At 43.9% G+C, this 54413-nt stretch overlaps 1 protein-coding gene across 1 annotated transcript; it reads right to left on the reverse strand.

Annotated features, from left to right (window-relative positions):
* Window positions 1–3692: 3692 nt before the first annotated feature.
* Window positions 3693–12182, reverse strand: LOC310634940 (protein regulator of cytokinesis 1-like; the record flags this gene model as incomplete). Its single annotated transcript, XM_083353476.1, has 7 exons — window positions 11950–12182; window positions 9722–9955; window positions 8429–8602; window positions 5928–6080; window positions 5671–5818; window positions 3871–4007; window positions 3693–3707 (listed from the first exon to the last, which is right to left on the reverse strand). The coding sequence occupies exons 1-7, from the start codon at window positions 12103–12105 to the stop codon at window positions 3693–3695; spliced, it is 1017 nt and encodes a 338-aa protein (XP_083209602.1). The 5' UTR covers window positions 12106–12182.
* Between the last annotated feature and the right edge of the window lie 42231 nt (window positions 12183–54413).

Below are 54413 nucleotides of genomic sequence, written 5' to 3' on the forward strand. Positions count from 1 at the left end.
AGAATATTGAAGATGCATAGGGAGCATCGGGGAGCATTGGGAAGGCGGTCCCCTGGGTGGAGCATTAGAAGGAGGGTCTAGTCGGGTAGGTGGGTATCTGGACCGTCACCCAGCCACTGCCACTTGGCTGGGTGAACCGCAGAAGCAGGCCACTCCCCCATCCTCTCACGATGGGTTGTGATTCTGCTTCTGGGGGTGGTCCAGGACCCACTCTGGGTGAAGCATACCCCATAGAGCTCTCACCTCTATGGGGCTGCAGGTGTAGGACAGGCCACTCTGCCACCGTGGCTTGCACCCAGGCCCATCATGTCCTGTGGGGCGAGGGAGGGCAGGGGGGGGTTCGGAGCTGGAGGAGGCCAGATGTTGATGGCCTCGGTTGTCTGGTCGCCGTCATCTCCAACGATCAGCTGCATCCTGGCGTCTTTAGGGGTGTTGATCGGCACGGAGATAGTGTCAGCACCCAGGGTGTGGGCCGTGGACGCCCCGCCGCATCTAGTGGTGCTGCTGTCGAGGGGTTTCGGTGAGATTGGGTGACCGGGGCCTGGAGAAGTTTAGCGCCGCTGTCAAAGGCCCCTCGGTGGTGGTCGATCGGGTCCGTACAGCCGGCCTGCGGCATCTCCTTGATCCCAGGGAGAAGCCGCCGTTGATCAGGAGCAGGCCAGGAGGTCGAAGCAGGGCAACGACTCCAGTCCCGGTTGCTGCGGCTGTCTCTTCCGCCGCCTAGCTGATCCATTTGATCCGCGGGGTCTTTCCTGGTTCCTGAACATCCCTGACGTCGCTGTTGTCCAGGGAGGCATAATAGGGAGCCGAGGATGGAGGCACCGGCCCCACTCTGGATGGCTGCAGCAGTTGCAGCGGCTCGGGGGCGTGTTAGAGGCGCCCCATCGCCACTGCCCCCGCCGGTGTTCGGGCCCGTGGGGAGATGACAGGCTAGGGCCCCGCGGGGTACTCGCCGTCGCCGCTGCCGACGATGCCGCCGCCTCCGCTACCCAGGTGGTCTGCAGCGCCTCCGTTGGTCGTTTGGGGAAGCCGCCGGAGTCGAACAGGTACGGGGGCTGGGGCAGGGCAGAGATGTTGCCGCAGTCGCCTGGAAGCCAGTCAGGGGGCCGGGGCAGAGCAGAGCCTCCGGCCCCTCCTGGATGCCCGCCAAGGGCCAGGGGGCGGGCCTGGGGAAGCCCTGCCGCCACTGCCATCGTGGCTGCCGGCTCCCCGAATAGGCGACCGAGCTGGGGCTTGGGAGTCGTTGCCACCGCCGCTGAAGGCACCTCCGCCGCACAGCTGGTCCGCGGAGACGCCGCTGCCGCCCGGGAGCCGGTCAGGAGCCGATCAGGGGGCCGGGGCAGAGCAGAGCCTCCGGCCCCTCCTGGATGTCTGAAGGCGCCTCCGCCGTACCGCTGATCTGCGGAGACGCCGATTGCCGCCCGGGAGCCGGTCAGGAGTCGATCAGGGGGCCGGGGCAGAGCAGAGCCTCCGGCCCCTCCTGGGTGCCTGAAGGCGCCTCCGCCGCACAGCTGGCCCACGGAGACGCCGCTGCCGCCCGGGAGCCGGTCAGGAGCCGATCAGGGGGCCGGGGCAGAGCAGAGCCTCCGGCCCCTCCTGGATGCCTGAAGGCGCCTCCGCCGCACAGCTGATCTGCGGAGACGCCGTTGCCGCCCGGGAGCCGGTCAGGAGTCGATCAGGGGGCCGGGCAGAGCAGAGCCTCCGGCCCCTCCTGGATGTCTGAAGGCGCCTCCGCCGTACCGCTGATCTGCGGAGACGCCGATTGCCGCCCGGGAGCCGGTCAGGAGTCGATCAGGGGGCCGGGGCAGAGCAGAGCCTCCGGCCCCTCCTGGGTGCCTGAAGGCGCCTCCGCCGCACAGCTGGCCCACGGAGACGCCGCTGCCGCCCGGGAGCCGGTCAGGAGCCGATCAGGGGGCCGGGGCAGAGCAGAGCCTCCGGCCCCTCCTGGATGCCTGAAGGCGCCTCCGCCGCACAGCTGATCTGCGGAGACGCCGTTGCCGCCTGGGAGCCGGTCAGGAGTCGATCAGGGGGCCGGGCAGAGCAGAGCCTCCGGTCTCTCCTGGATGCCTGAAGGCGCCTCCGCCGCACAGCTGATCCGCGGAGACGCCGCCCCTGCCCGGCAGCATGAACATTGGTAGAGGCAGGGCAGAGGCGCTGGCCCCCGCTTATAACGGTTGCCAACGGCCCAGGTGATGAGGCGGAGATGTCCCGGCACCCCAGCAGCTGTTTCGGGAGGCAGCAGGTGGCACCATTGCCCAGCTCATCTGCCCGAATTTTTGGCCCCACCCCAGGGGTCCGCTGACATCCCTGGGGGGCTCCTGGGGGGACGCCTTACCGTTGGGGGCTACGGAGCTCTCCCCAGCGCGTCCGCCATCTTTGGAGCAGGAAAAAAAAAAAAAAAAATTTCCTTGGCTTCATAGTTAAAAATTGAAAAGGGGGATTGGAAATACTAAGGTATAGAATTGGGGGAGGGAATTTATTTATTTATTTATTTTCCAAATACCGACAGGACCTGAAATGAGAAACTTCAACTTAAATTCTTATTTTGGCATTTATCCATGTTTTGTCTGCTTTATCAGTGAAAGCTGTCTCAGCATGCTCAGGACATATATTTTGTACGTGTCTGTGAATCCCACTCTATTTTATAGGCAGTTATCTTCAGCGTCATAATTTCAAAGTTTTAAGAAAATGTTGCTAATCTAGGTGAGATATATTATAGATTTGATTTTATCTTCTGGAATGTATCTAGGTCAACTTCTTTGCTGACCTAAACAGAACTTCAAATGCCACATACCAAATCAAATGCTCTCTTCAAGTCTCCTATGCCATTTAAGTCCTTAACCTCTTCGACCACAATGCTTCTTTTTATTGCCCCTAGCCCCATAACATTTCCTTTTTCTATTATATATAAAAAAGTGACTAATAAATTGAAAGGAGATCGTGGATCTAAAAAAGTTTTTCTTAGGGAATTTATTTTTTGAAGTCTGCTTCTGTTATTAAGACCTTAGCCTTCGTTAATATTTTCCCAGCCTTCTATTGCCATGGCTGTAGACTGTCTCTCCAAATAAAACAGACTAACAGGATTGGATATTGGAGGCCTTCTAAATCAATCCAATCTCCTGCTGGAGCATGAACCCTATATTATTCCGAGCCAAGGGCTATCCAGTCTCTTCTTGAAAACCTCCTGTGATGGAGCACCCACAAATTCAGAAGGCAAACCGTTCCACTGATTGTTCTAACAGTCAGGAAATTTCTTCTTAGTTAGTTGCCAATTCCTTCTGTGAAAAGCCCCTCAAATACTGGAAGACTGCTGTCAAATCTCCGCTAACCCTTTCTCTTTGTTAGTAAGCTGATGATGTGATTAACTCTCCCCCCACCTGTCTGCTTTTCTCCTACAGTAATGCCTATATTGTACCTGAATCAGTTTTAAGAATGCTAGAAATTATTTTTTTTAAAAAAAAGAACTGTAGTTTCCAGAGTTGAAATTGAGTTGGATTTCTTCTCTCAGTCTATTGAAATTAAAATATAAGATATAAAGAATAAGATCAATACTGAAATCAGCTTCACTGATCTCATGGCAAAAAACCCTATTACTTTAAATTTTATCATCATAATTGCAACACCCTTTTTCTACCATCTACATTTAAAAATCAAATATCTTTTTTCCTCTTCAGCTTACTAGGCTGACATTCTCAAAATCTGTTTTTCTGGGGAGAATGGGGAGCTATTATAACTCTTCTGGAAAATTCCAGCACTGGGCAAATACTGTGTTCTAATTCATGTCAGAAAAGAGTATTTGCTGTAAAAAAATTTTTTTAAATAATAAATTATCCCAGGCAATTAAAAAAAAAGCACTGAAAGAGCATCTACCTGTAATTCAATGAAGCGATCCAGAATGGCCTCCCATTTATGAATACTATCATAAACACACTTGGCTTCCTCATAAAGCACTTTTATTTTGAAAAGTTCCTCATCATGATGGTTCAACAATTCTTCTGAGAAATTTTCTATATAAACCAGAAAACACACCTTTCATTAAACCTCGCAAAAAATAACAAGACTAGAAAACACAAATTCATTGTGTCTGAACCCAGAAAATGTTTTACCATTTGTCCCACTATTCCAGTAAACAAGAGAGATAGTCCTTGGGTTGCATTCAAAGTTATGATGCTGCTGAAATAGGAAGACTTGTAAAGAGTCCTCAGAGTTCTGGCTGTCGTAGCATTCCCAGTGACGTGTTTGTGATCTGGGTACTCTATGCCAGAGGTCCCCAACCTTTGGGGCATCAGGGACCGGTTCCATGGAGAGAGTTTTTACACGGACCGGAGGGGGTGTGGTTTTATGTCCTGCCTGAATCCCGCAAATGGGGCTCAATAATGTCATGGTGGAAATCCTAGCAAGCTAAGACGGGAGCATTTTATTGCTGCAGCAAAAGAACAAGAAGCTATATGACAAATAATAACTGAGAATAGAATGGTTCTAGATATGGTATTGTCATCCAAGAGAGGTGTGCGCGCGTTAATTGGACAACAGTGCTGTGTGTGTATTTGCTATATGTATATTCCAGACAAATCAGAGGAAATCCAGAACTGAGCTGCACACATAGCAATGATAGCTGCAATCCCACACATTAAAAAAATGGGAAGGCTGGTGGCATTGGCTGACAGGATGGTTACCTGATTTCAGCTAGTTGAAAACCCTAATAATGAGGCTGATGGGTAGTCATTGTTCTCTTAATCACCTGTTGTGGATTACAATGCCTTCCACTTTGCCTTTCTGCCTGTAGGCAAACTATGGGGTCTACCTGTACAGGGATATTAATGCTGGGTGAATCTTGAAAAATTAAATCATTTTCAGATTCAAAAGGGGGGGGGAAATGATGGGCTGGATGCCAAAACAAAGCAAGATTAAGCATATACTTCAAAAGAGGTCAGGAAGCTTGTAATTGGGGGGTTTGTGTGGCAAGAAGAATGTTTATTCACAGGGAATATGCAGGTGTAAAGCTTGTAACAGTTCTGTGTGGTTAAACAGCCAGTAATAGTAACAGAAGACTTAGGTATCTTGCAAGCTCAGTTAAAAGCTAGGAACAGAGATGGCCTGGATCAAATAGGATGTGCATTAGATAACTCCTGAAACATTCATTAGCCAAGGCTTAGGAATAGGGACAGCTAGAGACCAATAGAATAATTGTTAGATTATTGAAATGTTTATTAGATGATATTTCCTATATATCTCACCTTATCCCACCTTCTACTTTAGACCAAATATATAAAACTTTATTAATTCTGATTCAAGGTTCCTTGGCATTTTGGCCAGGACCCCTTTTCTTGGAGCGCTTCAATAAAAGACAACAAAACCTGCACCTCGTGTCTGGTGTTCTTCATCGGCCTCAGCACCAGGCTCAGACCCGAATCGGGGACATCATCTATGTCATCAAGGCTAGCTGCAATCATATGATCATGATTTCGTATGTTTCTTGCCAACTTCCCACAAGTCAATGGGGAAGCTAGCAGGAAGTTTAAAGTTGTTCCCGCTACTTTTTCACTCATGCCCACAGCAACCCTCTCACTTGCTTTTTTTTTATCTCTGCTTTCAAGCACAGGACTTCCCATGAGTAAAGTAAATAATGATTGCATTTAAAATTTAAAAACATATGCTACAATGAATTACCATCATAAAAGGGCTGAAATGCGGCTTTTTGTTCATCGGTATAAAAGCATTTTTGCCAATAGCTCTCAAGCTCTTGCCGGACTTTCAAAGTAATTTCTTTAAGTTTCTCTTTCTTCAGCTCTTCTAGGGTTTGTAGTTCTTCCTCCCACTAATGAAAACAAGATGAAACCATTAATTGTCAATGGTTACAAAACACACTTAACTTGCTACATTCGCGTTAGTCGCGGAGAGAGAAGTCAAAATTCTCCTTCTATTACCATATTTATGGCTTCGCAGATGGAAGACTGGCTGGTCATTTTTGTGAGCTGTTCTCGTTTTTCTTGTGGCCACTGAAGTCTGTCCCATAGAAGTTGAACCGCTTTCATTACGCCCTCCTTGGCGGCTGTCAGAGACTCTTTCTTCTTCTGCAACTACAAAGGCACACTCAAATCAGTATATGCAAAAAAAAAAGTTATCCAAAGAATGGAGAACCAAGAGTTTGGTCTAGCGGTGAAGACACTAGGCTAGAAAGTGGGAGTATGTGAATTCTAATCCCACCTTAGCCATAAAACTTAGCTGGGTGACTTTGGGCCAGTCATCTGTCTCAGCCCAACTCATTCTGCAGGGTTGTTGTTGTGGGGAAAATATAAGGAGGAAGCTGCGTTGGATATGTTCACAGCCTTGAGTTATTTGTAAAGATAATAAAGATGGGATACAAATAAAAGCTAAGGCAAGTGAGGTGTGTTTCTCTTTAAATAGTAGCCTAAACGGAAAAGCAAGTCAGATCTAACAGAACCTATGTTGACCAGTTAAGTCAATAGGGGGAAAAGGCCCAGTTTCCATGTTCCTTTGCTCAGTAAAGGATAATGGTTGATACTGGAACATGATCTCTTTCTGTCTCTGTACGTATGTTCAAACATTGTAAGAGACTGAAAACAACAATAATTAAAACGCTATTAAATAGCTTTTAATAAGCATAACCTTAACCTTGTCAATCGTTTGCACAGGCTGCTGATATTGGACAGATCCAAAAGATGAGCCTGAACTAAAGGAAACACTGATTAAAGTTAATTAAAACCTGATTTATTATCATCTTCACCATCACCCCTTTGTAATGTTACAAAGTCTAGTATAGGGGTGGGCGTCAAGCCCAATCGCATCACAGGCCGTATCACGATGTATCGGGATCTGTGGTGCCTTTGCAGGGCCACATCCGGCCCGCAGGCTGCATGTTTGACATGCCTGGTCTAGTACAGGGCTTTTCAACCTTTTCACCCATTGTACCATTTTTAGGATATGGCAACATCCGAGTACCACCTATCGCCTAGCAAGGTGTCAAAAACTTGATGACCAAAAACCAAAAAAAAAAAAGGAAATGAAATGAAGTGCAGGTAGTCCTTGACTTACAACAGTTCGCTTAGTGACTGTTCAAAGTTACAATGGCACTGAAAAAAGTGCCGCCCAAGCCACAGCCCAGCAAGACACCTGCCTGCCTGCCCACCCGGCAGCGCTCTTCCTCCTGTCCGAGGTTTTCATTCTGTTGTGGATTGGCAGCAGGGGTGGGGGTGTTTGGTTTTTATTTATCCCCCCCCACGTCTGCTGGGTGGTTGCAGCAGGTTTTGGTCACTTCACATAACCCTGGGACACTGTGACCGTCATAAATATGAATCAGTTGCCAAGCATTTGAATGTAAATCACATGACCCTGGAGATGCTACAACATTCCAGCTGATCGGCGCTTCTTCTGGGCTCAGCAGGTGCGCCGGGATCAGCACCGAGCTCCAGCTGGAGCCTGGCACTGATCTTGGCGCTTCCACTGAGCCCTGACAGCCCTGCAGATCCAGCCACCTCTCACTCAGGCTTGTGCGGCGCTCCCACCGGTTCAGCTCATTTCCCTCCCTCTCTACCACTTTTCTAGGATGGTCGCATATCACCCGTTTGGACTACTGCAACGCTCTCTACATGGGGCTGCCCTTGAGGACCACCCGGAGGCTTCAACTGGTGCAGAATGCGGCCGCGCGAGTTGTGATGGGGGTCTCCCGATACTCCCATGTAACACCTCTACTCCGCGAGCTGCATTGGCTTCCGGTTGCCCTCCGGGTGAAATTCAAGGTGCTGGTGATGACCTATAAAGCCTTAAATGGCTTGGGTCCGGGATATCTGAGGGAACACCTGCTGCCGGCATCAAGTTCCCTCCCACAGGGAGGGTCTTCTCAGGGTGCCACCGGTAAGAGATTGCCGGCGGGTAACACCCAGGGATAGGGCCTTCTCAGTGGGTGCGCCTGCCCTCTGGAACCAGCTGCCAGTGGAGTTGAGGACTGCCCCCGACCTCCGTTCATTCCGCCGGGGCCTGAAGACCTGGCTCTTCGAGCTCTCTGGCCCAGGCTGAGGATTAATTTATTTTAATTGGGGTTTTATTTATACAGGGATAAATTTAATCTTTTTTAAACTTGGTTTTTAACTTTTGTATTTTTGGTTTTTAATTACCCTGTAAACCGCCCTGAGTCCTTCGGGAAAGGGCGGTATATAAATGTAATAAAATAAATAAATAAATAAATAATGTACCACAGGTGGTACCCATACCACTGGTTGAAAAGCCCTGGTCTAGCAGACTGATAAACCACGTTGTATAAATGCTATGAATCCACACCAAGAAAAACTGAGACGCTTTCCCTTTGGAGCCTTCCTTGCTGTTTATGAAATAGGATGTTAAAAGTTAATAGTTCCAAGTCGTCGATTCACTCATATGAATAGAATCTTTTGCACAAAAAAAGCCCGACCTGATGGATAAGCAGTTGGAGATCTTCAAGGTATTTTTGGGTAAGGCAAATATACCCTTCTTCGTCGTCACATAATGTATTATTTTCCAGTGTTCCATCGGGTACGTGCCCAATTTCTTTACTGTATAGTCTGATTTCTCTTCTCAGCTTATGAAATGCCTCTAATCTTTGTTCCTGTTCAAAGAAATAATAGATGAAACGTCTTCAAAGTCAAAGAGCTCGTTTTAATTTGTTCCATATTTTTTTTTAGAATCTGCCCAACTCATAATAGCGCAAAGGAAATTAAATACCGTATTAATAATACGGTATCTGTATTTGTGCATTCTGTTATTTGTGTCACTGTTCACCGCCCTGAGTCCTTAGGGAGAAGGGCGGTATACAAATCAAATCAAATCAAATAAATAAATAAGGGGGGGGGGAAACCAAGATTAAAAAAAAAAACAAATACAAGAACGAATAAGATGGGCAGGCACGGCAGCAGTGAAGATACACTTCCTACCGTAGTTCCTAAAAGATAATGCCGATTGAAAGGGTCTGGAGCAGGGGTCGGCAACCTCGGCTGTTTTATGACTCGTGGACTTCAACTCCTAGAATTCCTGAGCCAGCATAGCTGGGAGTTGAAGTCCACGAGTCATAAAAGAGCCGAGGTTGCCGACCCCTGGTCTGAAGCATGCCCATCTTGTTGGCTCATATCAGCCAGGCAGATAGCACGAAAGAGAAGACAGCCCCCTTAAAACATGGCCGTTTCAACAAACCTGACTCCATGTATTGGCTGCATCGTGCATAATATTCTGATGTGCTCTTTCGTTACTTTTCTTCTTTATGTTTGTTTTACTTGGTTTTTGCATACTGTTCCAATGGCTGGTTTTATTCTAAGCTGCTAAGAGACAACTTGGGTGGCATGGGCAGCCATGTAAATTCGATAAATAATTCACTTATGGTCCAGCTAGCTAGGGAGATGCCACCCTGAAGGTACTCGGGAAAACTGTCCCCCCACAAAGAACCTTGTAAGAAGAGGTTATTAGTTGACTTCCCATTAATCATAAAATAGAATCTCTGCACGTTCCTCCATTTCATGCTTAATTTGATTACAAATTCTTCGCATATTCTGAAGTTTATCTTCTGGCAGCAAACTTTATAGAATTTTAAGTGCAGACGAGATGAAAAACAGAGAGAGATCTCACCGTGCTCACTAATTCTTTTTCGCTCAAGAAAACAAAGCGCTCATTTAGCTTATTTTTTTTCACTGCAATGTCTGATTTGCTAATGAAGAAATATAAATCAGTACCGTACCTTTACTTCCAGAAAATCTGTAATATGTTCTTGTAGTTCTTCCAGCTCTGTGCTACTCGGAATGCTGCCAGTAGGGATATAATAAGGGGCTACACAAAGCTCTGTACACAACGCCTGATCTTTTCGCTGTAACTGTGTCAACTTCTCCAGCCTCTCCTGTTTTTCTTTAACAGCCCTTTCTAAAGCTATTCGATATTCCTTCTCCAACTGAAGAATAGTTAGCCCATCAGCAGCCTGTAAAGTTATACAGCAAATATAGATATATATATATATTTAGCACTTCTGTGAGTGGCCTCTCTCCGATTGTTTGCTGATTCTACTAGGACAGAACAGAACAGAACAGAGCTGGAAGGGACCTTGGAGGTCTTCTAGTCCAGCCCCCTGCTCAAGCAGGAGAACCTATACCAGGGTGTCAAACTCAATTTCATTGAGGGCCGCATCAGCATTGCGGTTGCCCTCAAGGGTGGGTATGGCCAGGGTGGGCGTGGCCTACTGGGTGGGCGTGGCTAGAGCGCATATGACCTACTGGGTAGGCGTGGCCAGCTCTACGTCGTTCGCATCAAGGGTGCCTATGGGGGCCTGGGCAAGAGTGGGACAGATCTGAGGGTCTTTGGCAGAAGGAGGGTCTCTGGGCCAGGGACAAGGCAGTGGGGGCCGTTCCCTCACTGTTTCTAGGATGGCTTCGCGGGCCACATGAAACCACTTCGCGGGCCGCATCTGGCCCCCGAGCCTTGTGTTTGACATGTCTGACCTATACCATTTCAGACAAGTGACTGTCTAGTCTCTTCTTAAAAACCTCCAGTGATGGAGCGCCCACAATTAAATAGGGTTGGTTCTGCTATGTGAAAAGAGCCGGAGTCAAGCCACCCCATGGTCGCCAAAGAGTTTGGGGAGCATTAATCCTCAACCATCCCCCACCCCCAGGCAGGAAAAGTCCCAGAGTGAAGGAGAAATGTGGAGAGACTTCCCAGCTCACTAGATCTAGTAGAGCAGGCTCCGTGTTCCATCATTACAACTGGACCTTGGAGACACACCTTTTCTATGGCTAACCTTCATGCTGTGAAACAATGTCAGCTCACCCACAAAGTCCACCTGGCCCAGATCCTGTGGTTTTAAGGGAAAGCCTTAAAACATGGTTCTTTCAGCAAACCAGTGGGTGATTTGTAACCCTATGCTAACATTGGCATTTTACAGCTTGATTCTTCTTATTTTCTTCCCCAATATAGGTAGCTAAGTGTAAATTCCAAAGGTGAGGCTACAGTGGTTATTAATTATCTTGGCTAATTCTCTTCCTACAAGGGAAGAGGTTTTGGGGTTTTTGGGGGGTGGGGTTTGCTTTATGTTGCCTGCTGAGTCTTGGCTAAAAAAAAAGGTCAAAATATTCAAATAGCAGAACATCTCTGGGGAGTTGCAGAGCAAGAAATATCTGGTGCTAAATAGGTGCTGGGACTCTACAACACTGAGATGCGAGAAGCCTCACACTTACCATTGGTAGCATGGAACTCCAATTTATAGAAGTAAAAAACAATAGGCAGCTGTTTACAAAACTCTTTAGCCAATGAACAACTGAACAATCAACTGAAATAAGCTTATTACTCTCCCCTTTTCCTGAGAAACACACTATTTTTCCCCCAATTTGCTTCAAAAAGAAATCCCTCAGAAAATTCCTATCTCCATCATCAAGCTGCATTCAATTTAATTTACAGTTGTTTTTTAAATACTCATCACTAAAAAAGTCAAAGCAGCTTAGCGTTTAGAAAATGCTAATAAAAAAATTCTAAAACATTAAAAGCAGTAAATACCGAAACCATCCATTGGATATTAATTTGTACTGCAATTTTAAAAAATCAATTAGGGCATGAAATTAAGGAGAAGAAGAGACAGTCTGGATGATTTTTATTTTCTGCAAAGTCTTTATAATAAAGACCAACTTAATTTCCACCAGATTCCTATTTCACACTTTGAATGTGCCTACCAAGAAAATTATAATACAAAACCACTGGAAACAAACATTGGACATTCTCAAAACATGTGTCACATATCGGATAATATCCTATTTTTGATAATACACAGATTCCATGTATTCCATCACAGATAGTGAAATACAAATGAAATGGTATTTTCAGAATTGTGCCAAGATGAAATTATAAATAAAAGTCATTTATGGCAGGTTTATAGCACTTTAGTTTTCTGTTCTTGGGAACAATCAGCAGCTGAAAAGCACTTACCTTGTAAGGGTCCAGACCAAGTTGATCTCTCAATATATTCAGCTGATTTTTCTGAATTTCAATGTCATTTTCAATTTTTTCTTTCAAACTCCTTTCTTCATCGATCATATCGTTCAGTAGCATCTGTCCAGAAACCCCCATGAAACATGTCAGCATGGGTTTCTCGCTGATTTAACAGTTGAATTGCTTACTTGACCAGAACCCATCAGAATCTGTAGCTAGAATAAAGCCTGTCAAATAACCCAGGATTTGATGTGTGTCCAGGGGCAGCCAAAAAAAGGTATCAGATTGTTGTTAGTCATGGCTTTCATTCATGAGTGTAATGAAGAGTTTTGCTGACTCTGTTTCCTCTGTAAACCTCATGCCATTTTTACACATGGTTTCACTGAAAACAAATTTGGGGCATGACAACAAAATCGAGAATAGTTAAAACTAGTCCTCCATATTTTCCTGCTACAAACCAAATGTTTTATTTTATTTATTTATTTTTATTCCATTTATATCCCGCCCTTCCCCGAAGACTCAGGGCGGCTTACAAGCTTAGCAGTAGCCTTCATTCTATGTATATGCCTGCTTGTTAGGGCTTTCACACACACCCCCCAAGCGGCATTATTACAAAGTCAGCTTAATTGCCCCCAACAATTTGGGTCCTCATTTTACCTACCTCGGAAGGATGGAAGGCTGAGTCAACCTTGAGCCTGGTGGGATGCGAACCTGCACTAATTGCAGGCAGCTGGTGTTACTTAAGGAGGCATTAGCCCACTGCTCCACCAAGGCTCAAATGTTGCGATACATCAGGCAAATAAAATGATTGCTTACTAAAAAAGTGAAAAACCGAGTACCTGTAGTTGGGAAGAAGACTTTGAGTTTATAATACTTTGATCTAAACTATATTAAAGTGGCAGTTGCTGAGAGACGTGTTGATACTTGCATTAAAGATATACACCTCTTCCCTTGCACAATTTATTTTGCAGGGGGAAAAAAAGTACTGTACCCTGTTTTAGGTGCTTTTAACTTTCCTGTATGGTTAGAGAGATATGTATTGGATTTAATGGATCTTTCAAAGGCCAGCTTTCCAGGTTTTTCAGTAGCTGCCCTAAGCACATCAATGTTTTTCACACATTTCCAAAGGGGATAATATATTCAAACAAGTGAATTTTACTTGAAGCGTAATACATCTTAGAGTAACATCCCTCCCCCCGCCCCGCCAAGGTTTTACAAAAAGAAATGCTAGCTATCTTTATTTGAATACAGCATGCAACCTTTAATAAACATATTTCCCGTAAAATTTGCAAAGAGCTTCTTTGCACAGGACGACTAAATAGGGGGGGGAAATGATAAGACAATCTGATAAGGTGCCCCTACTCCAGTTTCTGTGTTGTATTTTGAAGAATTCAAGATAACATTCTGTTTAATATTTTCCCAATTATCTTCCCATCAAGTAACTTTCCTTTTCTAGTTTCAAAATCTCTGAAAAGCCTGAATTTTTATCATTACAATGAAAGGCTAGAATTATGCAGAATAGTCTGATCTCCAAACACATTATACATTTCAGAAACTTTACGTGGCATTGTCCACATTTTTCCCAGCTGTTGACTTTGTCTCAGTCAGCAACTTTACATATTTGAGGCCTCAAAGTACTACAATTGCGATGTTCCACTTACGCTGTGACATTTCCAGGTACGTGGAGTGAAATCATATTGGACCTTTGGGAGGGGCAATTTGAAAATAAAAATGCATCTTAAACTTAGACAAGAACTATTTAAAAATTATTCTGCTGAGAATGGTTATTTGGAGATAATCATAAGCTAGCATGATCACAGGCAGACTGCCTTTAACCTATCTCTATTTTTCTTCAATGAAACCAAAATTTCTAATGGAACAACATTTGATGCCCGATATCAAATTATACCACAAAATAGCAATTTTCCCCTAAAATGGGTTCTGGGAATAGGTATTGGATGTTTTGTGCAATCCAATGCAACACAAGACACTTTACATTTCAAAGCTGTCACTCTGATCCATACCTTAATGTGTCTCTAGGTGGTCAAAAAGTTTTTCCTGAATTAAAGAACTGTGTGATTAAGATCAGAATGTTGGTTGCTAAGCAAGGCAGTTGTTAACGTGAGTTGTGCCTGATTTCATGATCCTTTTTTACCACTGTTCAGTGAATCACTACAGTTGTTAAGTGAATCAGGCGGTCGTTAAGCAAGTCCAGCTTCCTCCATCGGAAGCCTGCTGGGAAGTTTGCAGATGGCAATCAGATGAAACCACCCCCACCCCCACGATGCTGCCAATTGTCTAGATGCCAGTTGCCAATTTTGATCATGTCACTGTGGGGATGCTATGACAGTTGTAACCAGAAGGTCTGGTCTTATCAATGAGGAACACTGGTAAGTCACTTTTTTTTCATTGCCACTGTAATTTCAAACAGTTGCTAAACAGATGGTTGTACATCAAGGACTACCTGGATAGTGTTGTTTTTCTACCATTCTGCCGGTAAATGCATTGGATGGGAAAATATCAGGCACAGTGAGTGGAGGTGGGTTCATTAAAAAAAAAGTTCTATCAATAAAAGCCCCATTTCCCGAAGACCACCCATAGAAACTAAAGCAACTGGCTTTTATTAAAGAAGTAGAGAACCAGGGAAATCAACCAATCAGGGACTGTGGCAACTGCTATTTAGAGAGAACACATGGCCAAAATTATTGCCAAAGCTTAAAATCCAGGCAGAAAATTTCTGAACTCTTCATTTCAACAAAGGAGACAAGCAGCTTAAGGCTACAATTTTTATTTATTTTTTATTTTAATTCCATTTATATCCCGCCCTTCTCCGAAGACTCAGGGCGGCTTACAAGCTTAGCAGTAGATGCAATGCAAAAGAAATGTTTAAGCCACAAACCAAATTATGTTACAACTTACAGCTATGTGTGAAACCATGTCACTATTTATTTTTGATTGCACTGGAAACATCTTCATTTGCGTATTCAAAACCCTAAAAGATTTTAGTATGTACAGCTTGAGAATATTAAAGTATCACGGATGATTTCATGCAACTTCAGGAAATCAAAAACTGAACTAAAGTGATACCAGATCTTCAAAATTATTCATTGCAAACTCTATTATCTACAATACCACGTATAAAATAGATTTAAGCAATGAAAAAAATGGAACATCGATGCATTATTTGAATATTCTGCATCCCTACAGTAGAATAAAACTGTTCTTGAAAAGTGGAACTATTCCTACGGCTAGCTAGAGGTATGCTTTAATTCTGTGGGAGTGCAGAACTTGGCATCAACACAAAATACTTGGACTGTTTGAGCTTTCATCTGGAGAGGGGTAGATAGCTAGACAGAACAGGTTTCTCTTTTTGAAGATTAAGAAAAATGTGCTTGAAAGCAGGAGGGCAATGTCTACTAATATTTTCCATGAGAAACTAGTGCTGCAAATCTCTGGTCTTAAAACATCCAATACTTCCACACACCCCTCAGGAGAAACATGCACATCTATCTTTCATTTTCTTGGCTGTTCATTACTTATCATTTGGTTACTCATTCAGTTTCAATGTGTGAATTTGCTTCTTTTAAAGTCTCACCTTCAGCATATCTAGGTTTGTCCCAGAATGACCATGCAATCCTAGAGAATCGCAGGTAATACCAATCCTAGTAAGTGTAGCTTAGGGATATTGGGCAACCTCTTGTTTGTCATTTGCTATGTTGTCTAAGCCCTGTAATAGATAGATCACACATACATATTGCATAGTGTAGTGCAAAGTATAAATCAGGTTTCTGATTTATGTGCCTCCTGAAAACAAAACAAAACGATAAGAGAAAATAGATTTTGTTTTGGCTTCTTTACCCTTGTTAAGCATTTATTATAAAAAGTGGAATGATTAATCATACAAATAATTTAGAAACCTCTATTGAAGTATATTGAACTTCAAAGTAAATTTTCTGAATTTTGGAGAGAGAATTAAGTTAATTGTCTACCACACTGGATGGGTAACATTTAGATGTAGAATCTATAAATCAGCTTAATTTCAGCAAGTTCTACCTTTCCTTCACTCAGGAGACTGTGAGATTACTGAAATAAGTTTAATGCTCAGATATCCTTCCTGCTTTTACAATGATATAAATCACACATTGCCAGCATTAAGCCATGGTTTGAAAGACAGTGCTGAAGTGTGACTTTATACATTCCTCTTTTGTTCCTATAAACCAAGTTGTTGACAATCAGCTATATAGCCTGATATCACAGGTGGTCCTCGACAGCTTGTTTAATGACTGTTCAAACTTAAAATAGCACTGTTACAACTGTTTTTCAAATGACCGTTGTGGCATCCTCGTGGTATCATGATCAAAATTCAACTGCCTGGCAACTCATATTTATGACAAAGCATCTTGGGGTCATGCGACCACCTTTTGTGACAATCTGACAAGCAAAGTCAAGGGGGAGGCCAGATTCACTTAACAACTGTGTTACTAATTTCCACAACTGCAGTGATTCACGTAACGGCTGTGGCAAGAAAAGTCGTAAAATGGGGCAAAACTCACTTTACAAATGTCTCACTTGGCAACATAAATTTTGGGTTCAATAATGGTTGTAAGTTGAGGACTACCTGCAGAACTTTCCTACACCATCAATTTAAAGAGAAAAGATATGAAAGTGAATCAAAAAATTCTGAGGCAGTTGGAAGCATCTCACCAGAAGACAAATAAAGAGGTCATTTGAAAAGAATGAAGTAATTTTTACTGCACAACCTGGTTATTCTGTTACATAGCACAATGGTCCCTGCCTGGAGGATTAATCTCTTCCACCCGTTTGATATAAAGAGCAAATCTCATAAAACATAAATAAAATCAAAATTTCTGCAAAAAAGATCAAATATAGATATGTGACCCATTCCTTGTTGAAAGAGGGAAAGCAAAACTGCTTTGATAAAACAACTTCTTCCAAATGAATCTTAAAAAAGAGAATGTCTAGTATCATGTAATGTTTATATCAGAGCAGAAGACTATGTGAGTCAGATTCAGGTTGCTTGTTTACTGGACTCAGGATCTGATCAAAGAAAATGAGGGACTTAAAAGATTATAAAACTACAGTATATTCAAGCAAAAACATAAAACTGTGGGAATTATGCACTGTTTCCCAACTTGGATGAGAACATAAGCAAAAGCATCAACCAAACTTGTTGAACAAACACAAACTAGCATACTGTAAATCAAAGATCCAATGCAGATTCCTGGAAAAAATACTAGTCCATTTTCATCATTTCATTGTGAGTTTTAGGGGAAAAAAACCCTCACAAACCCTACAACATAAGTTTTTGCACAAGATCACACGCATTTTGGCAAAACATACAATAAAACAAAATATTAAAATCAAGTTGAAAGAGCACAAATATACACACATTTGAAATACTAATTCCATTATGTACATTTCCTGCCTGAGCAGGAGGTTGGACTAGATGACCTCCAAGGTCCCTTCCAACTTTATCATCATCATCATCATCATCATTATATAGTTTGGCACCCTGAAATTCTGCTTTTATAGATATCTTATCAATGTAAATAGCAAACAAATGATCTATTGTTGCTTTTTGGTTTTCTCTCAAATGCTCGTGGTTTTTGTCTTCAAGTCTCATTCCAGATCTTGAATGTGTAGTTAGAGAAACACATGGCAATACAACACAAATACTCCTTGCTTTTCAGACAATGTTGCTACTATTAAACATCCAGCTGGCATATCTGGGCAGAAGTATTTTCTCAAAGGGCATTCAGAAAACCACATGGCCATCACTACATACAGCTGGCGGAAGAGAGAATACTGCTTATAGTAAAGATGCGCCATCCAACAAATGAATTCAAAATATTTTGGAACTTCCAGTAATCTTGGAAAGCCAATGCAATTTATTCTGAAAGCTAAATTCCATTTTCAGAAGAACTGCTATGACAATAATTCCAAAGTACTTCTTATAGAGGGGGTCTAGGACAAGTTGCCAGGGCCAACTCACTGTGGGACAACTTGCTGTGGGACAAGAGTTACGCTAATATCGAAGAAATGGTGGAATAGAATCATTAAAGGATGCAAAAGGAGGGACAAAATCAAATGTGAATGACAAAAAAGTTTTACATTATTTTAAATAATTAAATTGAAATTGTCCCCTGTGAGTTGTTCGGTGGCGAGTAAACTGCGGTGAGTTGTCTCATGGTGAGTTGGCTGTGGCGAGTTGTCCCATTCCACTTTAGTGATGCAGGGTAGAGTTCTGCTTTAGGGCAAAGCTTTCACGGTCATATATTAAGTAGGTATTATTTTTTTTAAATGAATTATCAAGCCCAGGAACACCAATGCAGATTATAACTCTAGAAAAAAATTATATGGAAGTAGGCCGAGAGGGAAATAGAGAGGAGGACCATAATTCTAAAAGGTAGGCTTTTCCAAGAGAACTGGTGATTTCTGACCAACTAAGTGACTCTGCAAAGGATACACACGTAACCATAGAATTAATAGGACTGAAAGGGATCTTGGAGGTCTTCTAGTCAAACTTCCTGTTCAAGCAGGATACAATTTTGGATAAATCGCTGTCCAAACTTGTCTTGAAAACCGCCAGTGATGGAGCACCCATAACTTCCAGACGTAAGCCATTCCACTGATTAATTGTTCTCACGTCAGGAAATGTCTCCTTAACTCTAGTTTGGATCTCTCTTTAATGATCTTCTACTCGTTGCTTCTTGTTCTGCCCTCAGGTGCTTTGGAGAATAGGCTGACACTTTCTTCTCTGTGACAGTGCCTCAAGTACTGGAAGACTGCTTTCATATTACCCCTAGTCCTTCTCTTTGTTTGACCAGACATATCTTAGTTCCTGCAATCATTCATCATATTGTTATATGTTGGCAGGGCTAGAAGAAAATGGCTCTCCCTTTTTGGTGCGTTCTCTGCTGCAGATATCCCAAATATTTATACAACAGCTTAGATGCCTTTGTTGAAACATCTCCTGAGATTTACCCTGAGATATTATAAAAGCTAATGTGAGGTTGCCCCCAAACTTTTGATATATCCTCCAAGATTCTAGCATTATACCATAAATTCTTATAAGATGACTGAAGTTTTGCAAATTTGTGCCATGCATGCATGTGAGATGGAGCTTCAATCACATCACCATGACCCCTGTCTTGACTTTTTTTTGACATCTCCATAGCTTGGAGATGTCCTTGGATCAAAGTGAAAATTATCCACTTAGCATTCCCGCAAGAGTCATAGTTTTAATATAGTATCAGTACTCAAATCATTTGTTTGGTCATATGTATTTTTTCCTCCTATAATGTTCTTAGGCAGTTATTTCATTGCTGGGGAAAGGAAAATTTTGTTTAAAATCAATTTCATATTCTGTAATACTACAATACTATTTATAGGAAGCTGAAAGACATAAATATTGCAGTAAAGGGATTTAGAGGTACAAGATCAAAAATGAGGAATGGGCAAAATTCATAAACAGGGAAGCTGTACTAGAAGTAACTAAAGTACATTTTAAAAATGTATAATCAATGTATAATCAGAATGATGCAAGTCATGGTATTCTCTCCCATGGAAGTGGAAGTTAGAGTTTCAAGGAGCAACTTAGGAGGAGTATTGATGTTTTTGAACTTTGGTGGTGGAGAAGACTTCTGAGAATACCATGGACAGCCAAGAAAGCAAACAAACGGATCATTGAACAAATCAACCCAAAGTTCTCACTTGAGCCACAAATGATTCAAATTATCCGACTTTGGACACATTAGGTGAAGGCCTAACTCTTTGGAGAAGGCTGTAATGCTGGGAAGTAAAGGGAAGATGACTAGCAGCAAGTTGGATGGACTCATTGACAATGGATGGTGGGTGCACCATTGCAAGGCTTGAAGGACCAAATTAGGGACAGATCATCATGGAGAAAACCTATCTATCTGGTCACTAAAAGTCAACATCAATTTGATAGTGCATAATTAATCAATAATCAATGTCTAGATGTATTGGTTATTCCAGAGGATACGTACTGTAGATATATTGGTTATCCCAGACCCTTTATATTGAATGGCTACAAAAGCAAGCTCACGTTTAGCAAGCGATCTCTGCATTTGATTTTATCTATAAGGGATAAAAAAAAATAGCAGTAGCACTTAAACTTATATAGCGCTTCATAGTGCCTTACAGCACTCTCTGTATGGCACATTGCCTCCAACAATCCAGATCCTCATTTTACCAACCTCAGAAGGACGGAAGGCTAAGTCAACCTTGAGCCCCGTGAAGATCAGGCTGTGGGCAGAGTTAGTCTGCAATACTACATCTAACCACTGCGCCTCAAGGGCTCGTAATTGCAAGAAAGGGGCTTGAAATTTATCCAAATCAATCCCCATCATTCTCATTCTCTCTCTTACAATTCTAGCTGTAATTACTTAATGGGACTACAGGTAGTCCTCAGGTTATGACCACAACTGAGCCCAAAATTTCTGTTGCTAAGCGAGACACTTGTTAAGGGAATTTTGCTCCATTTTATGACTTTTCGTGCCACGGTTGTTAACTGTATCACTGCAGCTGTTAAGTTAGTAGTGCAGTGGTTAAGTCAATCTGGTTTTTCCCATTGGCTTTGCCTGTATATTTGATTTGGATTCAGATTGTCTTGAAAATTCGGAAAATTGGGTTGACTACCTGTATGACAAAAAAATCCAAATTCTTCATCCTCCTTTTGCATCAGGTCACAAGTTCTCATTTGGATGGAGGGTAAGAGATGTCAGTGAACCAGGATACAAAGGAGGCTCTTTGCTAAACAAGCATGTGTTGAGATGTTTTTTTTTATGTTTCATGGCACAACCAATTTCTATGCATACTTATTTCTGTCACAGCTGAGCTGAAATACACTTCCTCTCCTCCCAGAAAATTCAAAACACCTCCATATTCAAGGATTGTAAAGCATGTTCTTGCAAAAAAAGGTGTTTGTTTCTGTTTTCTGCACAGAGGAACATTCAGAGATAAAACTAAATTAAGATGGAATCTTCCACGAAACAGCCTTTTCCTGCTACACTCTTTTGGAAAGCTCTGGCTCCAAGGACATTCAAACAAATAATACTTTTGCTTTCCTCCCCATTGTTGGAGAAAGGTGGAAAAATGGCGTAATCGAATGAGGTTCCTAATCTGTCCAAATGACATCGTATAATTTAACCCGAACAGCTACTAATATCATGGTATCATCCCATTTCTAGTTATCTCCAATTGGCTGATGAAAAGAGCCTTGGTGGAGCAGTGGGCTAATGCCTCCTTAAGTAACACCAGCTGCCTGCAAATTAGCACAGGTTCGCATCCCACCAGGCTCAAGGTTGACTCAGCCTTCCATCCTTCCCAGGTAGGTAAAATGAGGACCCAGATTGTTGGGGGCAATTAAGCTGACTTTGTAATAATGCCGCTTGGGGTGTGTGTGAAAGCCCTAATAAGCAGGCATATACATAGAATGAAGGCTACTGCTAAGCTTGTAAGCCGCCCTGAGACTTCGGAGAAGGGCGGGATATAAATGGAATTAAAATAAAAAATAAATAAATAAGTAATATATCTCTTTTATTTCCAGGTCGGTCTCTTTGCACAAACACATTCATCCAACGCAAGCCTCTCCCTAATGCAAAACCAGTTTTGTCACATAATCAGATTTCATAGATTATTTTCCTTGGCTTCATAGTTAAAAATTGAAAAGGGGGATTGGAAATACTAAGGTATAGAATTGGGGGAGGGAATTTATTTATTTATTTATTTTCCAAATACCGACAGGACCTGAAATGAGAAACTTCAACTTAAATTCTTATTTTGGCATTTATCCATGTTTTGTCTGCTTTATCAGTGAAAGCTGTCTCAGCATGCTCAGGACATATATTTTGTACGTGTCTGTGAATCCCACTCTATTTTATAGGCAGTTATCTTCAGCGTCATAATTTCAAAGTTTTAAGAAAATGTTGCTAATCTAGGTGAGATATATTATAGATTTGATTTTATCTTCTGGAATGTATCTAGGTCAACTTCTTTGCTGACCTAAACAGAACTTCAAATGCCACATACCAAATCAAATGCTCTCTTCAAGTCTCCTATGCCATTTAAGTCCTTAACCTCTTCGACCACAATGCTTCTTTTTATTGCCCCTAGCCCCATAACATTTCCTTTTTCTATTATATATAAAAAAGTGACTAATAAATTGAAAGGAGATCGTGGATCTAAAAAAGTTTTTCTTAGGGAATTTATTTTTTGAAGTCTGCTTCTGTTATTAAGACCTTAGCCTTCGTTAATATTTTCCCAGCCTTCTATTGCCATGGCTGTAGACTGTCTCTCCAAATAAAACAGACTAACAGGATTGGATATTGGAGGCCTTCTAAATCAATCCAATCTCCTGCTGGAGCATGAACCCTATATTATTCCGAGCCAAGGGCTATCCAGTCTCTTCTTGAAAACCTCCTGTGATGGAGCACCCACAAATTCAGAAGGCAAACCGTTCCACTGATTGTTCTAACAGTCAGGAAATTTCTTCTTAGTTAGTTGCCAATTCCTTCTGTGAAAAGCCCCTCAAATACTGGAAGACTGCTGTCAAATCTCCGCTAACCCTTTCTCTTTGTTAGACTAGACCAGGGGTGTCAAACTCAATTTCACTGAGGGCCGCATCAGCATTGCGGTTGCCCTCAGGGGGCCGGGTGGGTATGGCCAGGGTGGGCGTGGCCTACTGGGTGGGTGTGGCTAGAGTGCGTATGGCCTACTGTGTGGGCGTGGCCAGCTCTACATCGTTTGCATCAAGGGTGCCTATGGGGGCCCGGGCAGGAGTGGGACAGATCTGAGGGTCTCTGGCAGAAGGAGGGTCTCTGGGCCAGGGCCAAGGCAGTGGGGGCCGTTCCCTCACTGTTTCCATGATGGCTTCGCAGGCCGCATGAAACCACTTCGCGGGCCGGATCTGGCCCCCAGGCCTTGTGTTTGACATGTCTGCCCTAGGGTAGGAAGGATATGCAAGACATGGGAAAGTTACAAATGGAAGGCGTTATCTAGACCCATGGGGAAATATGAAATAAAAGCCTAGTTCAAAAGATCTTAAGGAAGTCTTGGTTTTATTGAACTTCAAAGAAGCAAGGGTCTTAGAAATGAGCGCCCCCAAGTGGTAGATTTCCATTCTGCAGATGATCAGAAAGAAAACTGTCTTTTGATAAATAAAACGTGTTACAAGTATTTCACATTTTTTATTTTTTTATTTTAATTCCATTTATATCCCGCCCTTCTCCGAAGACTCAGGGCGGCTTACAAGCTTAGCAGTAGCCTTCATTCTATGTATATGCCTGCTTATTAGGGCTTTCACACACCCCCCAAGCGGCATTATTACAAAGTCAGCTTAATTGCCCCCAACAATCTGGGTCCTCATTTTATCTACCTCGGAAGGATGGAAGGCTGAGTCAACCTTGAGCCTGGTGGGACCAATAAGCCAAATGGCCAATAAGTGAAATCCATTGTCTCTACTCTTGCCTTCTGGTGCTTTACAGATCTGCTAAGGAGGATTGGTTGTAAAGTTACTTTTTCTTCTCTGTCGCAGCTATGAACAGTTGCTGAATGAGGCAGTCACTAAATGAGGACTATCCATAGTTAGAAAAAGAGCTACCAGACTCCCGATTTTTTGCTACCATGCAGTAAGACAGTTGCCCTCCTACGATACCCTGCAGATGGTAAGTCTCCACCAGTCTCCACTTTTCAAGAAAAGTAATTACAAAGATTCCTGCCGGTGTGCACGCTTTCTTTTAGAAGGAACTTAGCTTAAATATATTGTTTGTATTATAAGGAAAACAAAGTAACCCCATCCTCTGTCAAAGTAACACACTTATTCATAATGAAGAACAGGTTTTCTCCAGATAATTTAACTGTCATGTGCAAAGATCATCTCGGATTTGCTAAATATGTTAAGAATAGTAATCAAGGCAGATTTTTCCCAGAAAAACTTCTGACTTCCTCTTTCAGAGTGCCTTACATTCTGGTCCTCTTTCCATTGAATAAATGTATGCATTTTCTCCACGATCATTCAGTTGTTAACTTGTACCTTTCAAAATATTTCAAGCTACCCACTGTAGCAGGAATTCCTTGATATGACAACAAAATCAGTTTTTATGATCTCACTAATTAGTAAGGGACGCAGTGGCTCAGTGGGTTAGGACGCTGAGTTTGTCGATCAGGTCGGCAGTTTGGTGGGTTGAATCCCGAGTGAGCGCCTGTTACTTGTCCCAGCTTCTGCCAACCTAGCAGTTCGAAAGCATGTAAAAAATGCAAGTAGAAAAATAGGGACCACTACGGTGGGAAGGTAACAGCGTTCTGTGCCCCTTTGGCGTCTAGTCATGCCGGCCACATGACCACGGAGACGTCCTCGGACAAGCGCTGGCTCTTCGGCTTTGAAACAGAGATGAGCACCGACCCCTAGAGTCGGAAACGACTAGCACGCATGTGCGGGGGAACCCTTTACCTTTACCTTTAATTAGTATGATCAATCAAACAGAGATTGGCTGTATGTTTGAAGTGATTCTCATTCCAAAGTGCATAAGATGGACGTTTAAGGTTCCAGGTCCTAAGTAATGGAAGACCTCTTACATACACATGAACTCAGTTCTAACTTTCCCTGGCCTCAACACTAAACTTGGTTGACATTCTTAGTACTTGGCTGGGAAACTTCCATAGAATACCAGAATGCTAGACTAGGAAGTTGAAAAAAAATCCTATAAGGCAAACCATGAACAGTAAATATTTACATAGCATTGTTCTTCATTTCCTTTCATTTTTGCAGTAGATTCTGGAATACAACAGATGTGTGTAAAGTAGGGTACTCAATATAAAGAATTCTCTTTTGAGATGACATCTCTCTCTCTCTCTGAAAACTTGGTTCTGGCTGCTTTATTCAGAGAACTAAAGGCATAAAGAGAAATATATTGATATCTCTCTTGAATGCAGATGGTGAAAGTTTGAATGCTTAGTTTTTATCTTATTAGCTCCCCTGCCCCAAGTGCATATTTGATTTTATTAACAAGGAATCAAGACAAATCAACATTTAAATCCCATTATTTTTAATAGAGTTAGAGGTGACACAGAAACTCAACCTTTTCCTGCTGTTTGGACAAGCAGGGTGTCCTATAAAGACTGATCCCTATCAGACACACATAACTATAGTTCCTAAGCAGTCTTCAAGGGATGCCCCCAGGTGATAGTCTTGCAGTAAGAATCCTGAAGCTCAGTAGTAGCTTCTTGTGAACAGAAAGGGATTTTGCTCAATCAAGATGGGGAAAAAGTTTACCTTCTCAGGATTCATTGTACATTGTATTGTTATGACCTCTCAGAAATAATAAATAGCCATGGTGGTGCAGTGGTTAGAATGTAGTATTGCAGGCTTATTCTGCCAACTGCCAGCAGTTCAATTCTCACCGGCTCAAGGTTGACTCAACATCCATCCTCACGAGGCTGGTAAAATGAGGACCCAGATTGTTGGGGAAAACAATATGTAAATTGCCGAGAGGGCTGTAAAGCACTATGATGTGGTATAAATGTCTAATTGCTATTGGTAAATAAATTTGGCAAAAACCTCTCTCCATGGAACCGGTCCCTGGTACCCAAAAGGTTGGGGACCTCTGATTCAGAGGACAACTATTGGATGTATTTAGATGTTTAAGTATGATACCACATATCAGACCAAACTCGCGACATCACATGACGTCGTGCAACGTGTCACGACTTTTTCTCCATTGCCGGCAATGGGGTGGGCGCGGTTTCAGTATGATCCATCCAACCTGCAGGCCAGCAACTTGACAGGCCTGCTCCAGAGGGCAGTATTTAGCTAGAGAAGAATGTAGGGTTATAGGAAGAATTAAAACAACGCTAATACTATTATTACTATTATTGATCAGCACTAGCAATTCTAATTTGGGTTGTTTCGATTTTGTTACCATTGCAGTAGATATATGTAAAATCTGCATTTCTACACTGGCAGGTACCCATTTAAAACTCGTAATGAAATGAAACAGAAGAGAACAGAATAACAGAGTTGGAAGGGACCTTGTAGATCTTCTGCCTAATCCAACCCCCTGCTCAAGCAGGAGACCCCTTACCATTCCAAACAAATGGCTGTTCAACCTGTTCTTAAAAACCTCCAATGATGGAGCACCCATAATTTCTGTAGGCAAACTGTTCCACTGGTCAATTGTTCTCTGTTCAGAAATTTCTCCTTAGTTCTAGGTTGGTTTTCTCCTTGGTTAGTTTTCCTCCATTGTTTCTTCTCATGCCTTCTGGTGCTTTGGAAAATAGGTAAAAAAACAACAACAGTAAAACTGAAAACAGATAGAAAGCAGGACCTCTACACAGCATACTGTCAGAACCACAATGAAACGTAGGGATGGAACAATTTTATTTTTGCAATATTAGTATGAGAATCTATGGAAATACATTATTTCAGAAAAAGTCTGTTTTAATTAACCCAGTCCAATAGTAGTTGGGAATTCACTCTTGAAGTTTTAAAGATTCTGCTTTTAACTTAAACTAGCTATCTTTCTGAAATATGTGAGATTTTGTTCCTTCAGCTACATAAGGTTTGACAATTACAGCACAACTTTGTTTTCTGAACTTTTTGGGGGAGTGTGTGTGTGTGAAAATCCAATAGTTAAAATATTTATGTGGTTAATTAAATTATCTGCATGGTTTAATTTCTTGCACTTACCATTTCTTAGAAGAAATTGAAATGATATAAGTTTGTCATTTAGAAGTATATTGTGAGCCTGAGATAAATATAAAAAGGATATGGTAACCTACTTAAACATTTCACATTCCCCCCAACTGCAGTCTGCTAAAATAAATGCGCTGTGTCACTTTTATCCCTTATATTTATAATGCACAAAGAAATATTTTCCTTATATTACAAATGCATTTGCAAGCATAATGTCATCTTTCAAAATTATAAAGATTTGCTGGGTTAAAATTGGAAACACAATCATTTCTATCCTATCCTAGACATACTATTCAGTATTAGACCCTGTTTTATTTATTCTAAGAACTCTGATATTAGCAGTAATGTATTTTAATGATGTGATTACAGATAAGGCTCTAAGCTGGCTTGTATGCATGTGAGACAGGGATTCTCTTAAGAAATGAAAATTGGTAGTTCTTTTTTGGCCTTGGAACCAGAAACTGCCCAAGTCACTTGTTTGGTCAGGTGGGCAGCTACCGGTATATAAATTTGATAAATGAGTAAGCACATAAATTCACTAACCCACCACTGCCAAGTGGAAAAAACATTTAATGTCATAAGGAGCGGTGGGTTAAATAGCTTTTGACCTTGTTGGGCTTCCATCTACATACTGTACACTTTAGCTGCCATCTCTACCTTCTAGTTTTTGTTCATGATCCTGCCAGTTTTTGGCATATACAGTAGTTCTGGAGGCTCCAAAGGGAGTCCTTAGAACTGAGGCTGGCAGGTTTCCCAATTACCTTTCAATAAAAAATGCTACCACTATTCAGAAACCAATCTCACACCACTATCAGAAACCAATCCTGTACTACACTTTCTTATATATACCAGAGGTCCCCAACGTTTTGGGCTCCAGGGACTGGTTCCATGGAGAAAGGTTTTTCCACGGACCAGAGTGTGTGGTTTTGTGTGCTGCCTGCATCCCACGGATGGGGCTTTGCTTGTTTGTTGCTGGCACACCGTGGGCCGGTACCGGTCCATGGACCGGGGGTTGGGGACCCCTGATATACACAACCGGAAATGATAGCTGGCAGTTCTTTAGCTAGTATTGGCCTTCATACAGATCAGCTTGACAAAAACCTATGATTTCATAATGTATTAACATAACAAGCACCCTTTGTAGTGTGGCCTTTTCTAATTAACTTACAGAAATTGTGTCAATGTGCAGATTTTCTAAGTGTTGTCCAAAGCTTTTTGGTATGCCACCAGTGTGCTGATAATCAATGGCATAATATGGTATGATTATACTGCATAATTATAATTGGTCACACACTCAGCCAGATGTTTAGACTGGATTTGGCATTTGTGTCCATCTATTGAGTCCTTCCCGAGAATCTGGGACAGATAGATATTGTTCTTTGATGGTGTTAAAGGTATCCACAGGATGTAAGCTGTTCCTAGAAAGCTGCCTTTTGTGATTGACTGATGGTGATTTTATCTATACTGATGGTGTTCGAAGGGTTCTCCATATGTTTTGGGATTACACCAAGGGACCTATTACTATCTTTGCTCTCTTCTTCTTTTTCTCGTCCTCTTCCTTAAAAAGACTCTGGACCACAACCAACCCTCTAACAATCAATATAATTTAAACCAGATAAGCACATAATATGAACAAAAAGGAATTTTAATCCCTTTCCATAATGTTTCTGAAACTTACTGGACAATTTCAGGATCCATACAAAAACCATTTTATCAAAGCCATCTCAGAAATTAATTTTTTATTAACAGTAGGCATTGTTGCTTAAGGGACGTGGTGGCTCAGTGGGTTAGGATGCTGAGCTTGTCGATCAGAAGGTCGGCAGTTTGGCGGGTCGAATCCCAAGTGCCGTGTGTCAAACCCTCGTCTCCGCCGGGAATAACAGGCACTCAGGAAAAACCACGACGAAGTACGGATGACTGCAGAGAGCACCTTTAATGTCAGGATCTCCAAGCATTAATAAAGTCAGCGTTGAGAGTCACACTCTCCAACGCGCCTTTTATTCTATGGGTAGCAGCCCCACCCTTAGGCCCCACCCCTCCCCCGTGCAGACCAGCATCCGCCTGGCCTGCATAAATACTCCACCCCCCTACCTCATTACCCCCCCCTAAAGTCCCGGTTGTGCTCCCCTCCACCATTGTAAGCCCTTGCATCACACCCATGGCCCCTTGGCGGTCCCCAAAGTCCGGGCGCAGCTGTTCAGCACCCCGCGTCGCTGCCGGCGTGTCTGCAGTCGCAGCCGTAGCCATTTCAAGCCGCCGCTCAGCTCGCAGCCGCCTCCCAGCTGATCGAACTCTACGGCCCCCGGCAACAGCTTCCATCCGCCTCCCAGCTGATTGAGCCGAGACGGACTGTCCCCCAGCCGCCAGCACCGGCGCGGCCTCCCGTAGCGCTGCCGTGGATCCGACGCTCGCCCGCCGGACAGCTGGTAGGTGTGGGCGTGGCTGGGCTCCTGGTGCAGCGCGGGCGTCTGCCTTCGCCCGCCGCACAGCTTGCAGCACGCCCGTGGATCCGACGCTCGCCCGCTGGACAGCTGGTAGGTGTGGGCGTGGCTGGGCTCCCGGTGCTGCGTGGGTAACCGCGACCGTGCTCCCCTGGCTCCCCGTGAAGTGTCGAGCCCGTAGGGCTTGACAGTCGGCCCCCCTCACCACGGCTCCTCCTGGAAGGCAAGATACAGGAGTTAGGCATGCACTAACGAGAGCAGTAGTTTCCGTTCGTCTCCCCCCCCGAGGGCCTGCCAGGATACCTTCGATGAAATGCTTTAACTAACTTAGGGGCCTGGACGTTCGGTTCTGCCACCCAGGATGCCTCAGTAACCGGGTATCCCTTCCACAGCACCAGGTATTGCAGTCGCCCTCTCCGTAGTCTAGAATCTAGAATCTCCTGTATCTCGTATTGATTATCGCCCACAGGCCCCGGGGCCACTGACTCCCCCCGGACAGGAACGGGAACTGGTTTTAACAAGCTGCTGTGGAACACGGGATGCACCTTGCCCAGGAACTTAGGCAACCGGAGGCGCACCGTGACTGGATTGATGACGCGGGTGACCTGGAAAGGGCCTATGTACTTAGGGCCCAGCTTCTTACTAGGTACTTGCAACCTCAAGTATTTTGTAGACAAGTACACCCAATCCCCAACCCCCGGGGTGTAGAACGGTTGGCGCTTCCTGTCTGCTTGGGCCTTTACGATACCGGCTTGTTTGGTCAAGGCCTCCTTGGTTGCTGCCCAAGCTTTTCTGATTTGCAGCATCCACTCCTGGGGTTGACAGGGGGAGGTCAAACCTTGGTCGCACTCGGGTACGGGAGGGAAATCGTAGCCAAACACCACCGTGTACGGTGGGAGACCAGTGCTACTGTGCACAGCGTTGTTGTGGGCGATTTCTGCAAACGCCAGTAGATCAGCCCAATCTGCCTGTTGGTACGAGACATAGCTGCGCAGGTATTGCTCCACCGCTGCGTTGGCCCGTTCAGCAGCACCATTCGTGCAGGGATGGTACCCCGAGCTTAATCCCTGAGATGACCCGATGAACTGGAGGAATTCACGCCAAAACCTGGCGGTAAACTGCACTCCCCGGTCCGATATAATGCGTCTAGGCGCCCCGTGTAAGCGGTACACATGGGTTATGAATAGCCAGGCCAGACGCCGGGCCGAGGGTAAACCCCTCAACGGGACAAAATGGGCCTGCTTAGAAAACAGGTCAACCACGGTCCAGATAACAGTGTATCCGCGGCTCTCTGGTAGGTCCACGATGAAATCCATCCCGATGTCCTGCCATGGCCGGTTAGGGTCTGCCACCGTCTGTAAAAGCCCCGCTGGCTTCCCGGGCTGGGGTTTGGCCATAGCACACGTGCGGCAACGCTGGACATATTCTTTGACCTGCCGCCTCATTCCTGGCCACCAGAACTGATGTCTAGCAAGGTGCAGGGTTTTCAGGAATCCAGGGTGTCCGGCCTGTTTGGCGTCATGGCACCTATAAAGCACAGTCTCTCGCAAGGTTTGCGGTACATACACCTTACTCCCATACCAGGCCAGGTCATCCCGTCGGGTTAGGAGTCGCGGGTGTTGCTGTAGCCAGTCATCTTCCACCAGAGCTTTTTTCAGCTGCTGTACAAGGTCCTCCACACCCTTGTTCTGAACAACCTGTACCATCTCTGGGACGAGAGGAGGGATAAGAGCCTGCACCACCTCCTCCCGCTGGTTGTCATACTGCGGAAGCCGCGAGAGGGCATCCGCCAGGAAATTCTTCCCCCCCGGAACGTATTTCAGGGTAAACCTGAACCGCCTGAAATACAGGGCCCACCGTACATGCTTAGGGGCCAACTTACGTGGGGACTGTAGGGCTTCTAAGTTCCTGTGGTCTGTCCACACTTCGAAAGGCTTCTCTGCCCCCTCTAGGAGATGCCGCCATGTCTCCAACGCCCACCGAACGGCGTAGGCCTCCTTTTCCCAGATAGCCCAGGCGCGTTCGGTGGTTGACAGTTTTTTGGACGCATAAGCACAAGGCTGCAATGCGCCTTTACTGTTGTGTTGTAATAGAACAGCTCCGACTGCCACGTCACTAGCATCTGCTTGCACAACGTATGGTGCTGCTGGGTCGGGATGCAACAGTATGGGCTCTCGGGTGAACAAACCTTTCAAGGTCTCGAAGGCCCGCTGACACTCTACGGTCCACGTTACACGCAACCCTGGCCGTGGTTTCACCGCTAACTTCTTAGTTTTGAGCAAGTCTGTTAATGGAAGAGCTACTGCAGCAAAAGATGGTATGAATTGGCGGTAAAAATTGGCAAACCCCAGGAAGCTCTGTAGCTGTCGTCTGGTCCCTGGGGCTTGCCACTGCAATATAGCCTCCACTTTCTTGGGATCCATGGCAATCCCGGCCGCTGAGACCCGATAACCCAAGTAGTCCAGTCGAGACGCGTGGAATTCACATTTTGATAGTTTCACGTACAACCGTGCGTCTAGGAGTTTTCGCAAAACCTGGCGTACAAGGGCAACGTGCTGGTCCATTGTCTCCGTATATATAAGGATGTCGTCAAGATACACGAGCACCCCCCTATATAAATGTTCATGCAAAACCTGATTTATTAGTTGCATGAACACGGCGGGGGCCCCCTGGAGTCCGAATGGCATTACACGAAATTGATAACTGCCCAATGGGCAGTTAAACGCCGTTTTCCACTCATCTCCTTTCTTGATGCGCACCCGGTAATAGGCCTCGCGTAAGTCCAAGCGGGTAAACACCCTCCCCTTAGCCAGGTGGGACAACATGTCTTTCATTAAAGGCAGTGGATGTTCAATACACACTGCATTGACCCCCCGGTAGTCCACACAAAGACGCAGGCCCCCATCTTTCTTCTCCCTGAAAAGAACTGGTGCTGCCATCCGCGAGCGAGCTGGCTGTATGAACCCCCGTGCAAGATTCTTATCGATATAATTTCAGAGTTCTGTCATCTCCCGCGGGGTCATGGCATACATCCGGGGCTTAGGAAGCTTGACCCCCGGCTCTAGCTCAATCGCGCAGTCCGTCGGTCGATGGGGTGGCAGGAGATCGCATTCCTGCTCACTGAACACCTCAAGGAATTCGGTATACTCTGGTGGCACGTGTACCTCTGCCCCAGCCCTGCAACTCTCCTCCGGTTTCCCTGGCAGGCCAGAGGTGCTTGGCCGCTCATGATCAGGGGGCTGTGGCCCAATCCCTAAGCACAGGTGACGACAACCCCCCTCCCACCAAATGGTCGGCCCCCACCTGTCCAGCCATGTTAACCCCAAGATCACCTCCTCCGTCATGGAGGGCACCACGATGAACCGCAACCGCTCCCAGTGCTCCCCCATATCCAGCCGCACAAGTTCTGTGACATGGGTGATAGGCGCCCCCCCCAGAAGAGACCCATCCACCTGCTGGAACCGTATTGGACTCCTCAACCGAACCACCCCAACACCCAGTGTGGCCACCACCTTCCGGCTAATAAGACACCTCGTGCTACCCGAATCAATTAAAGCCCTAAACCCCATCACCTCCCCCGTGGCAGGATTGGTTAACGTAACCGGAACTGAAAATGGGCTAACCGGAGCACTTACCATGGGGTCCTCCTCTGGCCTATCACCATGCTCGTAATACTCCACGTTCACGTCGATGGCACCGTCCCCCTCCGTCTGGCCGCTTCCCCCTGTTGTTGACTCCACAGCTTGCCGAGAAGCCCGGGAACGCTCTGCAAAGCGCCCGGGGGTTGTGCTCCTTGCTGGAGTTGCTGTTGCAACCACCCGAGATGCAGGTATAGGGCAGGCGGCCACACGATGCCCTGGCTGATCGCATCTGAAGCATCGCAGAACGGACCGTGGTGGCTGGATGGCAGGACCCAGCGACGATGGCGGCGGCTTCTGCACTTGGCCCTGCGATCTCGGCGGGACCTGACGGGAATCTCCTACGGGCCGTGCACGCCGTTGACAAACCCGTAAGGCCACATCCAGCTCGACCATGACCCGCAGCCACTCTTGGAGCCTAGGAGGGATCCCCCGGACGATACAAGCTCGTAGGAGAGAATCATCCAGTCCGGCCCGGAAATGGTGAACCAACATTCTCTCTGGCCAGGAACTGAGCCTGCCAGCCACTTCACGAAAGTCCTGCACATAGGCTGTAGCTGGACGCCCGTTCTGCCGCAAGCCAACGATCTCAGCTTCCGCTCGATGCGTGCGCGTCACATCCTCGAATCGTGTACGCAACGCTTCAAGGAGAAGGCCCACATCCCCCAGTTCACGGGCATGATCACCGTAAAGGTTCGCCACCCAGGCCGCTGCCTCCCCTTGTAAAGCCGTTGTAACAGCCATCACCATTCCCCACTGGGAGGTGTACAAAGGACCGTACTGGTCCAGATGGTGGATGGCTTGTCCGAGGAACAGGGCCAAACGATCGGGGTTACCGTCAAAGGTCACAGGCAGCGGTGGTGGGCCCCAAACCGCAGGCCCTCCCCAAGGACCCGCCGGGCCTCCCGGCCTCTGTGCAACCCCTGGTTGTTGCCACCCCAGCCCCCCGGCTGGCACAGCACCCCCCGGCCTTGTTCCACCAGGCCCTGCGAGGCCCAAGTCGAGAGCAGCCGCCGGTCCCGACGATGGAAGGCCTGGGACCTGTGGGGTACCAGGGGCCTGCAGAGCCCGAAAACGGGGACTTGCCAAACAGAACCGGGTTTGACCCCTACGCTCCGGGTCGGTCCGGGGTCGTGCCCATCCACCAGTCTCCTGGTCGGCATCAGTAGGGGTCCATGGCCGGGGTTCTCCAAAATGGTCCCTCAGGACGTCCATAGTATAACTGCCAGGAGCCGTGGTGTAGCTCCACTCCTCTCCGCCCTCATCGGTGGCACGACGCTCTCTCCACTCCCAGAGGGACCCCTTCCCTCTAGATGGTTGGGTTTGTCCAGCCACTGGCTGGCTCAAGACAGGACTAAGCCACCACTCTCCAGGCTTCTCCTGGGCAGCCGGTTCTGGAGCCTCAGCTCCCTTTGGTGATGGTCCAAGGTCCCGGACCTTAGGCCGAACCACTGGTGGGGCCTCTGCCAATTCCCCCACCTCAAGAGGCACAGCAACCCCAGCTGGTTCCTCCCCTCCTGCCACGGGCACACCGCCCTGGGTCCCCTCAGCCATGGTGGCAGGCAAAAACCAGAGCCCAGCAAAAAGAGCGCTGTGCTGTTTCAACGCTGACTTACTGTCAAACCCTCGTCTCCGCCGGGAATAACAGGCACTTAGGAAAAACCACGACGAAGTACGGATGACTGCAGAGAGCACCTTTAATGTCAGGATCTCCAAGCATTAATAAACTCAGCGTTGAGAGTCACACTCTCTAACGCGCCTTTTATTCTATGGGTAGCAGCCCTACCCTTAGGCCCCACCCCTCCCCCGTGCAGACCAGCATCCGCCTGGCCTGCATAAATACTCCACCCCCCTACCTCATTACCCCCCCTAAAGTCCCGGTTGTGCTCCCCTCCACCATTGTAAGCCCTTGCGTCACACCCATGGCCCCTTGGCGGTCCCCAAAGTCCGGGCGCAGCTGTTCAGCGCCCCGCGTCGCTGCCGGCGTGTCTGCAGTCGCAGCCGTAGCCATTTCAAGCCGCCGCTCAGCTCGCAGCCACCTCCCAGCTGATCGAACTCTACGGCCCCCGGCAACAGCTTCCATCCGCCTCCCAGCTGATTGAGCCAAGACGGACTGTCCCCCGGCCGCCAGCACCGGCGCGGCCTCCCGTAGCGCTGCCGTGGATCCGACGCTCGCCCGCCGGACATCTGGTAGGTGTGGGCGTGGCTGGGCTCCTGGTGCAGCGCGGGCGTCTGCCTTCGCCCGCCGCACAGCTTGCAGCACGCCCGTGGATCCGACGCTCGCCCGCTGGACAGCTGGTAGGTGTGGGCGTGGCTGGGCTCCCGGTGCTGCGTGGGTAACCGCGACCGTGCTCCCCTGGCTCCCCGTGAAGTGTCGAGCCCGTAGGGCTTGACACCGTGTAGCAGAGTGAGCGCCTGTTACTCGTCCCAGCTTCTGCCAACCTAGCAGTTCGAAAGCACGTAAAAATGCAAGTAGAAAAATAGGGACCACTACGGTGGGAAGGTAACAGCGTTCCGTGCACCTTTGGCGTCTAGTCATACCGGCCACATGACCATGGAGACACCCTCGGACAAGCACTGGCTCTTCGGCTTTGAAACGGAGATGAGCACCAGCCCCTAGAGTTGGAAACGACTAGCACGCATGTGCGGGGGAACCTTTACCTTTACCTTACACATAATTTCACTGGCTATCTGATATAGATCCATATAGGTCTAAAGATAGCGTTTATTACATAAGTGCTGGTATTCTGACATTATTTATATATATATATATATAAAACCAGAACAGAACTAGTGATTATTACAAAAAGGTGACCTATTAGTATCTTATTATATAATTATATAGTGTTCCTTCATCATATAATTACAATTCCCATTGACTTGATGAGCTTTGTAAGAGAAGAAATCAAGAAGAGCTCATTCATCCAAATTCTCTTTCAGGGTAGAATTCAGAATCCTGTTGTGGATGCTTGATTTGGTTGTAAGTTCTTTCTGTAATATTACAAGGAATAACAAAAATATGCAGTAGAGCTAACAAAAAATAAATTCATAAATCAGTTTCCATGTCAATGCATTTCTCTTTCACGCTTCAGTAAAGCTGTAAATCAGATGATCATATTGTTTTGGTGATCCCAACAACCAAATACATTTCCTGAATATGTTCACGTTACATATTGCACTAAATTCTGCCTTGCTTAAATACAGGTAGTCCTCACTGCAATTGGAATCAACAACTCCATTGCTATGCAAATGTCGACGTACAATGTCAGTTCTGGCTCTGGTTGCAAAGCAAATCACCTGTGGTCTTTAATAAGCATAATCTCTGTCAGGTGACTCTGACTTGTAATTTCCTGTCAGCCTCCCACTGATTTTGCTTCTTGAAAGTGGCTGGGAAGGTTGCAAATGGCAACCAAGGGGATGCTACGACCACCGTAAATGTGACGCTGGCCGCAAGCACATGAACTGCTGTCCCATGACCACTGAAATGCTGCAACAGTCGTAAGTGTGAGGACTGGTTGCAAATCTCCTTTATTGAGTGCCATTGTAACTACAAATGTTGCTGGAACAGGTGGTTGGTAAGAAAGGACTACCTGTTTAGCTTACTTGAATGAATCAAAATTGGCTGAGTCTACAGAACACATTCCCCTGGGGCCAGACATCCTGCCTCACCTGACTAAAATATTTTAATTTAAAAAACAGGAAGTTGGCACCCTGCAAAGCAAACTGCCAGCATCGCCTCTACTTTCAATGTCCCCAAAGCATGAAAGTTGCAGCACAGGGCTTTGTATAGAAGTATCTACATCTGACTAGATAACAGAGAAAGATAAGCAGGGATGTTAGAACATGGGCAGGGACAACTTTTGGCAAGCCAAGGCTTTATAACTAGTTATACCCCATCAGATTGCCATACCTCGACAGGGTAATCCTTCACAGCACCCATTTTGCAAGCCTTACCCACACCATGTTCTCAGAATTGATATATGCCAAAAAAAGGGATGTGCTCTACACCAGGAGTATCAAACTGCCGGCCTGCGAGCTGGATGCGTCATCCGGAAGCCACGCCCACCCCATTGCCGGCAATGGCAAAACCGTTCCGATACGTTGCGCGACGTCACATGACGTCGCGAGTTTGACATGTCTGCTCTACACAAGCCAACCAAGTAATCCATGCTATAGTTTAGAGTGATTTGGGAACCCAGTGACTTGCTCTGTCAACACACCTAAAGCTGGATGGTAGGGAGTTTGTGACCAGCAGCCCAACCAGCATCACTTACCATTAGCCATGTTGGTTGGGCTGCTGTTAGGTACCAGGCATATCTGGAACATAATCGGTTTACATTCCTGATCTGAAATTACTTTGATGTTTTTATTTAAGAGTAATATCCTATACAATATTTATTCCAAAATAATCCCCACAAGATTTAGTGGGAGTTATATGCCTACATATACTTAAGTCTAGGTAGGATTGCTTGGTCGAATTAAAGTTGCTTGGTGGGATTAAATTCAAGATTAACTGTTTTTATTTCCTAAAACTTCAACCATGACAGTTCCATATTAACTGTCAGAATTAAACTGTAATAGTGCTAAGCACTACTAATTATACCTTCACAATACTCCAAATAGTAATAAAATCATTGAGACTAGCGCTATTCTAGCAGTGATTCTTAAAGTGTAACTCAATACAGACAAACATGTGCTAAAGATTTTTCTGAAGATTAACATCACAAAGAGACAGATGATCATATCATATCCTTTATACATTATTTGACAAGGCATGGAAAGGAATTTCACAGAGAACCAATTATCCAAAGTAAATTATTGGGAAGCAGAGAAATGGAGATTGTAGATATCCCAGACTCCCAAAAGACCTTTTTTGATTCCTATATTAAAAATTACAAAATTCTCCCTTCCTGTCTCTAGTGATAACATTTCTGCAATTGTAAAATCTGCTTTCCAAATGAAACAGCCTAATAAAAGGAGGGTGTGCGGAGCTGTTCGGGGGCAACACCATCCACCCCGGGCACTCTGTACTCTCTCACCTTGAACAAACTTGTGTTGGTGCCTCAGTTTGTCCTAGGACTCTGTCCCTGAGCTATCGCAGTTCCCAAGTGTGACCGTTGGAACGTCCGGCACACTGGGTCGGTGGCAAAGGGCAAGATCCTTCCATATTCAAGGTGTTCACCCTTGCGAGGGTCCCTCTAAATTCTCACCCCTGTCACGGGGCTCTAAGAGTTGAGGCCAGAACCCTGATCAGTCACTCAGCGCAACAACTGGGGGCTCGTCCGGGATTGCGGCTTCAACTCCACAGTACGACTCCTGTCCAGGGGTGTACTGCCTGCACTCCTGTTCTCACGCACCTCGGAGAAGGCTTTTACTCATGAGTAATGGGCTCTTCACTTTTCAAAGTTTCGTCAGGTCATAGGGACGAACTTTTTAATATAGTGCAGAAGGCTAATTTTGTTCAAAAACACAATGGCACCATGGTCCATCTTGTAGGAAAGAGACTTTTAACAAAACTTTTACAATATATTAACAAAAATTGTCTGGCTTATCCGGAATCAGGCACTTTGTCTGTTATAACCTGGGAAAAGCTAGGTAAATATCTTCACAATCATCCCAGGGCACCTGCTGACATTCTGTCTGCATGGCAAGCAGTGATGGCAGCATTAAAACTTTTGCCATCTCCTTTAGATCTGACATCTTCTACCTCTAAACCTCTTGATCACTCTTCTGATCTTCCGCCTTCATCCGTGCCGCCCCCACCCTATGAAAAATCAGAGAAACTTCCTCCTATTGCTGTGCATGCCCCCCCCCTCTGCTCTGCCTCCGGAGAATCTTCCTTCTACTCTTTGCCCTGCTGTGCCTGTCTCTCCCTCTGGCAAAGAGGAAAAAGCCTCTGAGCTTGTTGCCATTATTTCTAAACCCCCCCTCCCCCCTTCCCTCCTCCTCCTTCTCCAAATCTCTCTCCTCCGCCTCCCCGCCTCACTCAAGAGGCACCTTTTGTTCACTTTATGCTTGCAGCTCATGCCTCCGGGACATTTCTTTTCCTCTTAATGCTTCTAACACCTCTGAACTTTTCACTGATTCTCTTTTTCATTAAGCCTTTTCAGTTTGTCATCTTGTTATCCTGTTAATTTTTTGCCGCCACCAGCAGCCGGAGGTTAACCAATCCAAAAATATACTCCCTTGCATCATGAATTCATCAACTATGTGCAAGGATTTTTAATAAGTATAGGTAAGCTACCATGGTTTTGACTCTATCACAATATCTTGTTTGGGAATCTGAATATAAATAAAAAAGAAATAGAGAAAAATTCTTGCTGGATTACCTCAAGGAGTAAATAGGGATCAGTTATTTGGCACGGGACAATTCATTACTAATGACCAACAGGCTCAAAGCCCAAGGGAGGCTTTTAATTTGAAGGGGCTTTAGCAGCTTTCCACAAGATATCCTCACGGAAAAGCTAAAATGTCTTTTGCAAAGGTTTATCAAGATCCCAATCAGGCTTATTCAGACTTTGTGGAGAACTCCTGTTAAAATTGGCTTATGTGGGGCTTGAAAGAGCCTCTTGGGGCGAGCTGTTCTCAGTAAAGTCCAGGGGCGCGCCTGTTGATTTCAACTGCCTGGACCTGTCTGAGATCTAGCTTCCCATAGCAGGCTCTGAGCCAAGCTAAATTGACAATTCTGGTCTACCAAATCTAAGAATAGGAAAGTAGTTGTTGTTGTAAACCTAAAGAAAAGAAAAATCGAAGAAATAAAATCAAGTTTTTCTTCTACCTTTTTTTAATCTAGCTCTTTGGATTATTGTTTTGAAAACCCCAAATTGATATGTGTGTTTTGTTCTGTTTTAAATAAATGTTGTTTTATATGTGTGTTTTGTTCTGTTTTAAATAAATGTTGTTTTAATAGTATCTGTGTATATATGTCTGTCTGTGTTGTTCTGTGTTATTTCCAAGACTTGGAAGAGGGTCAAAATCCTTTCTGATAACACCAAACAAAAAGGCCTTATTTAACAATGTATGGTTTGTCTGGACAAAGTATGAAATGGAATTTTTGTATGTGAAATTGTTTATGCAAGCAGTCAGAATGGAAGTGAATGAGTTAATTTGCTGATATGTAAATGTGAGTGTGTTAGCCCTCAAAACGGCAGATTTTATTGTTGTAAAAGCCATGGATGATGTGTGAGAGTAAATGCATGTAAAGGAGAGCAAACTATTTTTATTTTTTATTTTTTTGGTGGTGAGATTTTTGTAAAGTTTCTTTTACTCCCCCCCAACCCTGCTGTGTTACTTTAAGAGTGAGAAAGGGAGAGACAGCCAGAAGGAGGGGGGGTGGCTGGTCCTTTTAAACATTTTTTTTCTCTGTTTAGAATTCCAGTCTGAGAAAGGGGGGTGGATGTGAAAGTTGATGCCCACTCTTGCAGTTTCAGCTTGCAATTTTTTTTACTCGAAAGAGGAGAGATTCTTTGTTGGAGAAGTTTTTGGAATTCTTTGAGTTTTAGTTAAACATCACCCAAAAGAAGTTTTTGAATTCTTTGAGTTTTAGTTAAACATCACCCAAAAGAAATTACTCTGATCTTTTTGTGGAGTTGTTTTTTTGTTTTTGTTTTTTTTGTTTTTGCTGTTTTTGTGTCTGTGTGCAGGACACATTGATGGAAGGTGATATCTGGGAGAATTTCCCTCCCTGAATCAGCACTAACCTGTGGATTTTATACCTTACAACAGGCTCTGAGATTGTTAATACAGGAAAGGAGGAACATATACACTGACTCCAAATATGACTATGGAATCTTCAATACTTTTGGAGAAGAGAAATGTAGAGGGTTGATTAATAGCTAAGAGAAACAGTTGGCTCATGCAAAAGTTGATAGAAAGACAGAAGTTAGGCCAGAATGGCAGAAGGGCAGTGAATGAATGGATAATAGAAGGGAGAAACAGAAAAGTGGTTTTTAACTTGGTTTGTACAGATTTGTGAATTACATGCATGAATTGTATGCCTTAACACAAGCCTTAGAAAACATGGGAAGTAGATTATTTTAAACACGCCTGGACTATTTACTGCTGCTATTGTTTAATGTGCTAACCAATTGAAAATTTTGGAGTGGATTCATTTATCCCACACGCCCAAAGTTTCTATTTTAACCAGAGAACTGTTTTTGTGCCTTTGTCTTTGCAAATTTGGGAATCATTTTTTCAAACCTCAAGTGAATTGCAATTTTCCTTAGCTGATTGGCATAGCAAGGTTTCTTGCCACCCACCACCCGATTAACCAAGCAAACAACACCCCAGCGGTCAGCTCAAAAAGCTGAACTGGTTGCTTCAATTTTGGCCTGTCAAATTTTTTCCTTTCAACCTTTGAATCTTATTGTGGATAGCTTTTATGTTTATCACACAATTCAAGTGATTTATGGATCTTATTTATCCCCATCCATTCAACCAGATTTGTTACAACTTTTTTTAACCTTGCAAAATTTGCTTTTTGAACGCCAACATCCTGTTTCTCTTGCTCACATTCGTAGTCATCAGCCTTTTCCAGGTTTTTTGCAAGAGGGAAACAATGTTGCAGATCAGGCTGCCTCCGGACCTTCAGCCTGTTCTTTGCAACCCCTCACCCCCTGGGAAAGTCATTCCTATGTTTCAATTGACACCTTCTCAGGATTCATCATGGCTACCCCCCAAAGGGGAGAAGCCACCAAACATGTCATTAATCATTGTATTCGGACCTTTGCAGTGCTGGGATGTCCAAAAGAACTCAAAACAGATAATGGCCCTGCCTACAGCAGTCAAGCCATGGCAAAATTTTGTCATCATTGGCAAATAACACACAAATTTAGATCGTTATAAAAATCAGAACGGGGGAAAACGAAACCCCAACCTCCCAGCAGTGCAAGAAACTCTTAATCTTTGCCTCTACACTCTAAACTTTTCCAACTTGACTGGCTATCCCTTAACCACAGCTGCAGAGCAGCATTTTTTATCTCTAGTTGCAGATCAGCCTAAACCCAAAGCGTGGTATCGCCAACTTCCAGACCTAACTTGGAAAGGCCCTGCAGACCTTCTCACTTGGGGAAGAGGCTACGCAGCTACTCAACTGCCAGACAAAGTGCTGTGGATCCCAGGTCGCCACGTTCGTCCGTATCATGCCTCCACAAACACAACTGCAGAACCCATTAAAGATGACAGCATGGTTTGTGACTTTTTTCAGCTTTGTTCTTACACCACTGACTGATGCCACTAAAACACAATTCCATCTGAAAGCTTACCCCAGACATCAACTCCACTTCACCAGCTATCCCATCCTGTTCTTTACACCTTTGACATTGCTTCCAGTAAAAAATGACTCTTTTTACACTGTTTTTGCCCATCGCATGGACCCAGAAGGAACAACCTGTTGTTAACAACGAGTCTACCATCATCATCTATGTGAACTCTGTAGCTCATGTTCCTGTCCAAACTTGAAATGGTTTCAACTTTCAGGAATTACTTGGCTCCTGGTTCCCCAAATTACCTGGTTTACAAGATATTGTAGCTTTAATTGGTATGATTGTATTAGGATGTATTATTTTATCTTGTGTCTTGCCTATTTTTATCAGAAGTATTACTAACAGTATTTCTTTGACTGTGCTTGACTCCATGGCAGAATTAAACAAACGATTGAAAGACAGAGAAGGGGAACGCTCCCAGCATTATACTTGGTATCAAGGAATGTTTAACTTCTCTCCCTGGCTGACCACCCTTTTCTCAGCCATAGCTGGTCCTTTACATTCTGTTGATGAAACACACTGTTGACAGTGAATACAAACATCCTCTTTTAGAATTCACTTCTGACCCAGAGACTGATGCACCCTCACACCAACACTCTTTGAAAGGAACACTGGCACAGGCACAGGAGGTATCGAAGGATTTCTCTTTTTCCCGTGTAAGTATCCTAGAAGAGAAAGTTCTGGACATTGAGGGGCCTTCTCAGTAATTGGCTTAAAAAACAGAAAAGGAGGAGTTGTAGATATCCCAGACTCCCAAAAGACCTTTTTTGATTCCTATATTAAAAATTACAAAGTTCTCCCTTCCTGTCTCTAGTGATAACATTTCTGCAATTGTAAAATCTGCTTTCCTCTGCCTGCAAAAGACCTTTTTGATTCCCATATTAAAAGTTTAACACTTCTGCCTTTCCCCCATCTGCAATTGTAAGGTCACATTCCTGCATTCCATTTCTGCCTCTGGTGATAAAACTCTTTCTTCATTTACAACCACATTCCTGTCTCTGATGATTCTTCATTCACATTTGTATATAACAAGACTTGTTTCATGTAATTCCCCATGCCTCAAGATATGGCTTCCTGTCTCCTGTAATTGTCTCTGCTTCAAGATTATGTCTTTCAAGTCATGTCTTCCTGTGATAACCTTTTGTCTTCCCTGTTAGCATTTGTATATGGTCCCTGTCTCCTGCAATTATCTCTGCCTCAAGTTATGTCTTCCTATGATTCTTTGTTAACATTTGTATAAGATAAGCTATGCATTATTGTTTCCTGTAATGACCTTTGCCCTCTTCATTTGCAGTTCTCTGTTAGCATAAACTATGTTTTATTGTTTCCTGTGATGACTTTTGCTCTCTTCAATAGCAGTTGTATACAATGAGTTATGTTTTCCCTTTGACCTTCCATGAGTGTGTTTCCCCCTCCCAAATGAAACAGCCTAATAAAAGGAGGGTGTGTGAAGCTGTTCGGGGGCAAAAACATCCACCCCGGGCACTCTGTGCTCTCTCACCTTGAACAAACTTGTGTTGGTGCCTCAGTTTGTCCTAGGACTCTGTCCCTGAGCTATCGCAGTTCCCAAGTGTGACCGTTGGAACGTCCGGCACACTGGGTCGGTGGCAAAGGGCAAGATCCTTCCATATTCAAGGTGTTCACCCTTGCGAGGGTCCCTCTAAATTCTCACCCCTGTCACGGGGCTCTAAGAGTTGAGGCCAGAACCCTGATCAGTCACTCAGCGCAACAACTGGGGGCTCGTCCGGGATTGCGGCTTCAACTCCACAGTACGACTCCTGTCCAGGGGTGTACTGCCTGCACTCCTGTTCTCACACACCTCGGAGAAGGCTTTTACTCATGAGTAATGGGCTCTTCACTTTTCAAAGTTTCGTCAGGTCATAGGGACGAACTTTTTAATATAGTGCAGAAGGCTAATTTTGTTCAAAAACACAATGGCACCATGGTCCATCTTGTAGGAAAGAGACTTTTAACAAAACTTTTACAATATATTAACAAAAATTGTCTGGCTTATCCGGAATCAGGCACTTTGTCTGTTATAACCTGGGAAAAGCTAGGTAAATATCTTCACAATCATCCCAGGGCACCTGCTGACATTCTGTCTGCATGGCAAGCATTGATGGCAGCATTAAAACTTTTGCCATCTCCTTTAGATCTGACATCTTCTACCTCTAAACCTCTTGATCACTCTTCTGATCTTCCGCCTTCATCCGTGCCGCCCCCACCCTATGAAAAATCAGAGAAACTTCCTCCTATTGCTGTGCATGTCCCCCCCTCTGCTCTGCCTCCGGAGAATCTTCCTTCTACTCTTTGCCCTGCTGTGCCTGTCTCTCCCTCTGGCAAAGAGGAAAAAGCCTCTGAGCTTGTTGCCATTATTTCTAAACCCCCCCTCCCCCCTTCCCTCCTCCTCCTTCTCCAAATCTCTCTCCTCCGCCTCCCCGCCTCACTCAAGAGGCACCTTTTGTTCACTTTATGCTTGCAGCTCATGCCTCCGGGACATTTCTTTTCCTCTTAATGCTTCTAACACCTCTGAACTTTTCACTGATTCTCTTTTTCATTAAGCCTTTTCAGTTTGTCATCTTGTTATCCTGTTAATTTTTTGCCGCCACCAGCAGCCGGAGGTTAACCAATCCAAAAATATACTCCCTTGCATCATGAATTCATCAACTATGTGCAAGGATTTTTAATAAGTATAGGTAAGCTACCATGGTTTTGACTCTATCACAATATCTTGTTTGGGAATCTGAATATAAATAAAAAAGAAATAGAGAAAAATTCTTGCTGGATTACCTCAAGGAGTAAATAGGGATCAGTTATTTGGCACGGGACAATTCATTACTAATGACCAACAGGCTCAAAGCCCAAGGGAGGCTTTTAATTTGAAGGGGCTTTAGCAGCTTTCCACAAGATATCCTCACGGAAAAGCTAAAATGTCTTTTGCAAAGGTTTATCAAGATCCCAATCAGGCTTATTCAGACTTTGTGGAGAACTCCTGTTAAAATTGGCTTATGTGGGGCTTGAAAGAGCCTCTTGGGGCGAGCTGTTCTCAGTAAAGTCCAGGGGCGCGCCTGTTGATTTCAACTGCCTGGACCTGTCTGAGATCTAGCTTCCCATAGCAGGCTCTGAGCCAAGCTAAATTGACAATTCTGGTCTATCAAATCAAAGAATAGGAAAGTAGTAGTTGTTGTTGTAAACCTAAAGAAAAGAAAAATCAAAGAAATAAAATCAAGTTTTTCTTCTATCTTTTTTTAATCTAGCTCTTTGGATTATTGTTTTGGCCTAAAACCCCAAATTGATATGTTTGTTTTGTTGTTTTAAATAAATGTTGTTTTATATGTGTGTTTTGTTCTGTTTTAAATAAATGTTGTTTTAATAGTATGTGTGTATATATGTCTGTCTGTGTTGTTCTGTGTTATTTCCAAGACTTGGAAGAGGGTCAAAATCCTCTCTGATAACACCAAACAAAAAGGCCTTATTTAACAATGTATGGTTTGTCTGGAGAAAGTATGAAATGAAATTTTTGTATGTGAAATTGTTTATGCAAGCAGTCAGAATGGAAGTGAATGAGTTAATTTGCTGATATGTAAATGTGAGTGTGTTAGCCCTCAAAACTGCAGATTTCATTGTTGAAAAAACCAGGGATGATGTGTGAGAGAAAATGCATGTAAAGGAGAGCAAACTATTTTTTTTAGTGGTGAGATTTTTGTAAAGTTTCTTTTACTCCCCCCCAACCCTGCTGTGTTACTTTAAGAGTGAGAAAGGGAGAGACAGCCAGAAGAGGGGGGGTGGCTGCTCCTTTTAACCATTTTTTTCCTCTACTTAGAATTCCAGTCTGAGAAAGGGGGGTGGATGTGAAACTTGATGCCCACTCTTGCAGTTTCAGCTTGCAATTTTTTTTACTCGAAAGAGGAGAGATTATTTGTTGGACAAGTTTTTGGAATTCTTTGAGTTTTAGTCACCCAAAAAGAAATTACTCTGATCTTTTTGTGGAGTTGTTTTTTTTTGTTTTTTTTTTGTTTTTGCTGTTTTTGTGTCTGTGTGCAGGACACATTGATGGAAGGTGATATCTGGGAGAATTTCTCTCCCTTAATCAGCACTAACCTGTGGATTTTATACCTTACAACAGGCTCTGAGATTGTTAATACAGGAAAGGAGGAACATATACACTGAATCCAAAAATGATTATGGAATCTTCAATACTTTTGGAGAAGAGAAATGTAGAGGGTTGATTAATAGCTAAGAGAAACAGTTGGCTCATGCAAAAGTTGATAGAAAGACAGAAGTTAGGCCAGAATGGCAGAAGGGCAGTGAATGAATGGATAATAGAAGGGAGAAACAGAAAAGTGGTTTTTAAGTTGGTTTGTACAGATTTGTGAATTACATGCATGAATTGTATGCCTTAACACAAGCCTTAGAAAACATGGGAAGTAGATTATTTTAAACACGCCTGGACTATTTACTGCTGCTATTGTTTAATGTGCTAACCAATTGAAAATTTTGGAGTGGATTCATTTATCCCACACGCCCAAAGTTTCTGTTTTGGCCAGAGAAGCACAATTGGCTCAATTGATTTTTAAAATCTGTCACCGAACAGAAGCCTTGATTGGGCTGGAGATGGACACTCTTTTTGTGCCTGTGTCTTTGCAAATTTGGGAATCATTTTTTCAAACCTCAAGTGAATTGCAATTTTCCTTAGCTGATTGGCATGGCAAGGTTTCTTGCCACCCACCACCCGATTAACCAAGCAAACAACACCCCAGCGGTCAGCTCAAAAAGCTGAACTGGCTGCTTCAATTTTGGCTTGTCAAATTTTTTCCTTTCAACCTTTAAACCTTATTGTGGATAGCTTTTATGTTTATCACACAATTCAAGTGATTTATGGATCTTTTTTATCCCCCTCCATTCAACCAGATTTGTTACAACTTTTTTTAACCTTGCAAAATTTGCTTTTTGAACGCCAACATCCTGTTTTTCTTGCTCACATTCGTAGTCATCACCCTTTTCCAGGTTTTTTGCAAGAGGGAAACAATTTCGCAGATCAGGCTGCCTCCGGACCTTCAGCCTGTTCTTTGCAACCCCTCACCCCCTGGAAAAGTCATTCATATTTTCATCAAAATTCCAAAGCTTTGCAAAAACAAGCCACTGCAATTCCTATGGGTGTCAATCCAAGGGGATTGGAGCCTTGCCAAATTTGGCAAATGGAAGTCACACAATATGCACCATTTGCTCCATGGAAGTATTTGCATGTTTCAATTGAAACCTTTTCAGGATTCATCATGGCTACCCCCCAAAGGGGAGAAGCCACCAAACATGTCATTAATCATTGTATTCGGACCTTTGCAGTGCTGGGATGTCCAAAAGAACTCAAAACAGATAATGGCCCTGCTTATAGCATTCAAGCCATGGCAAAATTTTGTCATCATTGGCAAATAACACACAAACTTGGAATTCCATATAATAGCCAAGGCCAAGCCTTGGTGAAAAGAGCTAACCAAACCTTGAAACATGCTTTAGATCGCTATAAAAATCAGAACGGGGGAAAACGAAACCCCAACCTCCCAGCAGTGCAAGAAACTCTTAATCTTTGCCTCTACACTCTAAACTTTTCCAACTTGACTGGCTATCCCTTAACCACAGCTGCAGAGCAGCATTTTTTATCTCTAGTTGCAGATCAGCCTAAACCCAAAGCGTGGTATCGCCAACTTCCAGACCTAACTTGGAAAGGCCCTGCAGACCTTCTCACTTGGGGAAGAGGCTACGCAGCTACTCAACTGCCAGACAAAGTGCTGTGGATCCCAGGTCGCCACGTTCGTCCGTATCATGCCTCCACAAACACAACTGCAGAACCCATTAAAGATGACAGCATGGTTTGTGACTTTTTTCAGCTTTGTTCTTACACCACTGACTGATGCCACTAAAACACAATTCCATCTGAAAGCTTACCCCAGACATCAACTCCACTTCACCAGCTATCCCATCCTGTTCTTTACACCTTTGACATTGCTTCCAGTCAAAAATGACTCTTTTTACACTGTTTTTGCCCATCGCATGGACCCAGAAGGAACAACCTGTTGTTAACAACGAGTCTACCATCATCATCTATGTGAACTCTGTAGCTCATGTTCCTGTCCAAACTTGAAATGGTTTCAACTTTCAGGAATTACTTGGCTCCTGGTTCCCCAAATTACCTGGTTTACAAGATATTGTAGCTTTAATTGGTATGATTGTATTAGGATGTATTATTTTATCTTGTGTCTTGCCTATTTTTATCAGAAGTATTACTAACAGTATTTCTTTGACTGTGCTTGACTCCATGGCAGAATTAAACAAACGATTGAAAGACAGAGAAGGGGAACGCTCCCAGCATTATACTTGGTATCAAGGAATGTTTAACTTTTATCCCTGGCTGACCACCCTTTTCTCAGCTATAGCTGGTCCTTTAATTTTATTATTACTTGCATGTGCAATTGGCCCATGTGTTATGGGTAAACTTTTAGATTTTCTACAACAAAGGCTGAGCAGCATTAGCGATGACATTCTGTTGATGAAACACACTGTTGACAGTGAATACAAACATCCTCTTTTAGAATTCACTTCTGACCCAGAGACTGATGCACCCTCACACCAACACTCTTTGAAAGGAACACTGGCGCAGGCACAGGAGGTATCGAAGGATTTCTCTTTTTCCCGCGTAAGTATCCTAGAAGAGAAAGTTCTGGACATTGAGGGGCCTTCTCAGTAATTGGCTTTAAAAAACAGAAAAGGAGGAGTTGTAGATATCCCAGACTCCCAAAAGACCTTTTTGATTCCTATATCCCAAAAGACCTTTTTTGATTCCTATATTAAAAATTACAAAGTTCTCCCTTCCTGTCTCTAGTGATAACACTTCTGCCTTCCCCCCCATTTGCAAAGTCACATTCCTGCATTCCATTCCTGCCTCTGGTGATAAACCTCTGCCTGCTCCATTTATCCTGTCTTTAGAGATAAACCTTTGTCTCCTGCTTCATTTATAACAAGACTTGTCTCCTGTATTTGTCCTTGCTTAACAACTCTTGTCTTCTCTGTTAGCATTTGTAAATGATAAGCTATGCTTTATTGTTTCCTGTGATGACCTTTGCTCTCTTCAATAGCAGTTGTATACAATGAGTTATGTTTTCCCTTTGACCTTCCATATGTTGCTCCCTCATGAGTGTGTTTCCCCCTCCCAAATGAAACAGCCTAATAAAAGGAGGGTGTGCGAAGCTGTTCGGGGGCAAAAACATCCACCCCGGGCACTCTGTGCTCTCTCACCTTGAACAAACTTGTGTTGGTGCCTCAGTTTGTCCTAGGACTCTGTCCCTGAGCTATCGCAGTTCCCAAGTGTGACCGTTGGAACGTCCGGCACACTGGGTCGGTGGCAAAGGGCAAGATCCTTCCATATTCAAGGTGTTCACCCTTGCGAGGGTCCCTGTAAATTCTCACCCCTGTCACGGGGCTCTAAGAGTTGAGGCCAGAACCCTGATCAGTCACTCAGCACAACAGGAGATGAGTCAAGAGGATCAGGTAAACAAACCAAAAGACCCTTCTCTAAACAATCCCTGGATTTAAAAGAAGAACTTGAAAAAACAAAGACATAATTCACAGAAGTGGTTTAAAATGAAGACAGCAGAGAATCGTGAGAGTGAAGAGCAAAAATCATGAACTCATAAAGACATGACTTAAAGACATCATTAAGTAGGATAAACTAGGAAAAGCTGCATGTTTAAAACGGAACCGCTGGCTATACTCACTGGGGTAAATAAAAATCTTAGATTTGGATAGAAAAGGGATCCTTAAAGACTGGTAGCTTTACAATAGTTCAAAGTTATTAAGGGCCATGAAATGGATGCTTTATAGCCTGTTAAGCACTCCTGGCTGTCAGAAATGGTCACTTCCCCCCTTCACAATCACATGTTGAGTGGGCCTCCTTTATGACCAGTTGTGGCCTCCGATGGTCCTATAACCACAATTTGTGATGTTTCTGGCAAAAAAAAGTCCATTCAAATGAACGGGTTCGTTTAATGACTGCCGTGTTAATTTAACAACTGCTGCAAAAAAGTCCTGAAAATTACCTCTGGTTATGAGGGTGCTTCAACTTACGACTACAACTTATGACCATAATTGTGGTGTCAATTACAGTCATATGTCGAGGACTATCTGTACAAATTAGAAAATTAGTGAATGAATTGTAAACATGCATCATATTGCCTCAGTATTTTGAATGTTATATTACTTTAGAAATGGGGAAAATTTTATGATGTGATAGTGTAGTCTGAGAAAAAAGCAAAAAATGTAATCAAGGGGAAGAGGGTTGGTTGAAAGTTTTTGGCTTTTTTCACTGGGAGACAGAAGTATGTGTGAAAAAAGCTATGAAAAAGGGAGATGAGAATAAAAATAGTTAAAAATATAACCATAGAGTTGAATCAAAAGAGATAATCTGTAGTTCTCATCAATCCTAAACAATCCTTAGATCCTGAATATGTTATTTGCCACAGTTTTGATATGCAGTGATATCAAAAGTTATCCATGCTTTGGTTAGATAAGCTTAAGCCTTTGTAAAACCAAGCCCACAATGGCTATCTTTTGCACCCTGTTTACATTGGTGTAAATTTCAAAATTAGTGTGTGTGTATGCTACATTATAAAGGTAAAGGTTCCCCCACACATGTGTGCTAGTCGTTTCCAACTCTAGGGGCCGGTGCTCATCTCCGTTTCAAAGCCGAAGAGCCAGCGCTTGTCCGAGGACGTCTGCGTGGTCATGTGGCCGGCATGACTAGATGCCAAAGGCGCACGGAACGCTGTTACCTTCCCACCGAAGTGGTCCCTACTTTTCTACTTGCATTTTTACGTGCTTTCGAATTTACATAAAAATATGTTTTACAAAAGTAATTTTTAAGAGAAGCTACTAAGTTTTAGTAAAATTGAAACTGAACTAACCACATGCTTTTCCATCTGGTCAATAATCAGAGAATATATGGATCTTCAATCCAAGATTAAAGTTATCAGTTTTCAAATGGCTTTTTAAAGTTTATTTTAATATATGTTGTATTTTTCTTTTAAGTCGTGGCAAAACTTGGTGACAACATATGCACAGGGTTCTGGTGAAGGCAGTAAACCATCCATTTCAAAACAAATCGGGATGAAAAATGCAGTAAAAAGAATGTAGATAATTAAAAGAAAAGAAACACATTTCTGGGGGGGGAGTGTCAGGGAACAGTAGAGCGGAATTTTCAACTACAGCTAGTTAGAATGGATTCTTCTTCCAGGAAGAGCAAAGCATGATTTTTAACTAGCAGACAGAGGATATTTTAACAGACCCATTAGCTGAAACTCTCCTAGGAATAAAACGATCCTCAGCAAAATAAGCTGGAAGGGAGAACTGTTCAAGGAAACCATTTGAAATTTATAGTAGCTTGATTATCAACTGGGATATATGAAATGAAAATATTAGATGAACCCTCTTTTTCCACATTTGTTTTGAGGTGCAGTTAGAAATAGGATTTGAAAAAGGGACCAAAGAAAGGGCCTGGGACCCAAGCTAGAAGACTTACATAAAAATGTAATGATTTGTTAGCCATTGTTGCAAATGGCTAAGATCTCTTGATAAAAAAGCAGAATCAAGTTTCGTTGATTAAAAAATTAAATTTGGTTTCATATAACTATAAGGTAAAGGTAAAGGTAAAGGTTCCCCCGCACGTGCGTGCTAGTCGTTTCCGACTCTAGGGGCCGGTGCTCATCTCCGTTTCAAAGCCGAAGAGCCAGCGCTTGTCCGAGGATGTCTCCGTGGTCTTGTGGCCAGCATGACTAGACACCAAAGGCGCACGGAACGCTGTTACCTTCCCACCGGAGTAGTCCCTATTTTTCTACTTGCATTTTTACGCGCTTTCAAACTGCTAGGTTGGCAGAAGCTGGGACAAGTAACAAGCGCCTACTCTGTTACGCGGCACTCGGGATTTGACCCGCCAAACTGCCGACCTTCAGATCGACAAGTTCAGCGTCCTAACCCACTGAGCCACCGCGTCCCTTTTCATATAACTATAGAATATGTTAAATTACAGGTGGGCATAGAATCAACATTATGGGTTGAGAAAGAAAAAGGTATTAGTAGCAGAAATGACATCAAGGTTTCCTATGGTCAGAGAATCTTTTGTGCAGAGAATATTATTTTTAACTGAGCTGAGAATAAAAAACAATGGGGCTATTTATATAGGATTAAGACAGGGGTGTCAAACTCAATTTCATTGAGAGCCGCGTCAGCATTGCAGTTGCCCTCAGGGGGCCGGGTGGGTATGGCCAGGGTGGGCGTGGCTAGAGTGCGTATGGCCTACTGGGTGGGCATGGCCAGCTCTACATCGTTCACATCAAGGGTGCCTATGGGGGCCCAGGCAGAAGTGGGACAGATCTGAGGGTCTCTGGCAGAAGGAGGGTCTCTGGGCCAGGGCCAAGGCAGTGGGGGCCATTCCCTCACTGTTTCCAGGATGGCTTCGCGGGCCACATGAAACCACTTTGCGGGCTGGATCTGGCCCCCGGGCCTTGTGTTTGACATGTCTGGATTAAGACAAGACAGAATTTAAGAAAGAAAAAGTAGCCGAAGAGCAAGTGCAATTAAAAGAATGTAAATTGTGAGAGTTGGAAAAATTAATCCCAAGAGCATGTGCCTTTATTCTACCTTGAGTTACTCGACATTCATAAAACAATCTTCAAATGTAGGCAGTCCTCAACTTATGACCACAATTGAGCCCAAAATTTATGCTGCTAAGTGAGACATTTGTTCAGTGAGTTTTGCCCCATTTTACAAATTTTCTTGCCACAGTTCTTAAGTGAATCATTGCAGTTGTTAAGTTGGCAGCCTGGTTGTCAAGTGAATTTGGCTTCCCTATTGACTTTGCTTGCCGGAAGGTCACAGAAATTGATCATACGACCCTGGGACACAGCGACCTTCCTAAATACGAATGAGTTGCCAAGCGTCGGAATTCTGATCACATGACCATGGGGAGGCTGCAACGGTCGTGGGAAAAATGGTCATAAGTCACTATTTTCAGTTACTGTTGTAACTTTGAACGGTCATTAAACAAACTGTTGTAAGTTGAGGACTACCTGTAATCCCAGACAGGATAAGGATTATCATTCCCTTCGTGCAAAACATTCACACAGCCAATGATTATTTCTTCTTCCAAGATACCGTGATTTAAGGAAACCCCTGGCTCCTATCAATACCATTACTAAACTGTAATAAACCCAATATTTAGCCTATTGCTCCAGACATTCTACTTATTTCCTATGAATCTATGCAGTAAGGAAACACAAGTTAGACATACCAGAAAATCTGAATAACTAGGTTGGTTGGCAGATTTGCTTTTCTTGCACTCTTCTAATGATGGTTGGTTCAGGGAATATAGAGGTGTGCTTTTGGAAGGAGTCTGCAAAATGTAATTGTAATACACACCTAGTCTCAAATTACATCAGATATAAAATATAGCCAAGCAAATTGCTGTTGTAGATCTGGAGGAAATAATTGCATCTACTTTTAAAAAAATGATCAAGCAAAAGCCTGAAAACGGATGAAGTTTTTAAGATTCATATATTTCCATTTCTCTACTCATTTACTTACACTATCTGCCAGCAAATCTTACTGGTAAACTATATCTATTTTCCATTTTCCATTTGGAAACCATTCCAAGTTATCCCCTTAGCAGCATATCTGAGTTAGGCCTTATCTTTGCTTTTACCGCCTTTCTTACATTCAATGAGTAAGAATTTTGTTTGACAGTACGTAAATTACTCCAGCACTGTTCCAGTGCCTGCTCTCTAGCTCTTTCGCTACAGGGACACTACCCAATATTCTTGTACTGTGCAGCTTTATCGGGCAAATTATTAGTTTATAAAGAACATGAGTTATGGAATAAAATAAGCATTTAATTAGAAATGATTTCAGATAACCACTGACATGCAAATTGCAGAACCACACCTGCCTTGAGTGATGGGGGAATGAGGTTCCTAATCTGTCCAAATGACATCGTATAATTTAACCCGAACAGCTACTAATATCATGGTATCATCACATTTCTAGTTATCTCCAATTGGCTGATGGAAAGATCCTTGGTGGAGCAGTGGGCTAATGCCTCCTTAAGTAACACCAGCTGCCTGCAAATTAGCACAGGTTCGCATCCCACCAGGCTCAAGGTTGACTCAGCCTTCCATCCTTCCGAGGTAGGTAAAATGAGGACCCAGATTGTTGGGGGCAATTAAGCCGTAATAATGCCGCTTGGGGTGTGTGTGAAAGCCCTAATAAGCAGGCATATACATAGAATGAAGGCTACTGCTAAGCTTGTAAGCTGCCCTGAGACTTTGGAGAAGGGCGGGATATA

This window comes from Vipera ursinii (assembly GCF_947247035.1).
Source record: "Vipera ursinii genome assembly, chromosome: 2".
NCBI classification, from domain to species: domain Eukaryota; kingdom Metazoa; phylum Chordata; class Lepidosauria; order Squamata; family Viperidae; genus Vipera; species Vipera ursinii.